The following is a 72,089-nucleotide window of genomic DNA, read 5'->3' on the forward strand; positions in this document are numbered from 1 at the left end:
AGCACAGGAGTGGAAATTTTTCTAGGCGAGGCTTAAGAAAAAGGCCATCAGATTATGATCCAAATAACTGTACATTTTTATCTATCTATAAAATTATTAATCTACAAATAATTTTTATAGTGTACCTACATGCGCTTTTGAATATAATACCTACTGTTTTACATAATGATTCGTCTATTAAGAGGGCTCTGATTTTTGTGATACTTCAAACATGAACAATCACAGGGTTCGCAAGCCCTCTTCTAAGGGCAGAGAAAAGTACAGCTTCTTCCCGTTTTAAAAATTTTTTCAAAAGCTCACTTTCACATTTGGTATATTGCGAGGACCGTAATTTCTGTAGTACTTCAAATTTTTTTTTTTATCGGTAGGTCAAATGTGACACTTCGCTGATCATATTCAAACAGCGAAGTATCGTTTCGTTGCTAGGGACAGAGAAGCAGAAAACAGGCAGAGAAATTTTACTTCTCTGCCTCTTTTGATTTCTACACCTGTGTTGACTAGCCGTTTATATACAAGAAATGCCAGCATACTAATAAAAAAAATTTTGTGTTTTCCACGGACGAGTGAGATCCGCTGACACGTCGGAATAAAACTTTCGACTTGTTAAATTTAATATTGCCCGGGGACACCCTGTATAAACAAATGCCCTTCCTCCCTCGCTCCTCTGCACTTAACCAATCCGCAAGCGAGGGCGCTATGTGACGGTTACACAAACCCACCTAACACGCAGTCTTGTCCCGCCTTAAAATTATGGATAAATGGTTATAATGGTTCCTTTACACTTACACTCTGTAAAAAAATCCATCAAGGTAATAAAAATATTCGATGCACCACAAAAATTACACCACTCACGATATATGTAAGTTTTTATAAGAAATTTACAAATTTTGATACGAAGGGGGGCTATTCCGTTATGTGCACTTCAAGGGTGGCTTATGAATCCTGTAAAGAATATCAAACAAGAAAACAAACATATTTGAGATATCACAAAAATTACAGCCCTCGCAACAGACGAGGCGCTATGTAAAAGTAAGTCATTTTTAAAACAGGGAAGGGATATACTTTTATGTAGCTTGTGTCCCCTTTAAACAAAATTAAACAAGGAAATACAAACAATACATATATTTCAAAAGTTACAGTACTGAGGGGTTCCACCCTGTATATACAACCTTACCTTGGCATCAACGTTTGTCACGAAAGAAGTTTGTTGTAATTTTTGCAATTAATTTGTATTGTTTTAAAATCGTTTACGTTTTTGGGACAAATGTTACTCAATTTATGGTTATGTTTTGGTTACATGGAACCATGCGAATTTTGTTACAGCTGTTGGTATTTTTACCTACTATTCATGTTATAAGGCAAATAAATTCTTTCACACAATTGTCAATTTCTGCACCGTAATAGATTAGAATATGTAACTACTTTTTTGCAAATAAAAACTACTCGAGTTCGGTCACCATTGTGACTGTATTGGTACACAGATTGTAAAATCGCAATTCTGAGCTGCGACTTGGCTACTTAATCAATGTCGTGTCGTCATTTTATCTATGAATGTAAATTTTAATCACCTGTTGTGACGCCAGTCGCATTACATAGCGGATAAGATAAATATATATTGCAGCGAACCTCGAGAAGGAAAAGGGAATTGGCCACGGGTAGCTAGGGGAAACGAGTCTTCCAGTGCAACAACTATACCCAGAATTGACAAAACTTATTAATTCTGGGTGCCAGGAGTGTACAAATAAATAAAAATATAAATTACTAAAACTAAAATAAGACCTTTGTATTGGCAAAGAATGTACATAAACACAAAAGATAGTTAATTACATAATACAGTAAATAAATTAGCAGTTCTGGGCAAGGTTATGATGATTACTTAGAGGCTAGGTAACTTAATATAATCTCATTTACAGACATGAAGATAAAATACATTAACCCACGGAATTACCCCGCGTTAACACTAACGATAAAGGCAAAAGATAAATTAAACTGCACTGTACAGTTGATTGGATAATTGCAACTTCTCAAAAATGTATAGCAATGAAAGAGACACGACAAAAGCTATTACAATTTACCTGTGCTTTGGCAGCTGCTCCTATAATTCACACATTGCATTGCAGAACGTCTGATCGTGAATACCAAGAGTTCCAGCTCAGCAGACATCGAATTAGACCTAATTCCAATTAACTCAAACTTGTGTGCTTCATTAATAAATGGGTTTCGGATTACGATGTAAGTACGACAAAGATAGGTAATTTATATTAAAACATATGACGTAACCTAAAAAACGAGCTAACAAAGAGGAATTCTATGAAAATAACTTTACCTAAAGAGGATACAGCCACCACTCCATTCGCGTAAAGACCTTTAGATAATTAATTTAAAGCATGATGACTGGAATTTTCCCATTCAAATCAACATTTTTTGCCAAAGTGATATGATCTCAGTCCCAATGGTACCAACTACTAACACATTAAGAGCGCATTCGGTCAGTTACACAAACTAAGAGTACATTCAACGTAACGTTACAATAGACAAGGTGTCAGGAATATCAATAATGATGAGAAATCACCTTCCTTATCAGATACAACTACCCGTAAGAAACCACCGCGTATTATATTAACGAAAATTTAAAAACATTTAGTCAATAAGAAAAAGCTGTGATTTATGAGACTTGCACAAACGTAATTCTGTGAGTTACCGCAATCCCAGTGAACAAAGATCTCGTGCAAATATGTATTCGTGATGTAAAACGCTTAGATTATACTTACGGTAATTGTCGTAGCTAATCAACAATTTACGAATTGAAATCCATTAGGGATCAGAGATGCAACATTTTTTTGCGAAAGGCTGTGTAACAAATTACGTTTTAAATGTATCGCCATCGTAAAATAAAAAAATGGTTGTTATTTGTTTTATAAACTGGAATGTAATTGCTACCTCAATGGTCTCATTTTTCTAACAACCCGAACCTTAATCATGATTCATTGCTGGGTTACAACATGAAATTACTGATGCATTAAATAAAAAAAAACTGTCCAGTAATGCTGGCCTCATCAACTGCTGCATGAACCTTTAAGCATGAAAAAGAAAGTATTTGGGCGACTGAATAATAGATAGTTAGCACAACGAAACATGGTCTAAGCAAATTATAGTTTTCGTGCGGTCATTAAAAAAATCTACGATCAATTTAGTACCGCCTGGCGTGTCTGATGCACACACAGACGGATTATACAAGATAATAGCACTCTTTGGTTATTAAATGAGTTTACTAATAATTTTTTCGGCGTATTTTTGCGAGGTTCCGGGAGTGGAGAGGATGAGCAAAAAATTCGAGTAGTGCTTCGAAAAGTTATGCTAATACATTGCACATGACGTTACGTTTCGAAATTTTGGGGATGTATTACGTAAATAAATGAATTCATTCGCATTTCATCTTCTATCAAGTTAAATTATGCAAATTAATTTGAGAATCATAACATCCCAAGAATGATATTGATGTAAATGTGGATTATGCATTCGGTATGCATTAAAGTGGGATCACTGCGATTGCAGCGTGCCGTCCCGTAAACGTATTCAAACTGGTTACCAGGAAACGTTGGTTGTGTAAGCTGTTTATTTTATACGTCTTCATCAACTGATTAATTTATTATTCGTATTTAATTATTAAAACCAATTAAAATGTATTGTAAGGCTAAAGCGTGTTAATTAGAGAAATGCAAAATAGTTAACGCCAATTACAAATTTTAAGAGAAATTACCGGTTACCTCTTGTATAACAATTGTTATAATATAACTAACATTTCCTGGGAAATATTTATCTGATCGTCTAAATTACCATTCAAGTTACGTCGAATAGCAATTAATCCTTTAATTGTAGAAATTAGACATGTTAGATGTTTTGTAATGACAGAGGAGGGTAGTTGAGGAATACAATGGAAGAAATGTACATTTCCAACCGATGTTAACTGAATTTATTTTGAGGTTGAACGAATGTGTTTTTCATTTCTCTTACAGCGAAGTAATCAAGAGAATAAAAACCGTTTCGTTAATAAATAAAAGGTTTGTCTGGGGCACACCATATCGTTATATTATATTATAGTTCTATTCCTTGATGTGAAGAAATTCAACAAGAGCATAGTGTAAATTCTTTACAGTTTACACTATGACCAGAGCTTGCCAAGTGTCCGAATACAAGAAATAGAGGATCATAATTCCCAAGATAAAAACCAGCCCAGGATTGTAGTTTGTAGTGTTCTTATAATGAAGGTATTACTTTATGAATTGATTTTCGCTTGTTAAAGAACTTAATTATAAGACGAATTTTAACGATGTATTGTATAGATACGTTACTTTTTGGTTGAGTGTACAAAGAGTGATCCAAAATAATTAACTGTGATCCTTAATAGGCAATTTAGTGCAATAGATTAGCAATAACATATTGGACTGTAATTAGTACCTAAATCTACATAAATGACCTGTATATTTTGAAATTTGCATAAACATAAATTGCAAACATCCCCACTAATTTATATGCGCATCGCTAATTTTTAAATGTTTTTTCGGATTCCACGTGTGTAATTAATGCAGATATTATGTTATTCGTGAGGTTTATATCTTTCTTTCATAATCCTAATGATATGGAACGTGGTCATAGTGATGATATATTGCATGAATTAAAGAATTCTTTTAAAAATAAGACCATCAACATGCAGTCAGCAGTGAACAATATCTTCGGTGTGTCCGGGAAGTTAGCACATCATTATCGAAAACTGCGAAATTTTTTAAATAGATTTGTTTGCACTTACAATAAGTCTACATAGATTTTGGAAAAGGTTCTGGAAAATTACCTCCACACCAAAGACATGATCATATAGAAAATGGGCCGAAGTTTAAATTTTCGGGATTCGCAATAGTTAAACTTCACATACATTTTGGAACTGCCATTTTTCATATAGGCGCAACATTATATTTTGAAGCGGGTGGTACTAACAGCCGCAACCATTTCCCACTTCCAAAAATCAAAGGTTTTTTTTCTACTTCTATTTGCACCCATAATATTTTTATAGTTGTCGACGAGTTTTAGTAAACAATTTCGTGTATCTATTTCACAGTGCAAAAAACGAAATGCAACCTTCTCACGGCCTCATTTTTTAAAATCTCAATTTTTGGTGCCAGTTTCAATATTGCGCCCATACTGGATCTACAGTCCTCGATAGGATTTAAAAAAATATTAATAATTGAAATATATAAAAATGTTTCAAGGGCTGAGTATGCCAATACTGTCGGCGCCCATTACTTCGAACATTCAGTCGATATCTCTTTAAATTTGACACTTCTACTTGTGATGTGGTGGATTCTTCCACCATGATTCAAATTATGTATTGACTTTCTCTGTTTGTCGTGAATGATTGTGTACCACGATTAGGTTGACAACTGCTCCCATAACGACCGACATCTGATAACTCTTCCTGAAGAATATCATTGGATATTTACTTCTCGAATCGAAGCTTTCTTCAATTTCCTTAGGATTATTCATTTGGTTAATTGTCTCCATAATTTTTATTGCGTATCTTCCCATTCTTCACTCTTTCACGATAAATAGCTTGTTTAAATTAACCAATTGAATTGAATTTCGTAACACCCTGTATGTTTCTCGCTCAAAGAATCCTTTTTAATTGTGAAAACAACAAAAATTAACACTTTGGAGACTATTTCCTTAAAGCACCAGGCACCTCAAGCAACTTATTAAAAGGTACGCGATTTTAGTGAAGAATCGAACAAGTATTGCTACTAATTTAATTCTAAGCACTTTTCCTCTTGCAGTTTATAACTCAGCGCTTACAAGCAAAATGTCACTGTACTTTTTAATTACGTACTTTTTTCTAAGGGGAAAAAGTTCAAGCATAGAAAATTTTAATACATTTCACCTCGCGAAGAGTTTTCAGCGAGATGTAACAGAATTTTGAACGACTAATTTGCGTATACATATTTGTGTTAGCATATACATTGAGAAAAAACCTCTTTTGTAGCTTTTATAAAGTAGCGCGTTTTCTTCTGAGTAGTTTCTCTTTGAATGAGGTTATTCCCATTGTTAAGCGCCCCTTTTTCTTTCACATTTCCCAGGGACAATCAGGCTCACTCGAGGCTCTAGCTCTATAAGTTTTTAGGTCATGCAAATAAAGCAAGTTTCCATTATAACATAGAACATTTTTAAGCTTAAAAGAGGACTTTGCGAGCCAAGTGTTGATTTGGGACTTAATTTTATTCCTTCATAAATACTAAAAAAGCTGAACGCGAGAAACAACGGAAAGATCGAAACGGCAGCGTTTCGTTCGCATTTAAATTTTAAAATAAGCTTTTTCGTACCTATTTGAAATTAAAAAGCTCACTGCCGAAACCGCCATAATTATTTGATTAAAAGCGAAGTTGGCCTATATAGTAATTGATTTAAATACTCAAACTATTTCGTGCGCACGTTAGAGTTTCCCTTTCTATCGTCAATGTGAGAATCTGACGTAACGCGTCCTAAATTCATTAGCGGTTGAAATCTAATTACGAGGGTTTCTGGATTCTCCGGTCAAAGTTTAGTCAGCTCTTTAACCGGATACTCTCTCAAAGATTCCATCCTAAAGTGTAAGACATTTGGGCATCCATTAGAAAACTAGCAGAAATGAACAATACGGTGGACTAAAAACTAAAGCCGCAGAAAGCTTTCGAGTTTCATTGAGTTTTTAACTTTGTCTAGTATCGACTTTAAAAGGATAAGGGTGCATGAAATGGAAATGTGTCGCAATATACCGGCAGCGTCGTGCAAATTATTGCTCTGGCATTTCGTGCGGAATTAATTTAGTCTCCGCGGACGTTACCGCCATCAATCCACGTTTCAAAGACGTAAAACTATCGATAGGAACCTAACCGATGACGACGTTGAAGATTCGTGTGTACTTACCTCAAAGTTTAACGAACGACGCTTACATTTACTCAAGACGTCGACGTCGTAATCAACTGGAAATTGTTTTGATGTCTCGACACCGGTATTTATTCTCATGCGATGCGTGCGAAGTAGTTTTGTTTGTCCTGAAAGAGAATTCACAATGATGAGATCGAGAAAAGTTGGAATGCTGCCTATCGCGCCTGTCGACAAGATAAAAACTAATACAATCAAAACATAAATTTTGTTAAAGTCAAATAAAGTAGTCGCAGTAAACTATTACTTGGAAGACAGCAGCGTGATTCTAGCTCTAGGATTTAACAATAGAGACCTGACGTCAGAGACGTAGGGAAGCGGCATTGTTAGGTCATCAGAAAACCATTCATATCACTTGCCAGGACAAAGCACTTCAGGCTCGACGTTATCCTTTACTCCACTGAATGTAGACCCTCCACATCTTGCCATTGTAATTCGATTACTTCTACTGCACTGTTTGAAAATAATGAAGTGCGATCCACATCATTTGAATTATATTAAGTTAATTTACAAAAGAGGAGGAGAAGCCTAATAGATTGAAATAGCTTAGTCTCACAACTTAATTGCCTTATTTCAAATTTTCGATCGATCACCTATGTTCCTTTTCTTGTTCATGAAATTATAGACGTGGGTGGTTAAATTAATTTAAGTGTAACCTTGGTGAATGCGAGGTTATTTGCTGAAAACTCTCTAGCTCTTTGTTCATCTCAAGTTAGGGAAATATTGTATACTGCCGCAAAAGAAAAGATGGCTAAACTTTAATTAAAAACTCCGAACTTCCTTATACAAATCTACTTTCACCCAAATTCTGTTGCCTACTAGGCAACATTTTGAGCACTTGGTAAATTATTTTATTTTAATTTGGTACTCAGTCTGGTAGGTTCTTACAGTAGCTCTTAATTTGGATTCATTTCTTTCGATTTTTTTTGTGCAGTTAGAATTTCGAAGATTTTTGGGCTACCAGTGCGATCAGTGTGTGGTCCAAACTAAATTATCTACAAAATTCGTCTTAAGAATTTGGATTCCGTAATTTGCGATTGTTACGTTCTTATGCCATCTAGGTATCCTCTTTGTAATCCACCAGTTGAGAGTAATAAATTCGTAAACAGAGTAAAAATCATTTGCAATTAAGAATTTTCTTATTTTTTCTTTGTACGATGTATACAAACTGCCTTTCATGCCTTAATCTAAGCTAAAGTGACACACTCGCATATAATTATGTTGTTAAGTCCCGATAGACAACACAACCGGATGTTACGCGTTCCAAATTATTGTGATAATAAAACACCCGGGTACCCGAAACTGTGTTAGGTTTCCTCGAACGTAGACAATGGTTCCTAGTTTTCTGTCACTTATTTAGGTGGGTGCCTACTAAGCATGCCCTAAACTAACGGTATGATCCTTACACCTACGCGTCCGTGCGATATCTCCCGCAACATCACTGACCTTCCATCTTTTGGGCCAGATTTTCTTGGCTTTTGTTTCCCGGTCACCAAAACTGGATATCCAGGAGTTGGCAAGTGTGAGGCCGGATGTGGCGAAGTACCCACTTCTCTTTCGTCGACTGAGCCCCTTCATTTTCGATCTACTTACGGGCGAGCGCATAAATGGCAGTACTCGACACCGATTAGCCACGGAAACACGGACTCGTATTAGGGCCGCAATGTCGCAGTATACAGTCCAAAACCAAACTCAACTACTAAAACTTTTTTTTAAACATTTCAATATTCATGAAGTGATAAAATTAAAATATGAGTCAATTATAAGAGAAGCATTCAAACGGGTCCTTTCAGCTAGGCGAGTGTAAATAATTTATTAGCAGCTTGCATAATTTCGACAACATTAAATTCAATTAAGTCTGTTTTCAGACCACTCCCCCACCGGCGGCATTTGCTCACCCATTCAGGCAATTAGACCACTAAGTTTTGTGCTTTATAAACAAAAGCGGTATTAAGTTATGTATTCAATTCAATTATTCAATATAAATGAAAAGATATTACCGTTGCAGTATTCCTTTGATGGATTCGAATTGGATATAATTAACACATGCCTGATTACATTCACTTCTACGATTTCATTAATTGTGTACTTTTTTAGTCAAGATGGATCGACCACATAGGTTACATTACAGGTTTTGCACCACTTACATTATTTTTACTAAGAAAGTTTCTCGTTTATGTTGCACATTTTTACATCTTTCTTCTGTCAACGGGTACTTCCCGAACGCTTTCTTTACAGGTTTTAAGGGATAGCCATTCATTTCGACCCCATATTAAGGAACCCCAAACAAAAGTTTTTATTTGTTTTGTATTGCACAACCAAATTCTATGTATTTAGTCAGGATTAAAAGAATTTATGGCTTCGAAATAGTCAACGCCGATATTGTTTTTCTTAGAAAAACTGGATTACATTTCAAGTGCGAGATCGACCGTTATAAATATTACCAATACAAGGCATCTAAAATTATAACGACTACAAATTGGTTATTTCGCATTGCTTAATTATGAATTAATCACTATTTACCAAGCAGGATCACTTCAGTACTGATTTATATCAATTTATTTGCGTTTTTGTGTGAGTTATCAGTGCATATATTTTCGTGCGTATTCATGAACGGTTTATTTAATAATTGCTTATTTAGAATTACTTATGTATCATATTGTTATTAAGATAAGTTTAATTGTCTGGCCAGTAGGCATGTTTTCCAGTTTAGCTAGTTAAATAGGTTTTTAGGGTGACTGTAACAACAGTAATGAATGTATTTAATTTGATATAATCTCTTGTAATTCCTTACAAACAAGGCCAGTAGTGTTTCAAAAACACGCCAATATTTAAATGGAGTAATTTGTCCAAATATAGTCGAGTATTTAAATTTCTAAATATTATGCTAATAAGTTTGAATCAGCAAAAAAAAGCGTGGCCGGGGTTACATGTTTTGTTTTTAACGGCCAGGTTTGGCATGCGCTTGAAAATAATGTATCGTACATCAAGTAGTAAGAATTACAGTTCATTTCTTGCACACCAGCTTTTCTTGCTTCTAAAAGAGACAGAGGAAAGTCTAGTGTAGAAGGAACCAGGAAGAAGACGAAAGGCGATGCGAAGGATGCACGACGGAAGCATGAAGGGGGCGTGAAAAGGTCAACTAGGCGTACAGGGGACGTAAAGTACCTAATGAGATAATGAAGAATGCGCGAGGGAGGTTTGAGTCAAATATGAAGGGGAAGTGAAGTTGTGGAAAGTGTGAAGGAGTGCTAGGAAGGCGTAAAAGAGATGTGAATAAGGGGGGAGGGCGATGTGCAGTATTTAAAGCTTGAGTTGAGGGAGGTATAAAAGAAACACGAAAAAGACATAGCAAGTGCAAAGAAACAAACCCTGAAGGAGGCGTAAGGAAAAGGCGTTGGAGACGAAAGGAAGATGTGAAGGAGGCGCCATGCCATGGAGGCCTAATGCATGCGTGCAGGCAGTTGAGGTTTGAAGCTGGAATGAAAGGTTGGGAAGTGGGTTAAATGAAGGCAAAGTTCATGAATGAATGAATCACTCCATGCCTAGTTCCTAAACTAATCACTATCAATAGACAATAGAATTGACACAAAAAATAAGATTTCTATGAAATCAGAGCATTAATGGCAAACTACCTTTGATATTTGGGTAACAGCATAGTTTCAATTACTTTTTACTGTTGAAACTAACTTATTGTAACAAAAAGAAATGTTTTTAAACATAAAAATGGTCACCCTCATATTTGGGACACCCTGTGCATAATCATTTTAATTATTACGCAGTAGTGCACTAGCTGTCCGTATTTAAGCAATAGGTCACACGTAAGGTCTCAAGTTCATTTAAAATTTTAGCGAGAGGGAAGTTTTGTGTTTATTTCTATCCAAATGTTGACGTGACAATCCCGTTTATGTTCGATGTCAAATTTAGGCTTTAAATCACATTTGTGATATGATCTAGTGAAGTCTTATGATGTTTTCTTAAGAAAAAGTTAGTGAGGGGGTGCTTTACTGTCCTTAGTCCACACATGCTCTCGATTGGTTCATTCTTTCTCGTCTCGTCTTCGGGCTCTTTCCGTTTACAGTCGAACGCGCGCGATCTTGATTTCGGTAAGAAACCATCTCTTTCTTGTCTTGTATCGACCATGACATTGCTTTACAATTTAACACCGCGATCTAAAAAGCAAGTGATGTTAAAAAAATATAATTAATAGTCGTAGGTTCATTAAAAGTATTGCGCTCTGCAACACTTTCCTTTGAATAACTCTGCGTGACGCAAAAAGTAATGAATTGTAAAGATTTTTTAACGTACGTACGTTAAGGGTTAAGTACGTACCTGGTGTAATTAAATATTGCCATCTCGTTAAGTTTTCTAAAAGCGGAGATTCAGAGAGCTCGTTTTAAAGTTTGAGGTTTTATACTGGCAAAAGGAAAATTGCCAAATAGTTTAGAGCTACAAATCTATCGAATGTAATAAGATCGATCCCTCCGGTTGTACGAGTGAGACATGACCGATGGCAAGCGATTGCGTAGGGGCATTAAGGATCTGCGAAATCATCCACGTATAATACTACCTATACAACGTTACTAATATAAATTACGGTCAAATTCCCTTAGGAGCAGGGAAACTTGAAGCGATTATTACCCCTAAAAATAATAATCTGGATAGGTTCTGCTTATGTAATTAACCGCTCGGTATTCATTAAAAGCAATTAATTTCGTCTGATGGTGCTCTTATCAACTATTTTTAGAAACAAAAATTATACGAGCGGCACAATTTCCGACGCCCAATAAATTACTTTTATTAGTTAAGTTCGACGGCAATAACGTAATAGAAGGAAATTTATTGAAGGTCTTTATACCTCGTGCGTATATTGTGTACCGCCCCGACGTTATTTGTCGTTTATAGATTGTTTGAAGTATTTATGCGAAGTTATGAGAGATGAGCCATAGAGGTACCAGTATTGTGCTGTTGACCTTCGCGGTGTTATGTACATCCCGGATCTCTTTAATAAAACACTTCTCCCTTTGATCACCCAAATTAATATAAGTGATGTTGTTTACTACCCTAACGAACGTACATGCAGTTTAAATTATTCTCTCGCTAATTGGAAACGATAATTTATAATCGAAAGGCTACTTCTACCCAAAATTCCACTTGTGGAATCTTTGAGGCGCTGACTTTTTTAGTAAGGATTATTCAAAATGAATCGTTATTTATATGGGATGCGTCAACTGAGATTGGATCTGTAATTTAGTTCAGTAATGAGGAAAGTTTCATTTTCAAAGTCTACTTGGACAAGCATGAAATTATAGTTAAATTTAAGCAATTAAATTCACTTTCAACATTAAACCGTAGCACACATTCCATAATGTTAGAACCGACAGTGCTAGTGGATTATAAAAATATATTCCCTTATGCTATGTGGAGACTGAATAGTAAAAAGCATGTTTTAGGTACCTATTAGAGAGATTGCATACTTTAAAATGTGATTTCATCACAAGCAAAAAAAAAGGATACATCCAAACGTGCTGGTAACTATAAACGTATCAATTTAATTCGTCCCATTAACCTAGTTCTTCAATTAGAATAGATACTCCCATGTACTAATCAAGTTTATTTACCGAAAATGTCGCCAGCAAGGAAAAAGAAAAACAATAAAAAATATTGCCGTGGCCGTTAACATGTTAAATATTTATCTAGTTATAGATCCAATGATATTATAAGGGAATGGAATGATATTAGTTAATAAAAGGATTCGAGTATGGAACTAAAACGTAATGAAAGCAGTTAGAGAGGGCAGTAAAAATCACTAAATGATATAAAAGTAATAAACATAAATCTATTGATACCGATAAGACATGGTTATAAAATTTATTAGAGAAGTTACTGTAAATTATTGACTCATTCTATTTCCTTGTACAAGAAATACAAGTTGAAATTATACCTATTATACTTGTACGGAATTGAATAAGTGAATTAATGTAATAGCAATTTTCTATTGAATCCATAGCGAATTGATTACTTTAATTATCTAATTGCATACGTGCACATCATCACAAAATAATGCTTAATTCGAGAAAGTTTAATTCACATTATAATGTAACAATATCTACATGACCAAAAAGTTTTCGATAGGAAAGTCGTCGTTTTTTATATTATATATTAATTGTCCATGATACGGAATGCTTACAAGCACAAAAGAGGGTTTATTATAAGCACATTATAAGTGACTAAACTTTGAGCTAAAGTTGGGCAGCATAAAACGCATGCTCGCGCTACTTCGTATAACCATAGACTAAAAAATTAGTCCATGGTATAACCTTACGTCATTAAATTTTTGATTCAATAATAATCTTTATCTGCGCCTGTAGGATAACTCTCACTTATCCCGGTCATTTTAAGTGGGATAAGAATTTAATTACCACACTCAGTGGGCCCTTGTCAAAACAATGTATGATCAAAAATCAACTATCATATATATATATATATTGTAAACATTAACGTCTGATGGAAGAGTTCCAGACTCACTCATGACATAAGCAAAGAAATCAGAAGCAAAATTTTTGACGTACAAATTTTCTTGACGTTAGGATTTTCTTGTTTCTATGGCGTCGAAAACTGCTAACTATGCTACTTCGATTGAAATTTAAAAAAATGCATCAAATTTATTTTTCGTTTTTAGCAGTAGAAGAACAGTCGCAGATAAAAAGTTGTATTTAATACTTGGGCTAACGGCCATTAACATACTCATGCTCTTACAATAGCTCGGGCTAACGCCCTCGTATGCACAATTGTCGCATTCGTAAGTTAATGAGGCCGTTATCCCACTGATTAAATAAATAACTATTACGTGTAATTTATAGTCTAGGCCTAGGCGATAGAGACTGTAAAATTTGCAAACTGGACATTTTGAGGTGGAAAAGAAAAAATGGTGGAATACGTACAGTTAGGTGTCAGAAACAACATATTAAAAATCCCACCCCCCAGACCCTGTGCTAAAGGCTCCAGCCACCCCACCACCCCCCAGAAACCGTGTTTTCGCCCTGTTTGGCTGATATCTCGCGATCTATGAGATCTAGATGAAATATTTTTTGCTGAAAAATGCTCCTCTTGAAATTTCTTACAAGGTAGATACTGAATAGTTAGCCTAGGTCTACCTCTTAGCCGAGAAAATTCATAAAAGAAGGCGAAAATCATCAATTTTCGTGTTTTTTTCGTTTTTTTTGCAAATATATCGCGACCTTTAGGGCTAGATGAAATATTTTTAGCTGAAAATGCTCCTCGTGAAATTTCTTACAAGGTAGATACTCAGAAGTTAGCCTAGGTGCACCTCTTAGCCTAGGAAATTCATAAAAGGAGGCGAAAATCATCAATTTTCGTGTTTTTTGCGGTTTTTTGCACATTTCTATGTACCATTTATTCACGTAAAACAGTATTTTCATATCAAAATATTCACACATTCATTTATATCTCATCGTAATCAATCTCTTCTGCGGATTCCACTTCTTCAGGCTCTCCGACGTCCTCTAGTGGTAGTGGGTCGTCTGAAATTACCGACTCGTAGTTCTCCTCGTCTTCCGCTTTACCTGCATTGGTACCCTGAANTTGATATGAAAGTACTGTTTTTACGTGAATAAATGGTACATAGAAATACTTTGTTTTACAATGAATATTTCCTCACACATGAATGTTGAAGGAGAAAGATGACTTTACACCAACTTTTCAGTTACCTACCTCGTATGAAATTTCACGAAGAGTATTTCCAGATAAACATATTTCATCTACCCCTGAAGGTCGCGATATATTTGCAAAAAACCGCAAAAAAACACGAAAAACGATGATTTTCGCCTCCTTTTATGAATTTTCTAGGCTAAGAGGTAGACCTAGGCTAACTTCTCAGTATCCACCTTGTATGAAATTTCACGAGAAATATTTTCAACAAAAAATATTTCATCTAGACCTCATAGATCGCGAGATATCAGCTAAAAAGTGCGATAACACGGTTTCTGGGGGGTGTTGGGGTGTCTGGACCCTTTTGCACAGGGCCTGGGGGGTGGGATTTTTAATATATTATTTCTGACACCTAACCGAACCACCAATTTATCTTTTCCACCTCAAAATGTCCAGTTAGATGTCTTTATCGCCTAGACTATTAGTGGAACCTAAAACGATAGAATTGGAAAATGCTCTCTCTCTCTTCCTAAGAGATGTTTGAATTAAGGCGTAAATAGGAACACGTACACATACAGGAGCGACAAAGAGACAAGCAGGAGTTGGGTCCTACGTACAGAAATCACATACAAGCAAAATAGAGGAATTAACCAACATCCGTGAGAACTGTGACAATGGATATGGTTTGTGGTACTCCATGACTCACTATAGTTTAAATATCGACTAGCAACTCAACTGAAAAAGAAGTCGAAGCCTTTTATTCAAGTGTATATCCTTCTTGTATAGTCTTAAGTTTACCTTATAGACCCCCCAATCAATCGACTATAGTTTTGCTCTTCTTTGCCTTACCGAACAGTTGAGCCAACCAAGTTTTCTGCCTTTCTAGCGTTCTACACCACCATGGATGTTTACAGGCCGTCTTGGCAGTCCTCAGAGGACATTCCTGTTCAATGGAATTGGTAAGATTTGTTTTGTCCTGTAAGTCAGTAGGACCCTATAGGCGTCCCCCGAACGGGTGTAGATAGTTGTAAAGGTGAATATCCGTTACCGTTTTGGACGGCTGTCTTGCAATTAATTTCGAATGAATTAATCTGACAAAGTCGCTTCTGGAGTGACTTGTCACTTCGTTATGTGGTCAGAGATACTCGATGATGCAAGACTGACACCAATCGCAGTCTGGCTTCGGGCAGTGCTGAACGTGGGAACTTTGCATAACACCAGAAATCAGCTAAACTTTTATACATTTAAACTACGAACTTCCATTTTATCACGTTCTCCAGTTACGATCACAAGCAGAAACTTTGATGTGTGACATACCCGCTGATAACCACAAATTTATTCTTGAATTAACGTAACCTTATGTCCTTCTGGTTTGCTATTTTCTTCATGTATGTTAGTTGTTAGAATCTATTTTATTAGTTTGGAACTTTTTTCTTTTTAGCGCATTTCCACAAAAATAAAAAAAAATGCGCTATTGTGGCCACTTTGTCCGTCCGTCCGTTTTGCGACGCTACTAGTTCTTTATCTTAAGAGCTATTGTTCTACTTTTTTCGCTATTTGGTTCGTTATGGTGTCGAGTCTTGTACCAAGGAAGGAATTTTTTCTGTACCGCTTACAAAAAAGTTATTGTAAAAAAAACAAAAAACCGTTTTTTACATGTTCCATAATTTTACACTTTTGCCGTTTATTAACGATCCTAAAGATCGTTTATAATTTTGCATTGCTATCTGTCGCCTGCCGGTTGGTCTCTCCGTCTGTTCCTTTGTCTGTCTGTCCATCTATCTGTCCGTGTGAACGATAACTTTGTTTAGAAATGTTCGATCACTTTTACATCTCCGTTAGTTATGAACTGAATTGCATGAAATTAAATATGGGCATAGCTTTAGCCATTTATAATACGCAACGCCAAAAGTTGAATCGAATCGATTCAAAATTCACAGTGCCCTTTTCGCATCTCGACCATTTATAAACCGAATTGCAAATTTTTTTACTTATAAAAGCATTTGAATGAAATTTGATGCATAGGCACTTGGAATAAAGGAAAATCAACTGCCAATTTCAAAATTTGGTTTTGCGCATGCGCAGTGCCAACTTTTTTATCTATGGAAGCATTTAAGTGAAATTTGATATTTAGGCGCTTGGAACAAAGGAAAATCTAACATTAGTTTCAAAACTTAGGTTTGCGCATGCGCAGTTCCAACTTTCTTATTTAGAAAAGCATTGAAATGAAATTCTTCTCATAAACTGACATTGAAGTAGCACGACAAAAATGGATTGCCCATGTGCAACGCTATCTTTCATATTTGTGGTCGGATTTTTACGATTTTATAGAAGTTGCATCTTACAAATGGGAAATGAATGCAAGTGGAAATGCGCTGTATGTAAATCGTTTACGATTACTTTTTAACTTGTTTTTGATTAAGTATAGATTACACTGTACACTATTATACTACGAGTATTGTTACTTTGTCCTTTAATTGGGCGATAAGCCTGTATGGCAATAAATAAATAAAGAAATAAATAAATATATATAATGAGGTGTTCATTGTTTTTCTCGCAGTGTTCTATCAGTTCTGCCATTTCATTACTGGGACGTAGGTTGACAAAATCTCCTGGGAGATATACTGATGCTATTACTACTTGAGATTTCCCTGTATGTCACAGCTGTATATGAACTGTATATGAAATCACGGCCACACGGGTGTGGCAGCAGAAGAGCTTTAAGGCGGCTAGGAACATAAATACATCTTCTCGGTTTTTCTTGCCATGTATCAAAGAAAACGCTTCCTTTTGTGCTCCCAAGACCAGAAACCCTTGATTTAACAACCCATGGTTCTTGAATGAGCTTTAAAGCGAGGCGTTGGCCTAAAGTAACAGCAGCTAGATTCAGACTCCATTAGCGCTGAATGTTCCCAAACTTCTCCCAGTTTGAAATCGACCCGAGTGGGTTGCTAACGCTGGAGCAAGCACTGACCACAGGTTGCTTTGGCAGCCTAGACGGTGGTACTTCCGTAGCTTTTTGCACTTGCCTCTGTCCTCTGTAGCATCTGCTGGTGTTGTTGTGGTGGTTGTACTGACGTACTCCCCACCTCATGTTCGGCAGGGCTACTACCCATCGCCTTTAGAGAGCAAAATCCATAACTGGGCCTTCCCTCTCCACCCCTGGAGATAAGGTTAGCCTGGTCTTTTTCCTCAATGCCGAAAACTATAAGGGAGGCTCCTTCACGGTTGTGTGGAAGAGACACCAGTTGCCTACATTGGCCCATTGTGCACCTTGGCAGCCACCAGATCGTCTGGTTCCCCCCAGACCCAGATAGCAGCCTTGCGGAGCTTAGGAAAGCAATCTTCCTGCACTACCTTTATTAGGTGTGCAGCCTCTCACGATTGTGAGAGCCAACCTCCTCCTTTATCCCTAAAGGGAGTGGTTGTTCTCGTACGACATGCTTTGGATCTTGCCTGACTACGTAAGTACTAATGTAGCGCCTTTTAGGGCGAACAGATGCTGGTCAAGAACCTTGGCTAGGTGATTTTGTACCATATCCACCTGGTTATCCGTTACCCTACCCAGAGAATTATTGGTGTCTAAGACCGCTACGTGTGAAAAATCGTCCTCCCAGCTCCCCACCCACCTCGGAGCCCAACAAGGGGGCGTCAATCCAGACGGTAGGGCTACCAGGAGAATATAGCTTCTAGAGGATAGATCACTCAAGAACGGTCTACCTTCCTCTAGTCAGTCTGCTACCACTAGACCTCCAAATGCTCACCCAATCGGCGGTCTGACTCGATGACACAGCCGATTGATCATGGTAGGTTAGCCTGGCGTTACACGCTCCGTAGGTCACTGAACCACTCAAGCCACTCAAACCACGACAAGGGCAAACACCGAGGGGTTTAAATTTTCATATTCAACAATCGACCATACAGTAAACCAATTACTAGAAAATCCACAAAATCCACCACATTGTTTGGCATATGTCGCGGCCCAGCGCGATGGCAACAAAGTAGGGGAGAAACGTCCCTGATAGTGTCTACCAGGGACGCATCCTCACGACAGTTGACTAAATCCTGGGAGAAGCGGCGACGCCAGGCATATGTCAAAGTTTCAAGTTTCAAGTTTCAATACACGTACTACAATATCGCAATGGATTTTATGACGTTTATAGACATTGGAAAGACATCAGGCGATTGAAGGGACACTGGAGGAGTGCAGGGGTATTCCGCAAAAGAACCTAAACCTACTTAAAAAAATGTACGAAAAACCAACTGCATTCACACAAACGATTTAATCTGGAAAGAGGTATGAAACAGAGTGTCTCAGGATCTCATAAACGCACTACAGGAGAGTGTAAAATGTGTATGTTAACGAAAAGGCGGAAAAGTGTAAGTATACCGACAGCACTTTTCCACCAGTTATCTTTCGCTTATGTATTTTGAGATAGCCTGAACTGTATAAAACTAAACTCGAAAATGTTTACCAAAAAAACAGTTCAAAACCATTCGGAACGGCGCATAACGGTGGAACATGTGGGGCGCTATTCTGAGTCTATAAAATAAGTTTTTAACTGACAAAGAAATTAACGCCGTGAGAAATTCTGGGCCGTAAAAGGAATCTTGAAGCAACGAAAACATATCAAACTGAAAAAGAGAGTACTTACCTGAAACAGCAATTCTACCGACCTTCTCTACGGGTGCCAAACCTGAGCGTTACGAGACAAACATAAATTATAGTTATAGTGGATAAGTATGCCCTTTTTAGGCACTTCTTGGTTAGATATAATAAATAATATGCTTAATACTTACAATAAACATCAGTACACTGACGAGCTTCCAAGCAGAAATAACACCGAGTGAAGTCGAAATGTTTGTTCAGGAATTTTGGTAGGGCAGCGTTTCCTCAAAGGACAATCGCTGCTCGACCGTTTTCATTACCATTTTCCCCCTATACAGGACTTACTCGATTACCACGATGAATCCATATTTAAGGACGCTTTTATGACAGCATTTACGTTCCTTTTTGCACTTTACCGTTTGATGTGTATATCGCATGGCCCGTCGATCCGCTTGAAAAATTTATTTACAGCGCAGATATTTGCTTTTTGCACATTACCGCGACGGACGTCTCAAATAGGAATAGCTATTTGAATTTCTGTGGGACACTTTACAAGACCGTAAATAACATTAACGGGCACCTCATAATGCAAAATGCAAATAAATGAAAACGTCTTTTGGTCACGAAATTTCTACAAATGAGAAAAGCAAACATTTCGGGATGGAATTTTTGATGTCTACCCTATACTTTGTTTATTTTAGCAATTCTCCAAAGTCCTTTTCTACTCTTCAAGTTTGATGATCAAATACGAACAAATATTTATGATGTTTTTAGAATATGCTTTATAAATTAAACATTGCGTAGCTTATCTTTGCATACATTTCAACTTTAATTGCGGTATTATGACGTAGGTACTTACATATATATTTGCATCGCTTTCGGTAGGTAAGCAATCAACCTTAACATTTTACTTTTAAATTGCATTTCAAGAGCAAACTCATTAATAATCACTTTCAGCAACGCGGGAGTGTAATTTAAATTTTAGTAAGCGTTACTTTGTAATATTGTTTACAACATTTTATGGGCTCGAATTTTAAAAATATACACCTTCGGTTAACGATATCCAAATTGTTATATATACAACAATTAAGATATCCTCCTTATTATGCACTCTTTAGCGGCAACTAGTCCAGTGAAACAGTAGTATTAATACACTTTACGTTAGCTGCTCGCGGACTTAATACCCATTACAAATACCTATTTATTTTTAATCAATAATAATTAACGTTGGTCGGGAACATAATTTCACAGCGACCACGTTTTGGGTAAGCAAAGCCATGGCATTGGAGCATTTATTTCGCGGAAATTAGACAACAAGCAAGTTTAGTGAGTAAATTATTATGTACCTATTCAATTCAATTAATCAATATTAAATGAAAAAAAATTACCGTGCAGTACTGTGCTATTCGAACTTCATTAACAGTGTACATTTTTACTGACTTTACTCTGCCGACCAGTCACTTCCTTTATAAGTTAAAAATATCAATTCCTTTAGAACCACATTACGCTGTTAGGTACGGTACGCGTCAACTCGCCAAGGGCGACTCGCCACCGGACCACTCGCCACCGACTGACTCGCCAACGGGACAACTCGCCAACGCGACAACTCGCCAACGGGACAACTCGCCACCGCGACAACTCGCCAATGCGACAACTCGCCAAATGACGACTCCGCACTGCGCTAACTCGCCAACGAAATATTTTTCCCTGTTTAATGTGATTGTCAAATTTTCTGTTCAAATAATAATTTGCAGAAGATGTCGTTATATCAAAATGCAGTAATAGAAACAGGTATAGGCGGTTGAGTCTTCATTCAAATATTGACTACAATTTTTCGATAAACTTTTTTTACAAAATTAGGGAAATTGACTATTGCATTGTGGAATGCATTTGTATGAGTTGTCGCAGTGGCGAGTCGTTCGTTGGCGAGTTGTCCCGTTGGTGAGTTGTCGCGTTGGCGAGTTGTCGCGTTGGCGAGTTGTCCCATTGGCTAGTCGGTCGGTGGCGAGTGATCCGGTGGCGAGTCGCCCTTGGCGAGTTGACCGTGTCCCGTTAGGTACGCTCTAAACGTAACTTTTTTTCGCCTTTATTACTTTAGTCGCGTAACCGAATTGTGTGTAGGGCATAAAGTAAACATACGTATTTATTGGCATAGAAACTATACACCACCAATACTGTTTTCTTAGAAGGTCTATTTTTAGAAATCTATTGAGATTAATTAGTACATTTTAAAACTGGATACTCTCAATTATTTAGCGGACCATACGTCAGTACCTAAGGTTAGAGATACGTTTGTCATAAAGCTAAATGAATTTACACTAAAATGTAATCAAATACTTAAAAATGTTATGGGACATTGTATTGTTAAAATGGAACCTGTACAGTTGAAACAAGTAAGATGGGAACCCCTTAGCAACAGAATAATATAGGAGACTGTAATTATGAATGTTTCTACAAATAAAAATCTTCGTTTTGTGGTAAATTTATACTATTATTAATTACTGTTTCTCCCAAGTAGTGCTGTCTCAAATTTCACGATCGGTCCCTTGGAAGACCCAAGTATTCGATACTGACCCTTTTTCACTTCGCGCCTTTCTACAAGTGAAACCATCTTCTCGCTTTCCAATTTTCCATATTTATTGCATCTACCTAAAAAAGAATAATTGAAAAGTTACTCATAATGCAGTATACTCATTCTCGTTGCACCCGTTTTCCGAAACTAATGTAATCCAATGAAAAAATGTCAGAAAGTGGCGAAAATATCTATCCCTTAACTTTCCGAAAGATGGATAACCAATAGAAATGTCTGTTTCGTAACTACCACCGTCCATAAATTAACAATGCACTTCGGGTTCAATTCCCCACAGGTTGGCCCGAATAACCCTGTGTCTTTGTAAGAACTAATGACCTAATGTGATACACGGCGGACCTTTATAGAAGGGGTAAGTAAAACAAGCTAAATCCGTAAATTCTTCCGGTAACTAAAATACAATGTAATTCAGACAACACAATCTCTATATTTGGAGTATAGACAACACAAACATTCGCACATATTGGGGTTGATTTTTAATTTAATAAGGTGGCAATGCGCCAGATGTTTTTAAATCCTGCAGCTCGTTTATTATTAATAACTTTTATCTTATCGCCATCCTTTATTACTATTTATGCAACAAAAGAAAATGATAAAGATGCCCTAACAAAACTCTCCGGCGTAATCTAAACACAACAGGCGTCATATCGTATTGAATTTTCTCCATTCAATTTTGTATCTATTGTACTTTTTTCCAATTTGATTCGAAATGATTGCGTGACGTAGAAGGTTTGTATTTGACATTTAGCTTCGTTATTTGTATTTCATTTCATCGATGGAATCCCCCATAATTAAAATATTAATATGTAAACACAAAGCGTGTTTTTCTAGCTCCGTCATTTTCAGGATCAGATTATTGTTATAGGCTAATGGATTTTGGTTGATTGTGTTCTGGGTTTCCGGGGTGGACGTCCTCCCTTTTTAGTTGGAATTTAGTGATCGCGAGCAGTATTGTCTAAATTTTTTGTTTCTCAAACGCTAGATAGAATCTGTATATTCGACATGGTAAAGGCGATCAATCACGAAGACAAGTAAAATAGCGTTTAACACGAAATCGTTTTGAACCACTTTTAAAGCGGACACACATCAAAAATTTTACCTCTGTAGACAAAAGGCACAAATTGACAGCTGGTTAAGCTCTCAACGACCGTCTATTTGCATTTCAATTTAATTTCCACATCGAGTTGCAAAATGGAATTTCTACAGGGAACGATGCGTTGCGAAACGAGCAAATGACAATCAGTTTAAATTCTCTCCAGGAAGATATATCAAACTAAATTGAAAAGGTAATTAAAATTTTAACAACAAGAAAGTTTACAAAGTTTCTTTCATTTCGTGAAAGCATGACGCTTGGGTGGTCGACTACAGTTGAGTGAGTAAACAGACCTACCCTTACTTAGATTATTATGTTGTACTCTCTTTGGTGGTCTACGGCATCGCCCTCTCTCAACAAGGGTGTTATTTTAACTCTACAATGTCCTGCATTTCGTAATAACGAATGGTGAATGTTTAAACTACGAATAAACACCAAGTTCTAAATCCCAAATTCAGCTTTTGAAAGCGACTTAAATATTTAGAAGTTCGTTTTCGAGAATTTGTTTTATCTTCTTCCCCTCCATTTATGGAAGTTTTCCAAACAAAGACCACATCTTTTACAATTATTCATTTAAACTCGAAGTACAAACGCAATTTTGCTTTGTTCCGCTCTACGTTTTCTTTGTAAGTGCTCTCTACTCTTTTAAAGCGTAAGCTTTCTCTCACCATTGAAAATTGATATTCAGTTCAAAAGCACCGTTTTTAACAATTCTGTTAAAACTTCATTATGAAACAAAAACTCTTTAGAGCTCGGTAAGGGTGAATCGTGTACTTATTACTTCATGTAAATTTCAATTTTGTTATATCGTTAGTCGACGTGACGTCTCCACCACAGTTAGCGGCCATCATCTCATAGTCGATTACAGGTATAAGTTTCTTATTAAGGACGTCATTATAACTTCTTTTCTAAATTGAATACTTTTTTTTTAATAAACTGCAGGTTTCACATTGTGTTGTCATAAAGGAATGAATTAATGATTTGTTTTTGTTCTGTCAAGAATACTTGCAATAACCTTTTTGCATATATTCAAAAATTAGCTAAACTTGAAATCTTGCTAAGAAAATAATACCATATCAAACATTTTGTACCACACGTCGTTATATAAATTATACCTACAGGGTGCTGAAAAATTGACACCTCAGCTTTCATTCATCTACATTCTTATGTACGCACATAAGACTCATGGTTTCTGAAAGTTGTAATAGTGTGAAATTTCTGATAGTATTTGTTTTAGAACTTCTGGTAGGAATTTGTCAATTAATAGAAATTTCTACCAAAAGAGGGGGGTCATTTGTCGAATTCCACTTATAGTATAGTCGTAAGATTGTACTAATAGTTCCTTCCTGAAGTATTGTCGCATGACTGCTTAAGAATCGGTAGACCGGTACTTCAAACCAGTATGAAAACCCTATGTAAATACAAGAAAAAATACCACAGGTTTTAACAGTATCGGCTTTATTAAATTATAAAATGGCAATAGATTGTTGTCTAAACAACGTCATGTAGACGTTATTTCGGTATATACCACAAATAATGACGGACCACCCTGTATATGAAAATATTTCAATCTATTAAGTGTAACTCTGAGGGATTATTTACGAATAAGCACAAAGTTGGTTTATTACGGATCATCAGTTCCTTTCTTTATAATTTTACAGGGTGGCCCGTCTTTTTGTCCCCTCTTTCGCCAGATACTTTTTATAGCTTTCAATTTTTGCCCATCCGTTCGTCTCCGTGTGCGCTATAACTCTTTTTAAAAGAGTGTTGAAAATAGGTCTACGGGTACTTTGGACATTAAAATAGGACGCTATTCATTTTCAGGAAGCTGACTTAACAGTAACAAAAGTTATAGTATTTCGAGTGAATCGGGAACAGGAAAAACTGTGCCAAAATCGTTATGCGTGTACCAAGTTCGTTGGAAAAAAGACACAGCATTATCTCCACGTGGTGTTTCTTTAAATACTAGAATCAACGTAAAAAAGCACTCTTATTGAAAAAATGACGTAAATTAAGTTTTCTTTTATTTTATTTTTCGACCGTCTGAGTGCGGGGTATTGTATTCTAACGAGCTTTGTAAGCTTTTCTTTGTTCCAGGGGTTTTATTTTAATTGTTTCATGTGTTTTCGGAATAATTTTTGTCGGGGGTAAATACACAAGAGCTTCATTTTTAATCGGATAATTTTATTTTCACACAAAAGTTTTGTTGCAACTGAAACAACTAGAACTAGAACTAGAACTTTAGGTATCCCTTGGTGTCGCGTCGAGTACCCACATATTTTATAAGCTTTATCACACATGTCTGTGGCACTATCGACCGGATCATAATGCTTGATGCTTAGTTAATGACTGTTATTACTTCATATCTTGCATTAGCCCACAATGCCGTTTTCGAAATATAGGTGTTCCTTTGCGCAGTCCTTACTTACCCGCACTTTTTGAAAGAACTAATGATTCGTTTCAAAGGTTAGCTATGATCTTGTTATGGAACCTGCCTGTAAATTTGAATACGCTCTAGAATCGTATAGAAATTTATTAGGTATGTTAAAGGAAAATTTAGAAAAATTTCAGTAAAAAGTGGTCTAGTGGTTAAAGCACTACACTACGACACTCGAGGACCCAGGTTCCATTCCCGGTCGCGGTAATTCTTCTCCTTTGGGTCGACTCAGCTTTTAAAACTGGATAGTTGGAGTTTAGCCCTAGAGTAATATTGGCGGCAAAGGAACGTAATGATAGTCGCATTGCCTCTCTAAAACTATTCAAATGGCTCTAACACAACTAGAAACGTACCGCATATTTAGATCTATAAAAATTGTATCAGTTCTATTAAAATATGCTTTTGCGTGCCTTCTACATTATGCCATTAGATAAGCACAGAGTAAGAATAAAGAACAAAAGACTTTCACTGCTTTACGATCGAAATAAAAAAGGGGAAAAGGAGTTAATTTGAAAAAATCTCCTGTGTCTGCATCTTGCATACGGTTCGGCATTAGATATGTATTTTTATTTAGTTGCTTTTTTATTGCTGTATCTATATCATTCCGTATCAGATTTCGTGTGCAGCGTAAGCTTCGCTGAACACACAAACCCCATAAAAATATTCATATGTTCTTTATATGTGCTTCACGTTCTCTATTGTTCGTTTAGGTAAAGTCGCAAAAAAAATGCGAAACCTGACGACGTGTTCGAAAATAAAGAGAAAGAGCTTCAGCGTCGCATCAAATCAAATTACCCTTTGAATTTCATCTTTGATTCCACGTTTAACTGCGTTTTCTTTTACCTCCGTAAATAGTATTTTCTTATATATTGTTCCAGCGACCCATTACACTTCTTTTGTGTTTGCAACATTTGTGCATGCGAGATGCATGTACCATTGTTTAGCTACTGCTGTGTATACAATGTTTAAAAGCATCTCAATTAAAAATTCCTGGAGAGTGATGGATGTGAAATATTCGGTATGCACGTGCATATTTACGACATACTGCAATTAGGGGTGTCTATATGCGCCGTTCAACGTTTAACAGGCGACGATATGTGATACCTTCCATTAATGAAACAATTACTATTCGGTTAACCGCGCGTCAGTACTTTACATATATTGTTGTGATTTTAGCACTAAAATAAGGTTCAAAGCTACATCAAAAACTGACAAAAGCTACGGTCGGGGGACGTATAGTGCAAAAGTACTAGACGCTACCGTAAACGACGCTGAAGATACATGACGATCTAGTCGACATCATGGTGACATGATGTATGTACTTTACGTCAGTGGTACCAGGGATAATTATAGGATAATTCGCTCCTAGGGCAATTTGCTCCCAGAGCAATGGGCTCTCGGAAAACTCGCTCCCTATCCAGCCCTGAAAAAATGCATGTGAGATCAAATTGTTTATGTTATGTATTGATGAATTAAATTAAATGACCTTTTTCACAAATTAAAGGGAAGTTAAAAACAGTTAATTTCAGTTCAAGTAACCGACTCTCAGGATTAACATCGAAGAGGAGCCACCAAATCTTATTTTGTTTGAGAGTATTCCGTATTGTGGCCGATAGGTCTTTGGGAAGAGAATGAGTCTCATCGAATTATTGTAGGCGCGAATTTTCCGGAAGTAGATTATCTTGGGAGCGAATTGTCCGACTGTGAATTATCTGGGAGCAAATATCCTGGTGCGAATTATCCACACACCACTAAGGGCATAATAGCAAAGATTGGCAAGGGCGGAGGAGGAATAAGCACTGTAAGGTCAGAACTTCAAATGCAAACATAGGGTCACGGAATTTCCAGAGAAATTGTAAGCGGAAATTTACGTTAAAGGACATTCTTTGCATACACACGGATAGATGAACTTTGTTACTGTTTATTATTTGAAAAACTTCTCAGTACGAATTTGCACCTATTTGCGGTTATCATTACATCTCTAGCAATAAGACCGACTGAACTGAGTTTATTGTTGAAAATATTGACAATTTTAGTTCAAATTCCACCACTGGATGGGGTTTATTAAATTATAATATTTATTAAATCTCCCGCAGTTTTTTATCTAACGCGTAACGAAGAAATCGCTCGCTCCACACATTTGCTTCCATAGTCAAGGTTTAGGACATAAATACTCCTTTGTGTATATTAAAAAACGTACTTCTCCGGTTAATAAATGGGCGGACGACTTTAGCTTATGATTTGAAACTACCATTCGGAAATAAGGTAACTAATTCAAAATGTTTCAGACCGAACAAATCGAAATTCCATTTTACTTTTTTGCAATCTCTTTCCGATGGCTGAGAGATTTCATCTATCTATTAATCCAACTCTGAATGACCTCCTCTTTTAATTACTGAGAAAGATTTTAAACGCCCACAATGTTCCTGAAAATGGCGATGTCTAAATTTTCTATTGATCAGTGTCGTTTTTTGCTACCAATCATAAACGTTTTCCAAAACCCACGCAATTCCAAAAACTTATATTCAGCTCTTCCCAAGCTAGTGGTTTTATCACATGCATATGTAAGAAAAATGTAAGGTTATTTCCCTCTTAAACCAACAAGCAGACTTCGAGGTGCTCAAACCTTCCGGGGACATCTACATAACAAACATTCCAATCAAAATTGCTACAAAGTGACTACTAAGAAGTTTGTTGTTTAACAAATGCAAAAAATCTGGAGGTTTAAGTTTTGTTGAATTCAAAGGTGGAGAACCAAGACATTACGATATATAGTAACCCAACGAAGGGATGAAAATGACATCCCCTTCCTTCGGCGTCGGCCGAAATCTAATTTAATTATTCCAATCAAACTTTATATTATTCAATTAAGTACAGCCGCAGTATAAAGCAAATCGATGGCATTAACTAGCGTCGCATGCGAATGTACAAGGATGTATGTACATAGCGCATATGTTATCCTTTATCCAGGCGATTACATTAATCATTCCAAACCGGGAACAGTACGTATATAAGCTTCTCGTAGACTATTGAACCGAACGACCTGCCAATATCAGAAATGTACAGATTGATGGTTATATATGCAATGAAAAAATGTTTGATCGACTCAATCATCCATAAATCTTAAAGCGGTTTACATTACGATGCTTTATTACTATAATTACTGCGATGTGTGTTTCTTTTCAAGGGTTGTCTATGTACGGAGTTTATACGCCTAATTTTCAATTATGTGGGGTCTCATATTTCATAAGTTAAATTTTATTTTCCATGTTTACTCAAGTTTGTTTTTTTTACAAACATTGAATTGTAATCATGTAAACTTCTGTAATGGTTCTTCTTAAAAACATACCTACCTCACGTTCTCATAACCGTCCTTCCGTCACACATATTTGGTTTGCGAGTACAACATCCTGAAAGAGGTTAAAAGAGGAGAAAGAAAATTCAATGACCAATTGGTACCTGAGAGTTCAGAATGGCATAGGCGGTATGTCTTCTACACGAGCATACAGTTGTAAAGGAGTACTTTTTATGGAGACTGATGACTTTTGCCATTAGAGAAGATATGCAAACTTAACTAGTGCAACAAAAAGTAAAAAAAGCTTACCTTGCAATTAGTTTCGGTAAACCACCAGGATGGTAAAGATTCAACGGAAAAATATACGACTCGGCTCAAAATTCTTCTGAATTAAGGGCCCTTAATTTGGCACCAAGGACGCACCAATCGAATGACGTTTACTGCAACACATTTATTTAGATACTGTTAATTTGACTTACTTAATTGATCGAATTGAAATTTCTTAAATCGGTAGTCCAATTAACACCTATTGTTAATTTAAATGCTGGTATCATCCGGTGGAGTCCGCGCTATCAAGCCGATAACGGCGCCAACCTGCATGGCCTTGTTTTAATTTACCATAGGAAACCTGCTGGTAATGGCTTATTATTGCTGAAATTTTGAAATATTAATTTCCCTCTTCTTAAAAATGACAAGAACTTTCGGAAGCAACAGAAACCACTGAAATATCTGGACGAGAACGGTTGCAAACGACGGGCGGATTAATTGCAGCGCCAATTACGGTGGCGGCGGCTGAAACACAACTCTAGAAATTAAATAAATTACCTTAAGTTGCTATCTTTATCTAGACCCAACACAAATACTTTCGGCACGACACTTTCGCAACGAAGCGCCTCTTTATACCGGGCGTTCACACACAGAGTGGTCATGAAAACTGATGAAACTGGGTGCTTGCTTACAAATATACCAACCCCTCCACTTCTTAATTACACGACTTCAAATTTGTTCCTAAAACTAAAAAAATCCTCCACATTTTACAAGGTCTGAGGAAATGGTACATGGATCGTCGTCCAATTTCTAACTAATAAAATATGTCTGTCTCTCTATAGATTTAACAAGCAAAAAACAAAAAAAAATCCGACACTCCAGGTTGCACAAGTATTTCGTCGTTACGTTTTTTTTTTTGTTTTGCGTGAACGCTTTTCTTTTTCTACGGGTAGGGCCTAAGGTCACTCCTTAGTTACGTCACCAACTGCCCATTATTCAACATTTTAACTTTGCTACTTCTATTATTTATAAGAATTTTCGATGAGAAGGCATATTTTCAATGAGGGCTATTATTTACAAACAATCGTGTAATATAATTTATTCAATAATCCATCTTTCCAAGCTGAGTCGTATGTTGACGTTAAATCCATAAATACTACTATTAATTTTCCTTGAAAACCTAATTCTATGTATGTAGTTACTGCCAATGCCAAATCTTGATCACAACAATTTCGATTGGAACGGAAACCTGCCTGTTCATTTGGTACAATAATCTTTCTACAATGTTGTAGCATACACAAAACAATGTACTTAATTGGACTATAACTTCACAGATTGTCGTTTGGTTTTCCTCATTTCACGTTTGCTTGGGTAGATTTCCAGATTTAAAAATGTCATAAAATATAAGAAGCAGTATATTTTCATACATTTTTGATGAATTTATTCAGGGCGCATTCCGTGAAAGCCAGATGACTTTAGAAATAACGTTTTCTAATTCTTTTCTCTATCTTGTAACATTGTTTTCCATAGTCGTTTAGATACCCTTTGATAATTCAAACGATTTTAAAGTTACAATTACGTAATTAATCGATTTACAACTGCATTTTCAAGTGTTGAATGTTCTGAAGTTACCTAACTTATAAAGTAGATACCAGCTTGTCCTTCTGGCGATCGAAATTCATGTTTTCCGTTAGATTATTCCATTGGAAACATAGGGACTGGAAACGGCCGTGACCGTCTATAATTTAATGTGCAAAACACATTTGTTTAGTTTACATTATAGAAGCAAACATGTAATCCTATATCTTAATAGGACTATTAATAATGCAATGTAAGTTAAAGCTGAAATTCCGCTTAAAACTTCGTTCTCTCTTACTCACGAAACCGCGATATAAATTAATCGTTCCTCCCCTAAGGCATCGAGTGCGGGCGTGTATAAGCAGCTCAAGTTTTATCTGTTAGTACTCTTGTTGAATGGCGGTAGTCGTTATAACCCTGCAATACATGCGGGGAAATGACCGACATTTTACTTTATAAGTGTGATAAAAATAACATGGTTGCTCATCCGTTCTTAAATTGCATTCTACATTGTCGGCTCTTTTGAGTTTTACGTTTTTATATTTCTTTTGCGGGGTTATTTGACATGGTTTTCGTAACGCATAGAATGCCTTAATGTTATTGCACTTATAGTCTTTAAATTACCGCACTGCTGCGCTGTTATCTCATTTAAGAAGATGACACATAAAATGCCGTTCCACGTTCATTAAAATCTTATCGGATATAGATTAGAAAGAACAGAAAACGACACGCAGTTGCCTAGACTCACGGGTCGGGGTAGCTTAACGTCACGTCAGATCTCTTCTATTAACAAAGAAGTGCAGAATGATCCATCTGAATTTTTACAACTATGGGACTACGAGGATTCAAAAAGGTTTGAAGAAATATCATTTAGAAATGCTGTTAATATGAACATGACAAATGATCATCAAATAATACAAGTTAAAGTGAAAAAAATTCGAAAAAGCTAGAAAGCATGCCCTCATTACCTTTTTCTGTCGATTTCACTGCATGAGTTACGTAAGCCAAAATTTATTTTTGCTCAAATTTGGAAGTAGGTATCCTTTTTATTTGGTTATAAATATAGAACGATTTCCACTAAGGATGGAATTCTGCTTTAATCGCTTTTCCGTTTGCGTAGATATACGTAATCAAACCGCAATAATGGGCAAAGCCCTAATCACCCCAGGCAGGTAGCTTGCTCCTCTCTTAAGCTACCCTTATTATGTTTCTATAAAGATCATTAATATTAGTCACGGATCTTTAAAAATGTCATTAGTTTAATGACGTAAAACGTTATATCTTCTTACCATAAAAGGATCTAATTTTACTTTAATGACATCTTATTTTTAATTAATAGGCTTTAGTTTGACTTTAAGCATCTTTCGTTAGTTTTGTTCTGTAATGTACTTTGTTGTGTATTCAATTGGGATGAATTAGTCGATAATTATCTTAAAGTGTTTATAAAGCAGGAAAATGCACTTAAAACGAACAAATATAGCCTATGTTGAATTGCTGATCATTTCCAATATAATGAGACATACTTGTAACATACTAATCATAGGTACGAGGACGGATTATTATATAATGTAACTGGCTACGAATAAAGTAGCTTTTACTTTTCTACACAACTATGTTCTTTAAATAAGTGGACAAATGAAACAATATAATTCCTTAGTCTGAAACTGAACAAGATTTTGCTCCTTTCATTTTTTGTCTTGTCTGTGATTATAGGCCTGCAGGTAAAAGCATTGTGTCCATTATTCATTATTACAATTGTACCTATTAAAAGCAGTAGTCAAAAGATGGCAAAATCGCTTGTTTACGCACCAATTTCGTTGAAAAAGTAATTTTAATTATTTTGATTATATTAAAAAAAAATGAAGGGAACGGGAAAATTTTGCAAAACATTGCAAATATTAATAAAATGCCATAAAAGGAGAAAATAAAGGGCTACTGTATTTAATAACGGCAAACTTCTTAAAGGCTTAGGATACAGGAAAATTTTTCCAAAAACAGTGAAGAAATAAGTCCACTAATAAATAAAAAAGCTCAACATGTGTAAGAAGACGGCAATTACAAAATATGGTGTAAAGAGGTGGTTGTGTAGAGTAGAAATGGGACACCATCCGCCATTTTGGATTTTGAGACGTTTTCCCGTGGTCGTGGCTTTGGACTTTGACCAAAGGTCGTTTTTTGGAAAAAGTCCTGATTCTGCATATTGAAATGTATAATGATAAACAGTTTAGTTCAATTTTTTTTCATTTTTAGATAGATTTCTCTTATGAAAGGCAGTAGAAATTTGAAAAATTGGATAATGGAACGCCTTTTAGGCAACACTAATGAACCTCCCGTATTACCAGTTGCGTCGCTTGTTGAAAATTGTTTTCGAAAAATGATTGACCAAATTGGTTCAACAATGAACCGTGCTACAGGCTTATTTTGAGTTATCCACAGTAATAGATTACCGATGTCCCGCATAAATATAAAAAAATGTACCCTTGTAACAGCAAACAAAAGCTTGAATTAATTGTCATAAACCTTTTGACGGTAGCCATTTTGTCCGTAAATCTGTGACACTTATTATAAACAAATTGGATGCACAACTTTGATTAATAAATTGTTTTTATACGGAACTTGCTACCATATATTATATGGTGTTAGGAATGTTATTGTACGTTGGAGCGAAACGCTTTCGTAGTAACAAAATATGCACCGAATCATTGAATAAAAATTTTATTCAATGACCGAATCGAGAAAAGGTTCGCTTCGTTATTAATACGCGGCAACGCTTCGCAATATTCACGTTTGAAAATTGATATATCAGCCGTCCGATCGTCTCTGTCACGCAATAAATTTCTTCTTCTGCATGAACCAGCCAGACATTATTAATACTCACGTTCGTTAAACTTGTTAAAAATGGCGACAATTCTCCACGCACTGCGGTTATACGACTTCCTGTTCGGACTTCGAATTAATAATAACATTTCGCGATCTATTCGATCTTTCGCGTTCACAATATGTAAATTTGCACCGGCGCTTCGGTTAAAAATTAATACGCGATCACTTCCAAAATTTTAATCAGAATACCGCTCTCCCACCAGATTTTTACTTCAGTATGCGCCGAATAAAATTAAATGCCCGTTTCTCTGCCATACGTGCAGTAATTACTCTGATAACGGATATGCTGCAATTCTTCCGAAGTCACGAGGCTAGAGCATTACTAATTTCAATACCTAATTTAAAATTGTTACTAAAAATTCATTCCATCCGTATCGCTTCTGTAACCCTCAAATGGTCTTAGTATATTTTTTTAGATTGCGGATGGCTCATTTATTTCTCGTACCTGATTTAATAAGGTAGTGGAATTTCTCGATTGCGCCCATATCTTCATGGTCGTTGGATCTTTTGAAACAGTAAGTAATGGTAGGTAGATTTTTTTTAGATTTTTAGATTTTTTAGCAGAAAGTATACCATGGTGTAGGATTGGTAATTTCAAAATTTGTGTGGAGGTTGTTAGTTTCCATTTAAAGTTTAGCGATCGTCATTTAAATTCTATACCGTGTTGACCGCATAATGGGTTCCGGAAATCGTTGACTCCATCTTGTCGGCGATAAAAGTAGATAATTCCTATGTTAATTACTACTTTTGCAGGGCAGGTGGAAGAGGCAGTCGCATGAGTAATCGACTCTATAACAGAGTCATATACTGTCATATGACGCCGTTACCTATGGCGATTGGGACAAGTGGAAGGATCGGAAGGACACGGGCCGATCTGGGCGGAAAGTCTCAGATCCGATCCCCTCCTCGCAAGAAGGGATACTAGACCATTATGGCACACATTCAATCGTGTTTAAAGTCAATTCGCATTCCCAAATACCTCCCGGACGGGGAGTAGTGGCTGAACTCATCAGATTGCCCTTTCCTCAAACCTGAGGGGCTCGTGGTGGTTTACAGACAAGTTCCTAATGATAACGGGGGAACGGATATGGGTATATATGGTGATCGACCGAGGGCTGACATCAGCTCGCCCCTTGGTTAGCATAGTACCGTGTTTCAGGCACTGCGGAATAAAGAGCGACGAAAGGGTGGACGAGCTGGGTCGCGAAGGCAGTGGTGGGGTCTTCATCGGACTCGAAAATACCCAAGGAATTGCTCCCTTCGTTATCAGGGTCAGGATTAAAGACTAGGTGCCATGCTCAGTGGCAACAAACAACTGCACTCAGACAGTCCTGTGCCTTGGTAACAGAGCCCCTTGGCCAGGGTCTTTTAGGCTACTAAAACGGAATACAAGCCAGATTAGGAAGATCACCGGTGTCTTCACGGGGCACTGAATGGTCACCTGCACAACTTTGGGCGTGTAGGAGAGCCCACGTGCAGGTTCTGTGGCGAGGCAGATGAAACTACCGAGTATGTGGTCTGTCACTGTGGTGCTTTGGTCAGAGATACACATCAGCTCCCTGGCGACAGTTATCTGGAACCGGGGAGGGTGAAGCAACTTAGGCTGAACAGAGTCATATCCTTTATTGATAAGAGCGGACTCAAATTCCTAGTGAAAGCTATAAATAAAAAACCTATAAAGGGAGTGTAAATTGGATACATATTTCGTTATTGGTTTCTCGTCAATATATAAGATGTATGGCAAGTTTTGTATAATTTTGCGAGCAATCAAGTTAGCAAAATATCTTAAAATCAATTTTCAGAAAGAGAGAAAAGGAAAAGTTTTCATTAAATCCATCATCATAAAATTTATGTTCAGCGCTAACTGTGGACCAGTTTAATAATTTTACTGAAAATATTGGAATTCATATCAGTAATTTCGATATTTAATTTCAAAGAAGGGGTGAACAACTCCGTTATATGTTACATGTTAGTGTTACCAACTTTACAAATGTTTTATTTTGCAGGAAATTCATAATATCATCATTCATTCGTAATCACCCGTCATTGATATCGGAGGGTCAAGCACGTGAAAAATCTCTATTCATTTTTTGGCATTAGTCGCAACGAAGAAAGTTTCACCGCCGCCGTTATTTCATACAGAAACGGTGAGATTTTTTCTTAGACAGAAACGTGTTCGTATATTCCATAAGCTCCCGTCGTCGCAATCTCACTTCAGTATTTGAATATACAATCAAATTCCAAACTTGATTCAGGTGTAACACAATCCGTTCTATACAAAGAAATTATTAATAGAACTGAGTTCAATATTTGATGTAGGTTTCACAAAGGAAAAGAGAACAGCGGAAAAGTGCATTATCCTACCGAATTTCCAACATTTAATGTATAGGTATATCAGCTGCAATTCAATTTTCCAAGTTTATAATACGAATAAGTTTCAGTTGGAAATTTCCTGTTTTACGACATGAATACCATCAAAACTACCAATTTTACACGGAAAAATGGAACGCCCGCAATGCCTTTATGTTTCACTGCGCCAGATGATAAGATTTTATGTGGCAACTTTCGAATGGCATTAACAAAGATCTGTTAATTCAACTTTATGTTATGTGATGAATTCCAAACAATCGACGAAGAGCCGTTGAAATGGAACGGAAAATTTGAATTGCAAATTGTTAATGTCGAAATGTATGCCGTATGTCTTCTTAATTCTTGGCGCGCAATAATTTCAGCAGCACTTTCAATTTTATTTTGAAAATTACTTGAATCTTAGTTGCCCTATAACACACGAAACACGACAAATATCTTTTGAAAATGACATCTGCCCTGAAGTATTTTCTACCCTTCCCTAGTAAGGCCACCAAGGACTCGTTATTATTACTGCTTCATACTCGTAAACGATTACAACCCCTAACAACGCTCTCGATAAGGCAAAACTTTGAACTAGGGCGTCTCATTTACAATGTATGGATAGTAAAAAGAAACATCAGGGTTTATAGCTGCATGATATTCGATATTAGGTCCTTCTGTATTTTTGTTATGGTTACGCTAGATTACAAGCACGTATTGGATATTGCAAACGACTCTCGTTTTATGAACCGAACTGTGCGTATTTTATGTTCATCCCTTTTTTCTTTTTAAACCAGCCTATACGGTTTGCATTTTAAACAACTTTCATTATTAATTTTTCGTTTCCCATAAGTTTTCCCCGCCAAATATGAGCACTTTTTTCTTTCTCATGCAGGGATAATTGCTTAACATAATTTAGTCAGATGATATTCGGGAGATTGTTTACAAATTTTGTTTAGTACGGCCTTGTAATTGTTTAACTGTTGAATTGATACATTTGTATTAACTATGAACTATGAATACCAATAATCAAATTTTATCTTTTTACGGCAGTTTTCCTTAAATCGTAGGACGCGTTATCTGGGCAAGGGGGATTTGTAAAATGTTTATTATCAAATTTTGGCCTACGGACTTGCTATAAGTTTAAGACGCAACTATTTTAGATAATCTAAAGATTTATGACTAACAGGCCCTTCTTTTGAAGAACACAACATTGGGTTTTATATTGTATATAACAATTTTTTCGAGTTGCTTGTTTTGATATTCAAATATCAACATCCGAATTATTTGGTATTGAAATTCATTTACAGGTAGTAAGGCGTCCAAATTGAGACCTTCATCTGCAAAAATGTAACGCATGAAATTCATACTCAAGCTTTCTAAATGACTCAGCATGGTGCATTCAGCAGCTTCATAGTCCATTAAGAAACAAGTTTAAATTGTGCACAGCTCTTGTGCAGATAAAGCCCATTTTTTAAAACCGAAATAGCTTAGTAAGTGGTTGCATTATAAGGTAGTAACATGATATATTTATCGATGTTTTCATTCTTGTTAGATAGGTACGTCTCGTCCAAACAATTCATTTTGCCTTTGTGGATACTTTCCTCTGACAAAGCGATTTCGTGATATTCGCTCGTAAAGTTTTGACATAACCAATAGATATATTTCTTCCAGACGTCCCAATCGCCCTTTGTGAGTACCATCCTCCGACAATCTGTTTTTGAGATATAAGGAATTGTCTTAATCCAATCACGATAAGGAATCTAGGAGGCTATGGTTGGTAAAAATTAATTCCTTTCGTAGAGACCTTTCGTTGGAGTACCATGAACGTGTGTTAACCCCCTTCCTCCTATTTTCAAAAAAAATACTTGGTATGCAAATTCTGAGACCAGTTGGTTGTCACATGTAAAAGTCATGCACGTTTTACATTCAAAAGTAGCAACTCAGGAAATAATTCATGGGGCAGCTCTCCCTTAAGGTAGCGAAATTTGATGGCCGTCTAGAACACCTTCAAGGTATTGGCTACATATTGCAAAAAATTCCATGACTTTTCCATGACCATTCCATCCAGACGGACGGACGGACGCAAACAATAGCACATTTTTTTTAACTCTTAAAAACCACGCCGAGCTCACATTCAGAAAGCTCTACCCATGTCCCATGATTTGATGCTGATGAATATTTCGATGCGATATTTTGAAAAAAATAAATATCGTTTCGTAGATAATTGGAAAAAAAGTGAAAATCGCCATTTTTAAAAACTAACGTAACCGAATTGTTCGAATTGATAATGGTGCTTTACACCCCACATTCTTCATGCATTTTGGCTACTAAGATAAAACATCTAAAAATCGAAATAATTTACAAACGGTATGTCTTGTCGGCAAACTTTTTACGGCACAAACGTCGCACTAACCAATGCATCTAATCCATTTTTAAGTGGAGAGCACGTAAAGAAAACTTGAAATGAACGCGTGGAAGGGCTGTAAGAGACGTCAATGAGGCGGGAAGGAGGCACGAGGAAAACGAGAATAACCCGTTAGAGAAATGTGAAGAAGAGCATCATAGAATTGCAAGTAAAGCGTAAGGAATATAGGCTATAAAGCCTTTATAGAAACAATAAACATTTGTGGTTCCTTTTAATATTTTAAAGAATTCTCGGGAAAACACTTTTTTTATTAATTTTGGTGCGTAGAATCCAAAACAATTCGTACTTTTTCGATTAGACTTCTCAATCAAAAGTTATAGACTAGAAACCAATTTCGAAAGAAAATTTAAAGGGCTGTAACTTTTGATCCAGTAGCCCAATCTTGGAACTGTTTGAAATTATGGATTCTACAGGCCACATTCTATAAGAAAATGTTTTTTCCCGGTCGATCTGAGATAGGGAATGCAATCCCGCAGCAAAATCTCAATCTCGGTATTTGCGGGATCGTTAGATGTTAATCCTGCGTAAGAACCTATTACATGCGAGAAAAACAAGACCTGAAAAGTGTCCCTTCTGAGGCCTACTGAAATAGTGCTCAAAAAATAACATGGCCCTATTTTAAGTTACTGTGGTTTTTGAGTCCGACCTTAAAACAGATTTCAATACGAGCTTCAAGAAGAAACCCAAGGGTCGGCTTAAAAATCACGACGAAAGCTTGAATTTATAAGCAGACATAAGACGTCTCCTACTGGTGGCGGACTTGTTCGTCGTTTCCTTATGCTCCTTCTTCTATGCAGATTGCAGCCGACCTAAAATTATGGTTTGGAGAGGTAGAAGTATGTCCATCATGACGCAAAGGTTTCTACAAAACTGACACGACGTTCAGTGAGAAAGGAAATTGCTCGTAATTCCCTAGTTTGCGTTCGCAATTTCTTTCATGTCAAAATTAACGGGACGCAAATGCGAATAGTTCGAACAAGGCAAGTACGAAGTACCTACAATATTGCACACTTATTCTTTCACCTAGCTTCAAAGATACACATTATCTTTGCTAGTTTTTTCTCCAGCAGCCCTGGTAATAACTGGGAAACTTTTACATTTTCAGAAGATGGAAAAATTAAGCATCCTGTATAATATTTAAGGTTGACTTTTAATTGAATCATTCCAACCCCCTTGTATTATTCATGAATGTACTGAATCTAAGAACTTTGCGGAATGTAATACAACTAACGCCACTATACGCCATTCTTTGTAACTACAACAAAGAACTCTTTTACGCACGATGATCTAGTGTTGACATTTACAATACATTTGAATTCATGCCGATTTCTGAATTGTACTAAAATTGAATAAAAACGTGTACATTTTGTACTTAAAGTAATTCTAATCTTAAATGTATTACTATTTAGATGTATCACTGTAAGTATCATTTTACGTAAAGTTTACATGTTTTTCGTAACCTCACTTTTTCAGAGTACTTGCAGATAATCAAGAAATAACACCCGCTCTATTTAAAAATCATATTCTAACTTCCGTGAAGCAAGTGTTTGGCGAAATCGGTGCTGCAGTGCCGTTTGATGTCTTGAAATACGATTCTACACAAAACAGGGCGATACTGCGTGTACCACGGGATCATTACGTAAAGTTTCGTGGAAGCCTCACCTTAGCTGGATATTATCAAGGTGTACTTTGCGCATACACTGTCCATAAGGCTAGTCCTTTACTGCTATCCCTGTTGGGTGATAGTCGAAGTTACGTTCATTAAAATGTCACACTGCCGTAAATTGGGGCCAAATAATAAGGATATTGTAATATTTGCAACTAAAGAGGATCACGCCGTTCCAAGTACGGTGTCTTTACCGGAACCAGATCCGCAACCTGGATTAATTTTGCCTAACGGCGATATTAACTGGAATTGTCCATGTTTGGGAGGAATGGCAACTGGTCCTTGTGGTATCGAGTTTCGAAACGCATTTAGTTGCTTTCATTACTCAAAAGAAGAGCCTAAAGGTAAGTTGCTGCAGGGGTCTGAATTCAATGCTTTTAGGTTTAAATTGTTGTAGGTACCGACTGCTTTGAGCTTTTTAAAACTATGCAAAATTGCATGCAAGACTATCCAACGTTGTATAACAAAGATTTAGCTGATGATGATGAGTTAAATGAGGCATTAGATGAATCGAAAAATGTTACAGAAGATAATAAGGAAAAGAAAACCTAACAGCTCAAATCCGTTAAGATTTATGTTAATTTTAAGTAGTTACAGTTTTTAGAGCGATTTGATGTTACAGGAACTTCAGTTTGAATATTGCAATAAATAAAGATTTCAATTATGTCATGAGTAAATTGGTATGTCTGATAAACCTATGGTAACAATAAACAATTGCAGGTATGGATGCTCCTGTAGGTAATAGACTCAGGTTTTGCTCCTGCTCCAAGATAGGTAGAATTATATAACATTCTCATTTTATCAAGAAATTAAGAATTGAAATCAGTATTAGGATTTATTGAGTACTTCGAATATAAAACTTTTATGTTTGACGGAGTACAGTCTAAAATTGTAAACCGTTACAGCAAAACCACAGTACTTATGATTGATTAATTTTATACTCGTGATGTATTGTGTGGGTCCATATCTCCGTTGTTTTTAAAGACATTACGGTTTTCACAACCTTGTGTCACTCTTTTGTGAAATTTAACAGATTCAAATCTAGCTACGTTTTGTTTCTGAGATACAGGATGAAAACGAAAAGTTTGACTTTTTGGGATGTTATCATGTCTCTACCCATGTAAGATAGAAAAAAGATAAAAAATGCCTATTTTAGTTATTTTTATTTATTATTTTATTTTGAACCACCATTTCTGGGATTTGACCCAAAGCAAAGAATACTATGTAATTATGGTTACTCTTTTGCCCATAGTATAAATGCAAAACCATGTAAGTAATTATAAGTAGGTACCTATTATATGCATAGAGTAAATTACTCTATGGTATATCTTAACGTCAATTTTTTGCATTCTTTTTCGTGATTACAATTATCACAAATTCACAACCTATTGTAACGTTATTTATAAATTCGGGTTCGATTTATATCAATATTTATTAAACAAAACTAAAACACTATAAAAACCGTACAATTTATATCGATTATTATATCACACACACTTCGCAATTTATTTCAGATTTTCGCGCTCGATGTTTCATACGTACTCGTTCCGTAGTAGACTGCCGCGATGTTCGGTCCGCAACCATTTATACACGCAAGCAATGTAAGTCCAGTACATTCTCGAATACGCGTAGAAAATTCCAGAGAATTCTGGAGCATTTCCGTTACACTGCCCCCTTCTTAATTCTGGACGTCTCGTTCAGAAACTGCGTTAGTATTACTTTTTAATGCCTCGTGTCGGAATCTGCAGTCAGAGCCTGCTCGACAAACACCTTTCTTGAAAAAGTAACAGTCCACAGTTTTGCGGAGGGTCGTCCCCTGTGGGTTGAAGCAGCATACTGTAATTCGAACGCTAGTGTTTCTAAAAATCACTTCGATCATGGTTCGCACTATCTTCCAGTCCAACCCATCTAAACCACATCCAATCTTCGGGATCGCCAAGCTATTTATGTCATAGTATGCCATGAGTTTCTTCAAGTTTTTTTAAAGCAGACCAAAGGTTTTCATAGGTGGGTTTGCCTTCTGACGTTTTCTTTGAAACCAAGTAGAACAAAGAGCGTTGACTATCTTCCAAGCGCAGTACTTTACCCACTCGTGGTCTTTGCTTTATCAACTCGTCTATTCTTCCAAATCTTTTCCGGAATACGGAAGCTATACCTCTACCCATGCGAAGGTCTTCGGCGACACAATGGGCGATGGAAACGTTAACCGGAAGCTCAAAAATATTTTGACAAATTTCCTGAGTAACGCCAAATCGAGCTTTCTTCCGCTGGGCGTAATTTGACATAAAATCGTTAAAGTTTGGCTCGATCCCAAAGCTGCGTTCCTCTTCTCGAATACCTCTAACTTCTTCGTTGTTGTTGGATCCGGCATATCGTGCGAGTCGATTAATGTGGACAACTTTCGGTTTCCGGTGGTTCATTCTGATACGATATATCACGTCATTTATTTTCTTGATCACCTCATACGGACCTTCCCATTGTCTTTGTAGCTTGGGAGAAAGACCTCTTCGCCTCTGTGGATTGTGCAGCCATACCAGATCTCCAGCTTCAAAAGTTTCATTGGCCGAGCGGAGGTTGTATTGATTTTTCATGCGATCGCTGGCAATCTGAATATGACTTCTAGCCAAGTCGTGAATATCGTTCATCTTCGCCTTTAGTTGGTCAACATAATTTTCACCTGCGACATATTCTTCATGGGGTTTACGCCCAAACTCGAGATCACATGGAAGGCGTAGTTCACGACCCAACATAAGGCAGGCAGGAGTCTGACCCGTGGTCTCGTTGACGGCTGATCGATATGCCATAAGGAACAGTGGAGGTACTGGTCCCAATTTTTCTGATGTTCTGCCACGACTTTTGAAAGATATTTACCCATCGTTCGATTCATTCTCTCCACCATTCCATCTGACTGAGGATGCAAAGGTGTTGTTCTGGTTTTATTGGCTCCTACCAATCGACAAACATCTTGGAACAAAGCCGATTCAAAGTTCCTTCCTTGGTCTGAATGGATTTCTATAGGAACACCAAAACGTGTAAAGAACTCCTTTACCAACACTTCTGCAACTGTTGCTGCCTCTTGGTTTGGAATGGCGTAAGCTTCAGTCCACTTTGTGAAATAATCCATAGCGACTAGGATATATTTATTTCCGCCATCTGTCTCGGGAAACGGTCCTGCGATAACGATAGCAACTCGTTCCATCGGACTACCAACGTTATACTGCCTCATGGGTGCCTTCTTCTTGGAAACTGGTCCGTTTCCAGTAGCACATAACTCACATTTTTGACACCATCGCCGGACATCTTCTTTACGGTTGACCCAATAGAATCGCTCACGTACCCTTTGCAACGTTTTCGTAATACCAAAGTGTCTCCGGAAGCGCCGTCATGCAATTTTCGCAATACTTCCGACACTTTGCTTCTAGGTACTACTAATTGCAGCGTCGATTCGGTGCCATCTTCACTTTCAAAGGTCCTATACAACAGGTTGTCTTTCAGAGTCAGGCTATTCCATTGGCCCCAATAACTCTTTACTTCAGGACTTGTGGCACTAATGTCTTGCCAGCCTGGTCTTTGTCCGTGGCGCATCCAATTCAGAACAGTTTTTATACTTGGGTCGTTTTCTTGGGCCGTTTTGATTTCGCATGGCTTCCATTCCTCACTCTCTACAGTTGTTCGTCGCAGATGGCCAATCTTGTCTTCTATTTTAGAACAATGTGTGCAGTTGTCTTTGCACGGTCTTCTTGACAAAGCGTCTGCATTATTGTGAACTTTTCCAGACGACGTAATGTTTACAGTGAAGATCGGGGCTTTGTTTCTGCAGGTCGACGATAGCCCCTTCCTGTCGACCTTTCTTAGTTTTCCGACTGCTGTAATGGTTTTTGGCAGTTGCGGCGAACGTGTCCAATCTCGCCGCAATTCCAACATCGTGGTTCACGTTTCTTTGCCAGTGACTGTATTGCTTTATTGACCTTTTCTTCCATTACTTTACTGACCTTTTCTACCACTACTTTACTGACCTTTTCTTCAAAACTTTCAGAACCACCTTCCTCTTCGATGGTTCTTACCCGGCTGTCACTGCGAGGTTCCACCATACGTACTCGCGCACTTCCATGACTAGCTTCATGGCGGCTTCGAATTCTACCGCATGGGCCAAAGCTTTCTCAATTTTGTCGTGCCTAGCCAGTCTCAAAGCCTGCTGGGCATCTCCATCACGAACGGCATCGATAAATGTTTGTACAGTCAGTTGATCAAGAAAGCTCTCCGGTGCCGTAGGGTATGCCAATCGAATCAGTCTAGCGATGTCCGCTTCAAGTTCCTGCAAACTTTCTCCAGGTTTCTGCATTCGGTTCTTGACTTGGGCATAGTAAACTTGCTGAAGGTGTCTATCGCCATATCGCATTTCGAGTCGCGCTACTATTTGTTGGAAGTTCTGTTGATCCTCGGGGATGGTCCGCAACACATCCAGAGCATCTCCTCTCAGAGCAAGAATCAGGGCTGTAGTTTTGTCTTGAAGAGTCCATTTATTTGCCGCAGCCGCTGCTTCAAACTGTCGAACGTACGTGGTCCAAGGAATCTTACCATCAAAAGTAGGTGGCTTTACTCGGGCTTGCTGAACGTCGCCTTCTACTCTTGTATTTGTTTCTGGGTCGACCTTCTTGTAATGAGTAGACTGTGGCACCTCAAGAAGACGGTCCATCAGTAATTCATCTGGGGCACCACTAGTACGCTCTTCCGTAGTCAGTCGCAAGAATTGCTCGCGCAGCTCTTCATACTTGTGCTCAATCTCAACGAATGTTGCTTTAAATGTTTTGGAAACTTCCGTAATTCTATCTTCAACTTTTTCTTCAATTGATTTAGAGACTTCTTCGATAATCTTTCTAGAATTTTCCTCCATCTTCTCGAACTTCTCTTGAATATTTCTAGAATTTTCTTCATTAATCTTTCTAGAATTTTCTTCCATTTTCTCGAACTTCTCTTCAAAATTTCTAGAATTTTCTTCATTAATCTTTCTAGAATTTTCTTCCAACTTCTCGAACTTCTCTTGAATATTTCTAGAATTTTCTTTATTTTCTCGTTGCAACACCTGTTGACCATTTTGGATTTGCTGGAGCAAATTGAGCATCGTTTCTTCCATTTTAGTTTTAATTAATTTAATTAATTCCACACCTGACACCAATGTAACGTTATTTATAAATTCGGGTTCGATTTATATCAATATTTATTAAACAAAACTAAAACACTATAAAAAACCGTACAATTTATATCGATTATTATATCACACACACTTCGCAATTTATTTCAGATTTTCGCGCTCGATGTTTCATACGTACTCGTTCCGTAGTAGACTGCCGCGATGTTCGGTCCGCAACCATTTATACACGCAAGCAATGTAAGTCCAGTACATTCTCAAATACGCGTAGAAAATTCCAGAGAATTCTGGAGCATTTCCGTTACACTATTTTTATTTAGCCATGAACCAAAAATAAAACCTGATGAGTGTAAATTTAACCCGAGATTTAACCAATGCAGCAATGTTTAAATCGCCACAATGAACATTGCTGGTCATGAAAATCCTCAGCAATTTCAAGAACGGCGACCACCTCTTTGCTTATACGCTTCTAACCGATTTTATTGATAACAATGTTCCTGTTCGTCATTTTGGACGCAATAGGTACCTATATGGTTTCATCAAGATGGCGCAACGCCCCATATAATACTAGGAGGGTTGGGGAATGCTTATATGTTCCCCAACAATATTATTGCTAATAATGACGACATAGGTTGCACAGCGTGGTCACCCAACCTTTCTCCCTTGGACTATTTTTTTGGGGACAATGAAAATTGAAATTTACATTGTCAGCTGACCTTGTTGCACTTCGTCCAAGAATTGCCCCACAATTTAGGAAAAGGGTGGCGCTCTGCTTAGGCGGATTAGGAGGTGGGCAATTTGAACATGTTATGGTGTTACATATAGGTACGTTGAATTGAATATTATTTATTCTTATATGTATTTTGTTCTAAATTGAATTATAATTTTCTGGGAAAACGAAGGTTTAATTCTGTTAAGGATTTGTTTTTAATTAATTATTAAATAATTTACATGTAATTACTGATAAGACTCATAATATTTTACATCATATATGCTATCAATTATAGCAATAGCACATTTAATTAATTAATTTATTTATTTATTTTATTTATCTTACGGGAGAGGTCCCAAAAATTAAAGTTTTGTGTACAATTCACATTATACAAAAGGTAATTATACTTAAATTACTGGAAAAAAGGAAATCAAAAATAAATACAGTGAGCAGTAATAAACTAACTAAACTAACATTGGTAGTATGATTTGTCGACATCATTTAATAACAATTTAAGATTATTTCTAAGTTCAGATAGACTAACTCCGATTATTTCAATTTGCGGATAGGAGTTTGCGAATCGCATCATTCTTATTATCGGGGAGTGTTGTAAATATAACGTTTTATACAGTTTTATACTAAAAGATTGATTAAACCTAAGAGTTCTTCCAGGAACATTAAATGTTATTAATTCAACTAAATACGACGAGTCAATACAACCGTTTAGAAGTTTATGAAAAAAGACAAAATCGAGAAACTGACGACGAGCAAGCAAAGTATTAATGCTTAATACCGAGGTAAGAGTGGTATGCAAATGAATTCAGACGTAACCTAAACCTGAAGAAACGAAGAAATTTGTGCTGCACCCTTTCGAGTTTTGAAATAGGAGTGGAATAATAGGGAGACCAAACTTGGGAACAATATTCGAGAGAGGAACGAACAAGAGTCAGGTACATTAATTTAAGGATAAAGGGATTGCGAAAGTTTTTTGATAAGCGCGGCATAAATCCAAGTTGTCTCAGTGGTTTATTACAAATAAAATCAATGTGTTTCTGATACGAAAGATCAGAAGAGAAAATAACTCCGAGATCAGTAACGGTAGATTTTCTTTAATTTTTATAATTTTTAATTTAATTTTTAATTTTTAAATATATTCCTGCTCCATCTTCAGTACCCACAGCACGAACGGTTTTTCTCGTACCCTTAATCATCATACTGATGACACGGATCAGGCTGAACTGAATTCGGACCTTTACCCAACACGAGACTGTAGAGTAGGTACGTATGGTCTGTCCCATTTCTCTGTGTTAGACGATATGTGTACCTATTGACTAAAAGTTAAGCCACCAACTCTGGAAAAGCGCTGGGCAGCAGCTAGAAAGCCAAAAGGCTGTTGAAAAACGCGCATTCCCAGCAACACCTCTAATTTTTCTACAACCTTCGTTGCTTCGTAAGCTATGAATGGACATATAAATACATATATCGGAAAAATACGGGACGCCCTGGAAAAGCCTACAGAATGCCTAGAATCTCTGTAATAAGCTCTATAGGTAAATAACGTTCTAACTTTAGAAAAAATCAAAAGGCTATGCTCTATAAAGACCCTATAGAGCTCTGGAAATCGCCTAGAAGATTATGAAAAGCCTCAATGTGTTTTTATAAAGAGGCCTCAATGATCAAGAAGTCCATGGAAAACAGAAAAAAAACACTTAGCGCTTTCCATTGTTTTCTTTTAGTTATTGTTTTCTACCTATACCTAACTCTTGCCAGGAAAGATTGCCGGTCGCAGCACTGCACCTGGTGTCGATCTACAATCTATGTTTTTCTTAAGATGCGAGCGACTTCCGGAATAGAATCGTGCCAATGTTGAACGAAAAGTCTTTTTGTTCAACATTGACACGATACTATCCCAGAAGTCGCTCACATCTTTAGAAAAACATAGATTGTAGACCGGGATCGTGTTCCTTGACCGGCAATCTTTCTTGGCGAGAGGTTTATATGAGACTTCAGCAGTGGACTTTACTAGTCTGATAGGCTGCACCCAAGCTTACCGTCACTTTTACATTGCATCAACCATAAAATGGAAGATTAACGCTGCGCTTATACTAAAAAAGAAAGTCCGTGTACTTAATCCTCTTTTACATCGTGATTTTAGTAAAAACAGTTTCAATTTATTTTGTGTTTTGTTTTATGGCACTTTAGCATTTCTTTCTATTAATTTAAAGTGTTATAATAGCTGCGCAAGTTTTCGTTTTTTCCCTCGTTTTTTCCCATTTGACAAAAACAGTTCTTTAAAAATCAGGACGTAATTATAGACTGTGCTTATTTTCATAGTGTAAAATTCAATGTTGATGAGAAAAAGGGAACTTTCCATTTAGAAAATGAAGTTTTCGCAATATCAAACTTGAGTAACGAATTTTTCCCATGTCTTATTTGAAATTGAAATTGAAATATATTGAAATCACATAAATATTTACCTACATATGAGTGAATTACATCATGCCCAAGATGCGTAAGCGGGTAACTCCTTCGAATAACCGGATAACTGTGTAAATTTAGAATTACATATTATGTAGGTACCTAAATTCATTTTCTGCACTTCTTTAATTTTTGTGCTACAGCTACCTTTTTGAACAGAACACACCCAATCAGAAAGAAAGATGTATTGTAGTAAGGTTGCCAATAGAATATGCATTTTAAACATCCATATATAACATGTGTTTTGCGTGTTGGAATAAAAATATAAAGACTTTTTTGTTGCCGTAACAAGTATATAGCACTTGCGGAATCCTTTGGCTTTTACCACCCCCACGTTAGTAAGGGAGATTGGGATTTTGAAGCACCAGGAATCTGAATCAGACAAAATCTCTATGACGTCGGTATGTCTGTACTCTCATTTCCAGCTAAACGGCTGAACCGATTAGAACCAAATTTGGATCACATACAGGGTGTTACACGACCGTTCGAAAAAAAAAATCGGGTTGTAGAGGGCATCAAAACAAGCACTTTTTCCAAATAAACCGAGGGTCCAACGTGTTTCGTTTGGGAGCCACCCCCCAAAGAGTGTTGAAATCTGCATTTCTTCTTTAATTTTTTTCTCAGCAACCATAAGAGTTACAAAGTCGGGTGGCATGTCTTTGAATAGGTTTTTGGGTATGCTCTTTCCGATTTTGCAATTTTTTTTTCAAAATTCCTACCCCTAAAGGGCGCACCCCTAAACTAGGGTGCAAAAAAAAATTCTGATTTCGACGAAATTTGGTATCTGGGGGTTTTTTAACATGAAAATCACGAATCTGAAATTAGTTTTTGAAAATTCGAAAAAAAAAAGTTCCACTGCAATTCTTGGCGGGACAACGAAAATAGAGATAATTCCACGAAATTTGTTGTGTACATACTAAACGAGTTAAGGAACAAAACTGTCGAACAGTTTTTTAAAATAACTTTTCAAACAAAAGTTATACTCATTTGAATGTTGGTCCTTCGGGTCGCGAAGTGTCCCAAGCCTACTAGTAAGCCATAATTTCGCATGGTTGGTCGCGTGATGGCAGCTTCAGAAGTTATTAAAACCAATCCTATGATGGTGTTGAAGTCGTCAAATTCTGTTCCAAGGAGATGCAGATTGTGCGTGGCTGCTGGCGGTGGCATTTTTGAAAATGTTGCATAAGCATATCGCTTCATTTTTGGAAGAAGTGAAGTCCGTTACTGATCACTAAAAACAAAAAAAGTTCTTTTCAGAACTGCCAAATGTTTTCTAGAAAAAATGAACCGTGACCTTTAAGATTATCTTCAACTGAATAAAACACATGCGAAATTATGGCTTACTAGTAGGCTTGGGACACTTCGCGACCCGAAGGACCAACATTCAAATGAGTATAACTTTTGTTTGAAAAGTTATTTTAAAAAACTGTTCGACAGTTTTGTTCCTTAACTCGTTTAGTATGTACACAACAAATTTCGTGGAATTATCTCTATTTTCGTTGTCCCGCCAAGAATTGCAGTGGAACTTTTTTTTTCGAATTTTCAAAAACTAATTTCAGATTCGTGATTTTCATGTTAAAAAACCCCCAGATACCAAATTTCGTCGAAATCAGAATTTTTTTTGCACCCTAGTTTAGGGGTGCGCCCTTTAGGGGTAGGAATTTTGAAAAAAAAATTGCAAAATCGGAAAGAGCATACCCAAAAACCTATTCAAAGACATGCCACCCGACTTTGTAACTCTTATGGTTGCTGAGAAAAAAATTAAAGAAGAAATGCAGATTTCAACACTCTTTGGGGGGTGGCTCCCAAACGAAACACGTTGGACCCTCGGTTTATTTGGAAAAAGTGCTTGTTTTGATGCCCTCTACAACCCGATTTTTTTTTTTCGAACGGTCGTGTAACACCCTGTATAGGTACCTACTTAGACATAAAAGAAACAACTGAAACCCTTTTGAGTAGAACGCGCATGTACAGGTTTGCGAGTTGTATTTGTCTAGTCACAGCAAACTTCTTTTACATTATTCCAATCGTTATTTTCATTTTCATGTTATAAGTATCCCCAATATCTCTAAGACCACACTTCTTAGAGATCGATTCGATTTTTTTGCATTTCCGCTTAGGGGTGCGCCATTTTTGGATAGGGATTGTGGAACAAAATGCAGGCAAATTCCAAAATGTTGACAAATTCCTTAACTTTTATCGCCGTATTGAAAAAAAAACGAGACAAAAAAGCAAAAGAAAAACACAGGTTTTAAAGCCAAACATCTTGGTAATGCAGTATATTTGGAAAGAGTAGGTATAATATTTTTTTTGTTCCGCTCTCCCACCCAATTATTTTGGAATACGTAATTGTTAAACACTATACTGTTAGTAGGTACTAGCATTGAATAACCACTTTTCAATGATATTTGATATTAGTAAGAGATAGTCTTTGCTTTAATAAGATGAGGTTCCGTACTGACTGAGAGAGTCGTAGCTCAGATAGATATCCACAGTGTCCTTACCCATAAATTGCGATTTATTTCATAAAATTGGATTTAATTTGGAACATAAAACAAAGAATAAATATCATACGCGCATATTCTTATTTACACGCTTCTTAATATATACCAGATAGGTTAATGAGTATATAATCGTACCAAAATGTGGAAACGTACACTTTCAGTTCGCATTCTTCATGTCTTCCAAAGTGGTAAGGAATTCAATTACGTCCATAAGATTTATAATGTTACCCAAATTTTAGATACTTTTGATCTTTATCGCGATTGTGGTTGTCATCAGCTATGGTACGTCCGATCATTGCAATGATCACGAAGCTATAGAGAAAAATCCATTTACACTTCGCCCGCTGGACATGCCACCATCTGATCAACTGATGATGGAGCTATTTGGACCTCCCCAACAATACGTTCCTCCCAAGTCATTTTATGATACTGGTCGTGGTTAAACTTTAAACATGCTGTGGTTTCCTCTAACTGTCAACATATTGTAACCGTATAATACATAGAACTGCAAATGTGCTCGTTAAATAGACATCCCCATTTGATAGCGAGTAGTTCATTATGTTAATGATCTAGTTTTCAAATAATAAATTAAGTCATTCCATTAAATTAATGGTTATCGATCGAGATAAATCAGTATCGCCCAAAGCTCACTTTGTCATTAAGCTTGTTTACCTTTGCCGCATAAGAAATTCATTTACTTAAATTTACTACCTCCCAGTTGAGTTGCTTCTACGTATTATTATGCATTTCAAAGGAGTAAGTACATCCTGTATCAGAAATTCTTTAATTACTAAGGGTTTTCAGATATATATTCTGTTGATTGGCATAAATGTCGTGTGGTCAGCTCCAAAAAATAATGATGATCGTAAACCTAAACAAGCTCTAACTTTTTTCGGGAGTTTCTTTGGAACTAAAAAGCCTCCTACTGTAAGCACCTTGAAATCCATCAAGAATGACAGTCAAACAAACGCGTACGTATATACTGAAAATCACAACAAAGATGGTTTAAAGGGAATGCAAGAGGAGGCCACCATTTTGTTTGAATATATCGAGGAGGATAGCAAAATGAAAGGAATGTCGGAGAAGCAAATCATTTCGAATAAAGATTCATACTTTCTGTTTACCAAGGAAGGACAGAATTTTAGTTCCAATCCATTTTTAGGCCCAAAAACTGATTCTAATTCCACAACATTTACGGTAATTGAAGCGAACGCCCTTAGTGCAGCAGTTAATGACGGCGGCGTTATGGAAACGAAAATTAACGTTGAAAACATAATAATCGTCTACTGCACTGATCCAGTTACTAAGACAGTAATCGCCAAATATGACAAGGAAAGTGCAATGAAAAACTACAAGGATGTAATGGTGGTCAAGGAAGAAAACATGACCGAGTGGTCTCCAATCCCAAATTCAACACCAGCACCCTCCCAATACGTCACCAAAAATATCACAATGTCGATTCGTGGGCGTATTCACTACTGTCAAATAGTTACAGTTCCATCAGATGCTGTGACAATAGAAACCGAACGAATTCCAACAATGACCACGGATTCCAATAAAAATGTTGTGACCACAGGAATGAATGTGAATACCGTACCACTAAAAGAAGAAGTAATAGTTCATAGTGGTTCGATTTTAAAAGAAATTGAATCTACTATTACACCTTCTTCGACAGTTCTACCTATCTCAGTAATGAGTACTCCAATTAACAACGTTGTTACCTCAGAAGTGAATTTGGACAGTAAACCAACTAAGGCGCCGCTAAAAGAAGATATAATACTTCATAATGGCTCAGATTCGCAAGAAAACGGATCTACTGCTACAATTGCAGTGGATGACAAGACTGACGGCACAACAAAAGACCAAACATCCAAGCCCTTTATTTCAGAAAAAGTATCCAGTAAAAACGCTTCCCTGACCAATTCTTTTATTTTGGAGTCGTACGCTACCCTTTTATTGCAAGATGACGAGTCAGAAGAAGACTCGAGCAGCTCTTCGACCCAAGAAGTGTCAGATCCAAAAATGTCCCCCTGCGTAGGTGCATGTTCCCACTTATACATCAGTTCAAGTAGTAAACATCCGATGAAAGACAAACACTCTTTGATAAACCGGTTTGATAGTAGTAGTTCAATGAGTAGCAGCGAATCGGCGGAGGACGAAGTTGGAGTTTACATATCAAAGAAAGAAGGGATGAAACCTAAGGAAGTTAGCGTGGAGGATGATATTAGTAGTGATTTTGATAAAATAAATGCTGGTGGTGCCACATTTCGAGTGCATGATTTTTTATAGTGATTTCGCAGCTTATAGCAATTTCGCATGCAACCACATTGCGTTGGTTTCACGTGAATATAGTGTAGAGAGAACTTTTAACCTTTGCATGTGATATGTTTGAATTAAAAATTTACAGCATGAATTATCTATTTAATTAATACCTACAAGGTGTCGCAATCAAGACGAAACGAAGGGGAACATCTTTTGCTACAAAATTAAGTCACTAGATTCTTTTTAAATGACGTAGTAGTCCATCGTAATAATTAATGCCTTGAATTTTGATCGATTTCGAAAATATCATCGCAAAGAAATTTAATATTTTGTCGTTTCATCCGTAGATTGAATAGATAAGATTACAAAGATCAAACCCAAACTTGATATGTCCGAGTGTTTTTTCGAAAATTAATTAGTTTTCGATGAGCCACCCTATACAGGCTGATTCAAATTTGAGGGCCACCATGGGGATCTCGGGAACTGAAAAAGATGGGTAGGTAGTTTAAATTTGACAAAATTGTTTTTTTATGCTTAACAAAATGCAATTTGGAAACTGAAAAAATTCCGACTACCTTCGGGGATATCCGGAAAAAAACGAAATTTTGCAAAATCGTTTATATTTTTTTATCTGCGCCTGTAGGATAACTCTCACTTATCCCGGTCATTTTAAGTGGGATAAGAACTTAATTACCACACTCAGTGGGATAAGCCCTTGTCAAAACAATGTATGATCAAAAATCAACTATCAAGATTATATATTGTAAACATTAACGTCTGATGGAAGAGTTCCAGACTCACTCATGACATAAGTAAGGAAATCAGAAGCAAAATTTTTGACGTACAAATTTTCTTGACGTTAGGATTTTCTTGTTTCTATGGCGTCGAAAACTGCTAACTATGCTACTTCGATTGGAATTTAAAAAAATGCATCAAATTTATTTTTCGTTTTTAGCAGTAGAAGAACAGTCGCAGATAAAAAGTTGTATTTAATACTTGGGCTAACGGCCATTAACATACTCATGCTCTTACAATAGCTCGGGCTAACGCCCTCGTATGCGCAATTGTCGCATTCGTAAGTTAATGAGGCCGTTATCCCACTGATTAAATAAATAACTATTACTGAAGTTATTTAAAAAGAAAAATACAAACTGAAAACACCAAACGCAACTTTTGGCGGATGGATAAGGCTATGTCGTGTAAAATATATTGCAACAAATACCAAAAACCCACAAAGACGTTTTGATAGGTCTCGCTGGGGCGAATATCATGAACGGAGTAGAGTACGTTGAATTCACAGTATTCTTAGCTTACATGCTTTGCAAAAAATAGGAACGCCGCCGTGGCCTACCTAAGGGTGTTAAAATCCGTCATTTTGTTGGGAAAACCTCATTTGCTCAAGGATCACGACATGACTTTTGTGCCTTTTTGACGAGCAATATGTCCAAATAGTTTTTTTTAACGAACTTTGTTGGCAAAAGACCAAACGAGATTTATTTTTACCATAAAGTACCAAAAGTACTACTATTTCTTAGTGGTACCCACTGAAATATCTACCTACCCCAAGTTAACGTAATGCACCAAAACTATTTCGAAAATAATCTGCTCGTCTGTCCATCGTGTTAAGTAATAAGTAGACTTTAACTTTGCATAAATTATACAAAGCCTTAAAACAAAAGAGCAGCAACTCTTGCCGGATATTGCCTAATTTAGATAAGAATTGAGTAATATAATATAAATCCTTGTGTATTCCCAAAACTAAATTCGTTTTTTTAATCTGTCTAATGCCAAATTAAACGGATTATATTGTCATTAGTAGTCGTTTACAAGAATTGATTAATAGAAAAAAACAATTACCCTAATGCCGTCTTAATGGCATAAAAGAGCACTATAAACTTTGATGTTACCATTTAACAGTGTCCATTGAATTATTACAATGACACTCAAACCAGTAAGATTTTTTTTTCTTAAATCGTTTTTGCTTTTAATTACCCTAATCTTGTTTGCAGGTAACTCTTTTGATATTTTTGTTGGCATCATCCACAGCTTGGGATTTCGATTTGTTGGTGGAAACCATCTACGATCATTTTGAAAGTTACGAATATGACGATTCTGCTGAATCAGAAAACTCTACCCAACCAGCCTCTACCACTTCTTCTGTAACGTCTTCATCGACACCATCTACCACTCCACCTTCACCTCCGACACCGTCTACAACTACTATTCCACCGTCATCTTCACCACCTTCTACATCGGCGACTTCTCCCGTGGTATTAGCAGCACCTGTTCCCGATGCCGCACCGTCGACACGTAGAAAACGGGAAGTGTTGCACGCTGAAGATGGTAACCAATTTAAGCGACTGTACGAAAATGTGCCGTATCCGAGCAGGTATGCGCCGAACTACCAAGGACCACTATGGGAGTCGACAAACAACAAGGAGAATCATCGGGAGGCTAGGAAATCTCAACACGTAGTTAAAGCGAAAAGCGGCGACTCCACCAAAGTAGAACTAATCAAGCTACTTTTGAAGTTAGTTGAAGAGTCCGAAAATGAGAAACCAAAACACGACCGCCCAAACGTTGTCCAAAGAATTCTGATCAAGATGCCGCAAGTTCAACACGAAGTGATCGACGACTCTAACCAAAAAGATAGAGAAAAATGCAAGTCTGACGATAAAAACTACATAACGTGCGTGACCGATCGCAAAGTGGTGGAAACGGTCAAAATTAACCCTGTAGATCATTCAGAGGTACGCAAAATACACGAGAACATAAAAGTTTCGATTATGAAAAACGATAAACTGCCGCCAGATACAAAGGAAGAGGCCATAGATAAGGTCTTTAAACACGAACCTTCCCATGTAGGTCCCATGAGCTATGAGGAAGACGATTACCATCCGTATCCTTATCATCATAGAAACGACTACAAGGGGGAGAAAAATAGAAGAAGACATCGTCCCGATTATCTGTCTAGTAGATTTAACGCAGAAGACGAAAAGAAGGACAGTGGAAAAGAAGCTCCTAGTACGCCCAAGATGCAGAAATGAGATCACGTCGGAAAATTTCTGTTTTCAAAATTAAATTCTTGCGTTTGTCTGTTTTTTTATACCTACATCTTACTATGTCAGTCGAAGAATGAGGAAAAATATAATAAAACGGTTGTAACTAGTAATCATTTAATATGTAGGTATGCATTTTTCTTGGCAGATCTGAACACACATCGCATCCATTGGCATCTATCGCATAAGTATGTTACACTATTTAAAATGGCTATGAGTGTTCGTCGATCGAGTGAGATGTCAAGCTGCAAGTAGGGAGACTCCACTTGCTCCCACCGCCGATTGCGAAGATCGTGGTGAAATTGTTTTTTGGTGGCAAAAAATAAAACTGAGACTGAAATTCGTCGCGTGTTATGTACTGGTTATGGTGATTGGTGAAGACGTTATGTGAAGGTAAATTCTTTTACAGTGATATCATGAGTGATCGTCATATAACTCCTCGAATTTTCCCTATTAGTTCCCAGAAGAGGAAATTACAAGAGGAACGTGAAAATAAAAGTGAAGAAAATTTGGCTGAAACGCAACTATTTTACATCGACACTCAAACAAAAACTTCCACAAGATCCTGAAAAAACAGCAAGCTATTCAGCAGAGGATGGAGATGAGGTCGATAGTGGTCAAGATAATCCAGCTGGCGACCCCGTATAGATTCTTCGAAAATTTGCTGTGGCCAGCACAGATACCACCCGAACCGGATTACAATTAATAGTTGTTTGGTACAACTAGAGAAGAAAGTGGAGTTTTTCAACTCGAGTTCAAAGTTCAATTGAATGAGAAAAACACTTTCTTCTCAAGTTTTACACATAATTTTTTCTGAAACTACAATCAAAATTGAAATATTATCGTATGGAATAGGTCATGAAATTTGACACACAGCAATCTAGATTCTAGATACGGGTATGTCTGTGTTTCAATTGCAATTGTCGCAGCAATTGTTTTTTGCTTTCTTCATTAGGAAGGATAATCACATTTTCTTCACCTTTTTAGAGACGAAAGTTGTTTCTCAAGTACCTAGTTTCAGAATTACGTAATACGTAATTAGGGAAGGGCAGTCACCGATTATTTATGAAATCAGGATGTTCTGGGAAAAATTTTTGCCGGCTCGCTCCATCAAAATAATATGTCAAACAGTTGTCAAGGAAACGATTTCATGGGTAATAAGATGGCAACCAAAAAATTGTTATGCATGTTTTCAGAAAAAAATTGCTTTTACTACTTTATACTTTATAGATACACAATCTACTGTTAATAATTTTCACAATCGCAATTTTGACTAAATGCAGGGGCGGACTGGGTATACTTACGGGCCAGGTGGAATTGCATAGGTTACAGGCCATTAAAGTATTAGTGTAGTAATGAAGGTGGCGGGGGGGGGGGGGGTTGCTTCATTTTAATTGCAGCTGATAATTAAAACTTTTGATTGAGACGTCCGATCGAAAAAGTACGATTTGTTTTGGATTCTACGCAACAAAATTAATACGAAAAGTGTTTTCCCGAGAAATTTTGGTGCAGTCGTTTTTTGGTAAAAAAGGTGCCTTTTTTTGAGGCCCGAAAAAAAATTGTCTCAGATCGACCCGAAGAAAAAAATTTCTTAAAGAATGTGGCCCGTAGAATCCATAATTTCAAACAGTTTGAAGATTGGGCTACTAGATCAAAAGTTACAGCCCTTTGAATTTTCTTTCGAAATTGGGTTCTAGTCCATAACTTTTGATTGAGAAGTCTGATCGAAAAAGTACGAATTGTTTTGGATTCTACGCACCAAAATTAATAAGAAAAAGTGTTTTCCCGAGAAATTTTGGTGCAGTCGATTTTTGTTAAAAAAGGAAGGATACACTGCCTTTTTTTGAGCTCCGAAAAAAAATTGTCTCAGATCGACCCGGAAAAATTTTTTTTTATAGAATGTGGCATGTAGAATCCATAATTTCAAACAGTTCCAAGATTGGGCCACTAGTTCAAAAGTTACAGCCCTTTGAATTTTCTTTCGAAATTGGTTTCTAGTCAGGGGCGGGCCAGGTGGAATTGCATAGGTTACGGGCCATTAAAGTATTAGTGTAGTAATGAAGGTGGCGGGGGGGTAGCTCTGCGGTGCACCACAGAAACATTTTTTGCTTCATTTTAAAGTACTCCTTTTTCGGAAATCAATTACAATACAGGTTTTTTAAAAATTGCAACTGATAATTAAAAGTAACAAAATATACAATCCAAACGAGGCGCGTCGCCTATCATTGTATTTCATCACTTTCATGCTACGACAAAGAATGATAAATTCATTGTAAAACACTTCAATTAAAACAGAATTTTTTAATTTTTTAACAACCTAACGTCAAACCCAATTAGAGAAACGTGTTAATAACTTATTAATAGTGCAAGAAACTAAAGACAGCACATACTTATAAATTTCCAACGGGCCATTATGACGTACAGGACAGGTGGCAATCGCCACCCGCCCTGCCCTCCCGGGCGAGTCCGCCCCTGACTAAATGTATTTCAATCCTTAGTAAAGTGTCTGTACAAGTAGAAGATACTCTTATACCAAATTTGGTTCAATTGGATGCAATAAGGTTAAGCATAAGAATTTGGTTCCAATCGTTTCAGTCGTTTAGCCGGAAATTAGACTACAGGCAGACCGACCGACTTCACCGAGATTTTGTTTTATTCGGATTATATTAATGCCAAAAAGTGGGGGGGGGCATTTTTTTACCCCATTACTAACGTGGAGGTGGTAAAAATTTGTGGCCACAATCAAAAGGCAGTAAATGTTTGTGGTTTAATTAATTAATCTAACCGGGGTAATACAACAGAAGCAATGATCATATATTGGGTGAAGAATAGAAACTTGTACTACAGATTAAATCTGTGCTTGTACGGTGTAAAATAAGCTCCCAAGGTGCTGGAAAACATACGTTTATCAAATTTTCTACATGAACAAGCTTTTAATGTGAATGTGATCAGCTCAGCAGTTTTATGCTTATTTATGCGAAATAAAAATAACAAGTAAGTAACCATTTGCCATGTGTGTAGATGATGGTCTCAACGATGAGAATGAAGTAAGAACATTCTTAGGAAACTGTGGATGAAATTTTGGAATCAAAGGTACTTTATAGAGAGGCCTGTCCAGTGTCCTGACCTGACAGTCCATTTTCTGTAATTTTAGCATCTCCAACTCTTCAGAAACTTATCCAGATCAACTGAAATTTTGTCAAATTGTATATTACGAGGTCTATTAAGTATTATTTATTCTCCAATAACATGGTAAAAGTGAATTAGATTAGGGGGATAATATATTTCTGTAATCTGTTCCCACAAATCACAGATTTACCGCCAATATTGCTAGCACCTAGCGCCACATATAGTTTATTTCTTGTAACTGCAACAAAGAATTCTTTTATCTTCCATCATATGCGATTTGATTTGAAAGGTTGATATCTACAATACATTTGAATTTCAATCTCTGCTTTCTAAATAGTTCTAAAATTAAATAAAAATGTCTGCATGAGATTCTCGTGTTTAAAGTAATTGGTAATCTTAAATGTATTACTATTTAGATGTATCATTGTAAGTATCATCTAAGGTAGTTCACGTATGTCTTAACCTCACTTTTCCAGAGTACTTGCTGATAATCAAGAAATAACACCCGCTCTATTTAAAAATCATATTCTAACTTCCGTGAAGCAAGTTTTTGGAGAAATCGGTGCTGCAGTGCCTTTTGATGTCTTGAAATACGATTCTACAGAAAACAGGGCAATACTGCGTGTACCACGAGATCATTACATAAAGTTTCATGGAAGTCTCACCTTAGCTGGATATTATCAAGGTGTACGTTGCGCATACACTGTCCATAAGGCTAGTCCTTTACTGCTGTCTCTGTTGGGTGATAGTCGAAGTTACGTTCATTAAAATGTCACACTGCCGTAAATTGGGGCCAAATAATAAGGACATTGTAATATTTGCGACTAAAGAGGACCATGCTGTTCCAAGTACGGTGTCTCTTCCGGAACCAGATCCACAGCCCGGATTAATTTTGCCTAACGGCGATATTAACTGGAATTGTCCTTGTTTGGGAGGGATGGCAACTGGTCCTTGTGGTATTGAGTTTCGAAATGCCTTCAGTTGCTTTCATTACTCAAAAGAAGAGCCTAAAGGTAAGCTGTTGCTGTAGTTTTAATTCAATACTTTTAGATTTGAATTATTTTAGGTACAGACTGCTTTGAGCTTTTTAAAACTATGCAAAATTGCATGCAAGACTATCCAACGTTGTATAACAAAGATTTAGTTGATGATGATGAGTTAAATGAGGCATTAGACGAATCGAAAAATGTTACAGAAGATAATAAAGAAAAGAAAACCTAAGCTCAAATTCGTTAAGATTTATATTAATTTTAAGTAGTTATAATTTAGATGGTCAACTGGATGTTACAAGAATTGAAATATGTTGCAATAAATAAAGATTTCAATTTTGTTTTTTTTTGTAAATAACTGCCAATTGCCACAAGGGATTCCAACGTGATGAATATGATTTTGGTTATTATTGATGCTGCTGACTGCTGCGCATATTTTAAATAACATCCACTAGGAGGAATTTTTTCAGCATTTTTCATGTTCAGAAAGTGTTGATTCATCATTCTTCCAGCATACTGTATTACAATTAGGTATATACGGAACATGAAAGTGTTTACATAGACACCCTGTATAGAATTATAATAAACGAGGATTACCATTTCAAATAAAGAACACCATAATTGACCTTTTCAAAATTTGGAACGCGTACTCGCTTGAGAGGACGAGAGAAAACAGTTCCACCGAAATTTACCAAATAAATATTCGGCATTATTAAAGAAGTGGTTCTAAATCTAAATTGATAAGTACTACAAATTTATATAGGTACAAAATTCACTTTCCAAATATGGTATATTGGGATAGTCCAGTTGGAGATGTACGCGGGAATTCATGGGTTTACACTTAATCCTAAAGCATGTTTCGAAGTACATATTTCTCCCTTATCCATATTCGTGCGTGTAATTAATAACTCGCATTAAATATACTTTCCATTTCACGAAAAAAAAGGTGTCAAACAAAGATACCGATACGGCGTGAATTGTATGGGCAGACAAGGCAGGAATTGAAAGTTCTTCAAACACTGTTACAATTTAAATATTTAAGTTCAAACTATCAAGCTAATTAGATGTAAATTAAACGGGCTAGAATAAAAGAAAATGTTTGGTAACGGATTAGTTTAATATTGGCCTGAGTGCTGTTTTTATAAAATTTCCCGCTTTGAGTGTTGGAGGAATTCCGATAGATGGACCATGCGGCAGATAAAGAATTTCTACATTATCGGTAAAATAAATCGCCAGACAGAAAGTTACGTACATCTGTGATAATAAATTGTTGTGTGTTAAAAGTAGTGAAGTGCAGTTTTTTTAACGTGCATTTAGTGTGATTACTTTGTGCAAATTCTCAGTGCTTCCTTAGCAGTGCCTAAGAAGTGCATTTTGCTACACGTAATGAACATAAAGGGAAAATCTACAATGAAAGACAAACGCAAGTAAGTCACATTACACTGTTTTAATTAAAATTTGTATCGTGTAATAAAGAGGTCATGCACGACGATCTGTCGACTCGTTATCTTTAAAAATACTCGGTTGACCGGTCATGTGGCATTTGTTATTCGCTACCAAAAAAAAGAATAACATCCACCTTCCCCCCCGTCTGACCGGGGTCATAAGAAACAAAACATCCCCCCTGAACTCGCCCCCGAATAATCAAACGATTTGCCTCTTTCAGACGAATTAATCGGAATATTTAGGCGTAGCCTCCCGTTTAAAAATAAACAAGAGTGATCCATTTTAACCTGTTTATGTGTTACTCTTCGTTTTGTAATTAAATTGAACTCGTTTGGTAACTTGATGTTTTTCGTCTGAGAAACATTTCCGTTATTAGTTTACTTTCATTAGTTACCTCCGATTAATGTCCGCGATAGTAAAAATCCATTAAAAAGTTATCAAATTTGGTAGGTATGGGAAATTGAAAAAGAAATAGGTATGCACGTCAAGGTTGGCCAGCTCGTTTTAATTTACCTGTGGGTACAGTTACGGTTCCGGGGATTATCTTTAGGGGTTGTAAATATAGCTTGCTTGCCGATTTGCTCTTTAATCTCCGGGTAAATTCCTCTGTTAATACAAACATTGCTTGGGTATTTGTCCAGTAAATATCGGAGATCAAAAGGACCGATTCTCATTAGTCGGGGTTTTTCCAATAATACAATTCTTCCATGAAATCGCTGTCAAAAGTGTGGCCCAGAAATGTTTAATTTTCTGTGGTTAGTTCGTCATTGGCCATTGCCTTTTAATAACTGAGAAAGTACGGAAATTCAAAAATGAGATCAACTTTTTTTTTCAAATCGGAAGGTAAACTGCTCTTCAATCATTTTGAGAATGCTAGTACGAAACGTCTAAAAGATGAGCGACATTCATAACTACTTACTAGGTTTTTTACTCGATTTTGTAATTTTTGACAACTGGTGGCCGCTGGTGGCTTTTGATCATAACATTGTCAACCTTTTCAACACAAAAGTTGTAAGTATACAAAAGTTTAATTAAACCCTTGATTAAACCAGAGCATATTTTAAATAACTTCCACTAGGCGGCACCTCGGGCGGCACTGAACCCAGCACCGGTGTGCCATACTGGGGGCTCCACTTTCAATGTAAAATTTTTGGGGGCCCCAATCTTCGAGAATATTCCGTGATTTGGAAGTTCCAATATTGACGATGAAGTGATAAATAGTTCGCGCTCGTGTTTACATGTTATATAAGTAACTCAATCGATTATAAATTTATTATTAAATTTACGTTACATTATCATTTGTACCATTTTTCAAGATATTGTAAAGTTGAAATTTGTAGAACTGTCGAAAAAAATTACTTTACAGGATATCAATGCGGTTGTTTTTGCTAACTGAAATAAAGTGTGTAGCAAGATACTGTTCTTAACAATGGTTACAAAGCCGTTACAAAGTCATTAAGAGCTTTACTCAGTACCTCAAGTACTCGCTCAAGTACCTAAACACGTAAAAAAATAAATAAAGCACGAGTTTAACATTCGAATTTATCAGCTCACCTTTTCAAAAAGATTAAAGATTTTGACAATTTACCTTTATTCAACAAATATTCAATGAACAAACCCATATAGGTCTTCATGAATTTCTCAAACATATTCTAACGTTGATGTAAGGGGACAATCGCAGTAGAAATGTAGTGTATAGGGTGTTCCATTCTCAACACATTTATAGGGTATCTTTTTGGGTAAAATAAAAATTTGAAAATTTCGCTCGCTTAAGAGATGCGGGGGAAAATAATAAAATTGTCAATTTCAGAATGACCCTATATATTTTTAGGTAATAGCGCTACAGAAAAATGTTTATTACAAAAGTTTTTTCTCGGTTTTTTTATAATGATTGTTGAGCACTATATGTATATTTTAATCTAAAAATTAAAAGATAGCATATTACATTCATTTTGCAAAAATAGTACACAAGGGATTATACTCGGGCGAGTACTCGGGATTATATTAAAAAACTCAAAAATAATAAAAAAGATTTAAAAACATTTTTTACATTATCTTGTGTGAAAATTTAGCATTATGTACGAGACGAGGTACGAGATTATGTAGGTACCTACTTCCGAGGATACTTCCAAGTCAAAAATTTCATTGTAACTACGCACTAAGCATTTGAGTTCGAGGATTTTGTAACTACTCCTCGACTACCCCTTACAAATCATAATTGAGGATTTTGAAGATTGATAATTCCGTCACTAAACTCTACGTCGAATGAAGGAGGAATATATCAGCTCTAAACGACCGCATCTTAATTGACAGTTACGCAACATTATTATTGTAAAAATAAATAACTCCTAAACAACGAGAAATATAAGCAATTAGCTGTACATTGTTTTTCCAGTTCCAAATATTTTAAATTTAATCCCACTTTTTTCAAGATGCTTAGAGTATTTGAAAAAACGAAAATTTACTTATTTTGTTTTTGGCCTACTGTTTAAACTTCTACTTTATTTTAAAAAATATCCCAAATTTTTTACAGAACAGCCTCCCAACTCAAAAGTTGCCCTACACTTGACCCTTAAAGGGGCAGTTATGTGAAAATGTGCATAGCGTAATTAAATGGGCCCCTCCATATAAAGAATATTTTATTTACTAAATTTTCGATCTCCCCGCTAGTTTCCGCAATTATAATCGACTCTCTCATTATAAAAGACACACTGAATCGATATGTCGATCATGGAATTCTACGTATTCGATTCCAAGAAGAGGTAGATTGTGCGTGCCTGCGGGTGGTGGGAAAATGTTATTTAAGTAGAATTCCATTACAATCAATACCCATTATTCCAAGTATTATAGTATTGACTTAAATCATTATTTTTTGGTATTTGCGTCATTTTTCGAGACATTTTTAACATATCCGAATTTTTAAAACTAATTTCAGATTCGTGGTTTTCATGTTGAAAAAAGTTTCTTTATACCTGCTGCTATCGGACCTAACCTTATTTCAATGTAAGACCTAGTACTTATATTATAATCTAAAAAGGGCAGATCCTCTTTTCAAAAATATAACAATAAATTTAAAAAGTATCCTCGAAAATATCTTTTTGAAATGTTTGTGTATTTTTTTATCATTTGAACCTTTTTTTAAATACTTTTTTGAACCACTTGATCTTGAATGTTTTTTGAATATCATCCTTGGTGTGTGATATTTTTAAAAACAGAATTTAATATCTTATCTTATAGATAAAAAGACAGGCTGTTTCATTTAAAAAAATTAGTTTAAGTCCGATATCTGTTTTATCTGACCCCGTATACTTATTTTGAAAACGGTAGATTGTTCAACAATAATTATAAAAATACCTTTTAATAAACATTTTTCTGTTTCTTTTAACATGGTTTAATATCGTCATTCTGAAATTGATATTTCTTTAATTTTTCCCTGAATCTAAAAAGAGCATATTAAATTCTCTTTTCAAAAATACATATCTCGAAAAATATAACAAATAATTCTATGTAAGTTCAATATATTGTGAATTTTTTTAAATCATTTGAATTTTTTTTCTAATTTTTTTAGATCTTTTTTGAATCACTTAAATCTTATTTTAATATCGTTCTGATTCTTTTTTCAAAAATATAACATAAATTCAATGTTGATTTAAAAATATTAAAAAACGGTTTAACAATAAATTAAAAAAATAAAATGTGTGTGTATTTTGGACCTTTATTAAATTTTTTAAAATCGTTTTCAATTTTTGAATCTTTTTTGAGTACGTATCATCCGAGGTTTCATCCTTGGTGTTATATTTTTGAAAAGAGAATTGAATATCTTATCCTCGATTTTATCTTTTAGATTAAAGTATGCAGGGTGTACCGTTTAAAAAATGAGTTAGGTTCGTTAATTTTCCAAAATTTAATATTGATTAAACAGTGTTTAAAAAACCAAATCATTGAAATGTTTGTGTATTTTTTTAAACCATTTGGACCTTTTTTAAATTTTTAAAAATGAATGAATCATTTGAATCTTTTTTGAATATTATCTCTGGTGTTATATTTTTGAAAAAGAAATTTAATATCTTATCCTCGATCTTATCTTTTAGATTAAAATATGTATGAAGTTCCATTCAAAAAAATGATGTTAGGTCTGATAACATTTTTATTTTATGTATTTGGAAAATAATAGATTATTCAACAATCATTCTAAAAAAAACTCTTAAGTTGACAATTTTTTGTTTTTTCCTTGGATCTTTTAAGCGAGAGAATATTTTGAAATTGTGATTTGTCGACCCCAAAAGAGTACATGACGCCTATTTTACATTTTTGATAGCACTAGAATTTATCTAGATGCACTAAAATTTATGGAGATGCCCTATAAAAGTGTCGAAAATGAGACACCCCGTACTGTGTTCTAAAACAAAACCGAGAACGAAACATTTAGGTTAATTTTCAGTTCAACTGAAGCTCTTTTTGCTAAAAATTGTCCTTATAGGATTAGCATCGACGGTATCTAATTATTTTACTCATTAAAGAGTTATCGAATATGAGTGTCCTTGTCTATGTTTTAATAAATGTTTCCATATTTTTGAGGTCACATGAGCTCAAATGGATTAAAGTAATAAATATTTCGCGACTCTACTTGAATGGAAAAAGCGTAAGTAGTGTATTGGCATTTTAGCACAGCGACATCGATCTTGAAACCTCGACAGTCGTCCTTTTATGTCAAGAGGAAGTTTGCGGTTTGCACACTTCATAAATTTCCCAAACTAATTTAAATGCATGACGGTAATTTTATATAAACCCAACGGTAGGTGCCTACATATTAACAATTGTGCTACCTGTGTCGCGTTGTATGAAAAGCAAATAAACGTAATATTCTGAATATTCATCAATCTGACTGGAACAGACTCGATTGTCCTCAATCTGTAAAAATCACTGCACTGCATGTATAATTTATATGGGTCATGAAAACCTGCACTTGCTGCCACAAAGCGTGATTTTGAAAGCACCACTTTTCAGTGTGAATATCTCGGGGAATATCTCGACTGTCATTTGATGTAAATGAAGACGTACCTTCACATTTTGCAATAAAAAGTTCAAGCGCTTTGTGGGATTCAAGGATAATTGCCTAATGTAAATTGGCCTTTATCATTTGCACTTATTTATTTGCATGCTCTATTTATTTAATGGTCAAACTCGTAGCTAGATTGTTTTTATTATTCCATAATTTCACCTCGTGTTTTAAATTTGAGCATTTGACTAATTCCAAATGTCCCATCATAAACATGCATGTTCGTTGTAGTGACGTTTTGCTATTCGACCATGACACCGAAAGCGCACATTTAAACATACCACCTTGACATTGGATTTTTTGCCAACTCACTTTATGCTTGAACTTTATTTCTGTGTCCCATATCCGCGAATCTAACTGTACACCCGTTATAATCTTCTTCATGATTGAGCAAACGAGGAAATTTTCGCTCAAAATGAATGTTGAGATTCTCTCTTTTGCAAGCTTCCTGACGGTCGGTCGTCGATCTACAAACACCTTCATTTTCTGAACGGTAGTGTGATAAGCTGAGATGAGAGATCTTCATGGTAGTGGATGATCTTCACCTGGTTGGCGACCATTTTTGAACTGGGTAAGACACTACGGTCAATCTGGATCATCATATTGCATAAGTAGCTACTCGAGCAGCTATTAGCAATACGCAATTTTGTGTAAGTTCAAGTTTTCGCGTTAGTAATTTCGAAAATTAAACCTTTTATGTGAACACGAGAACATTTAATTAAATCAAAAGCAATTTTCCGTAAATATATATCCCGAGATAGATACGTAATACATTGCTTGTAAAATCCGACGAAATCTTTAATAATAGTAAATTAGTGAAACCTTTAATTACCAATATTCTATAAAAGATTTTCATTCGTGCAAACTATATGCACCTACAGTGGGCCCCCTAAATAGAGAAGTAAGTTGGTTAAACACTTAATAAGGTAAATATTATCAGTAGTCATTTAACGGGTTGTTTACAATTTTGGAAACAATGTTTGTAATATTGCTTTACTCGAGGCTTTACTAGATGTAACTGGCTATAATATGTCCACTAGTATTCTCTAATTGTTTTTACCTCGGTTTTAACCAAAATCGTCCCGAAACCTTCATTTTCATGACTACTTTCTGTCAGGAAATTTTAGTTTCTATGACACAGGCGGAGCAGACTAAGGTTTCCTGCCGCTTATCACTTTACTGGCCGCGCCTGTCACTTTACAAGCCGCATTTGTGACATGTCCAAATGTCTATAATGACTCCTGGCATCACTGATAGATTGACATTAATCAAAAGTTATGTATCAAAATTGAAATTTTATATTAAAATACGATTTCGGGTAAAACTCGTCAGGAAAATGACATTACCTGACTCGGAAATTAAAATACTCGGCTCCAAAGGGGTCTCGTACTTCAATATTTCCTCTCCAGTAATGTGTCATTTTCCTGACTTTTATGTAAATAACTATTATTTCCTACCAGATTCGCGTTTTCTTTCCATGAGCGGCTATAGAGGGTAACTGCGGTGACGATGGGCATATACCTATAGGGAATTTTTCTTAAATGCACACTAAAAAAACAGATCAAACGCATGGAATCATGATAACGGGCGATCAAAAATGAGTTGTTGTCGAGTCGCCTTTTGAAGTTCAAGTTAAATATGATTTACCATGTAAACAAAAATTCCAACGGTGACTCGACAGCAACTCATTTTTGATCTCATGGTATTAGTATCACGACATGGAACAGGTGGCTGTAGGCGACCAACAATACACTTAACAAACTGGAGCTGTTTTTACAGATTTTAAACTGTTACCACCCTCTTACCGGGTTAATAGTTCAACCTTTATCGTCTTTGCCATACGTCTTGTGTAAAAAAATCACAATTTGATGCTCATAATAAAAAAATACAGACTAACACTAGGACCGAGACTCGGACTAATAGCTAACCCTAATTTAGCGAAATTTGAAAATGAATATAGATTTACAAGAAATTCCGGAAATTACTGACATATATTTGGACGAGATAGAAAAGTATAGAGAATTTAATACCAACCTTGGAATTGAGTGGTCAATCTTTAATAAAAATATTTCAAACGAACATTAGGAGTTTGCATAAAAATTTTGACAGTTTAATTGCTTTATTTAAAACACTAAAAACAGAGTATGATGTAGTTATATTATCAGAAACTTGGGTATTACAGAATGAGGATTACTTCCATTTGGAGCAGTACAACTCGTACTACAATAATAGTCGCTTTAATAAAGCGGATGGAGTTGTAGTATTTGTGAAATCTGATCTATCTCAAGAAACCAAAATTTATACATTTGAAAATTTTAAGTTTATGAGAACTAAAGTAATTTTCAATAACATGGAAATAGGGATAACTGCTGTCTACAGGTCACCTTCTACTAATGTAAATTCCTTCTTAAAAGCTCTTGATGATTATTTAACTAACACTGGGCTAATTGGAACTGAAATTTTTGCTGGTGACATAAATATAGATATTTCAACAGCTGTGGGAATACCGGGAGAGTATTTAAATTTAATGTATAACTTTGGAAATTGTATTACCAAGCCTACTAGAGTATTCATGGATTCTGAGTCAATTATAGACCATTACTTTGTGAAAACGAATTTAACCATAACTAAAGTACACCCAGCCGTCTTATCTTATAAAGTATCGGATCATTTTCCTATAGCATTATATTTACAAACACCCAGACCGAATAAAGTGCCTGCAAAGGATAGGGAGAGGGAAATAAAAATTATAAACTTCAAAAAAATTAATAGCATATTAAAAAATTTTGATTGGTCTAATAGTTTAGTAAATCAAGACATAAATGAAGCAACCGAATATTTTATTACAATAATTAATAATCTAATTAAATCGCAAACTTTTGTAAAATATAAAGACAACAAACCAAGAGCAAGGAAAAAGGAATGGGTGACGGAGGAAATAATAAATGAAATACATACAAAAAATTATCTATTCAAATTACATATCAAACATCGTGAAAATGAGTATTTGTACGAAAATTATAAAATACAAAGAAACCGTGTGAATATATTAATTAGGGAAGTAAAAAAGAAATACTACCAGGACAAATTTAATCATTGCAGGAATATTAAAGAATTATGGCAAGTAACTAAGGAATCTATGAATATTCGAAATAGTAGGAGTGATATAACTTCTATCAGAAATCAACAAGGGGTGCTGATTAACAACTCTGAACAGATTGCAGATGAATTTAATCAATACTTCTCGAGTATAGCAGAAAATTTGTCGAAGCAGTTACCCCTTAAGAATCCATATTTTCAGCATAACATAAGTAGCAATCGGGCAAACATATTTTTAAAACCGATAACTACAGAAGAGGTAATACAAATTATTAAAGGATTAAAGAACACGCATAGTGTGGGTCCAGATGGCATATCTACCAAAACCATAAAAATATTAGCGGAAAATATTGGATTGCCTTTAAGTATAATTTTGAATCGATGCTATACAGATGGAAATTATCCTAATGTTTTAAAAATTTCCATTGTCAAACCGATGTTTAAATCCGGTAACAATCAGGTTATGGAAAATTATAGACCCATCACAATAACATCGTGCATATCAAAAATATTTGAGACGCATTTAAAAAAGCAACTGTACAGTTTTTTTGAGGTTATTTTCAGAAAAGCAGGTTGGGTTTAGGCATAAGTTAGGCACCGAAGACGCGCTTACCTATATCTACAAATCTTTACGCAAACCTAGACAATTCTATTCCTACAATGGCAATATTTTTCGACGTATCCAAGGCTTTTGATTGCGTGCCTATTCCAATACTGTTGGAAAAATTAGAATTGTATGGTATACGTGGGAGTGGAAGTAAACTATTAAAAAAATTTTTGAGTAATAGGAAGCAAAGGGTCTACTGTAATGGAAAGTTGAGCACAGAATTAGGCGTCTCTCGTGGTATTCCACAGGATTCCATTTTGGGACCTCTATTGTACATAATTTATGCAAACGACTTATTAATGAACAGCAACGAGCACACTAAGTTAATATCATATGCCGATGACACAGTATTACTTGTAACGGGAAAGAACTGGGAGGAAGTGTATGTGCAAGCTCAGAATAGCATATCTTATGTTAAACATGGGCTAGATAATAATCTCCTGTGCCTAAACTTTAATAAAACGGTTTTTATGACTTTTAAATTGTATAATCTATCAGAACAACAAACGCTGGATCTCTTGCAAATACACTGTCTTGGATGTAGTCAAATTAATTGCAAGTGCGATATTTACATTAAAAAGGTATTTAGGGATATATTTTGATCAATACCTTAGATGGAATGTGCATGTTTCACACCTTGTAAGTAAACTTAGAAAACTCACTTACCTATTTCACACTATAAAATTATACTTGCACTTGCATTCTCTAAAGAAAATTTATTTCGGATACGTCCAAGCTCTACTATGTTACGGTATACTAATAGGGGGGGGGGAGCATCGACGTCTTACATTAACCAGATTATAGTGGTCCAAAAAATAATCATCAAAGCCATATTACAAAGACCAAAGAGATGTCCGTCTCATCTAGTTTTTCATGAATCGCAGTTATTCGGCGTAAAGCAGTTATACTTTATTGCCATTGCTCGATATTTATATAAAAATCGCCTGAACAACGAACTGGAATTACCCATACATAATTACTCTACCAGATGGAAGATATCCAATAAGTGTAATGTACCGCGTACAAAGAAAAAGATTGGACAAAGAAATTTTTTATTCAATGCTTATAAAGTTTTTAATAAGATACAAGAATATTACGGCAATGACTTGGTAACTTATTCATACGAATCATTTAAAAGTAAAATTAAAAATCTGGTCCAAACAGTGTCAGTGGAAAACATTTTTTAATTAAAATAAATTAAAGAAAGATTATTTTATTATTATTTTATTTTTTAAACATAAATTTTAAGGGGGGTGTCTACGATTAGCATGATATGCATGCAACAAGTTATCATTTAGCGTGCACATCTTGTCTCTTGTCGACTATCAGAAATGATTTAATTTTGTGGGTTAAGTTGATTTAATACAAGTAATGTATTTTTTTTTCCGTTACATTTAATTTTTAGTTTTAGCTTAGAACATGACATTTAATTTCAATCTCTTTTTATTTTTATATTTATGAAGGCGGTTTGAGTTTAAAATAAAGGGATATTATTATTATTATTATCGTCGTTTTTTACTCACTCATGGTGGTATGCTTCACATGAGACGGGTCTTAACCAAGTCATCATGTGGTAATGTGTGGCGTTTAGTGTCATTGGTTGAGAAACTTTCTGACCATATTTGCCGTGTTTAGTAATATGGCCTTCTGTATGTTTGTGTGTATATGTGTGCTGAGCTGTAGTGCTTGTAAGTAATGTGTAAATGTTTTTGTTGTGAGTCCTGTGACTGAGAGTACGACCGGTACTATTGTTACTTGTTCTTG

General features: G+C 36.1%; 6 protein-coding genes across 7 annotated transcripts; all 6 read left to right on the forward strand.

Annotated features, from left to right (window-relative positions):
• The first annotated feature begins 39,426 nt into the window (after positions 1-39,426).
• LOC116181660 (ribonuclease P protein subunit p14-like) lies at positions 39,427-39,968 on the forward strand. Its single transcript, XM_031502050.1, has 2 exons — positions 39,427-39,585; positions 39,640-39,968. Exons 1-2 carry the CDS (start codon positions 39,560-39,562, stop codon positions 39,929-39,931), a joined length of 318 nt encoding a protein of 105 aa, XP_031357910.1. The 5' UTR covers positions 39,427-39,559; the 3' UTR covers positions 39,932-39,968.
• Positions 39,895-40,505, forward strand: LOC116181649 (mitochondrial intermembrane space import and assembly protein 40-B-like). Its single transcript, XM_031502039.1, has 2 exons — positions 39,895-40,176; positions 40,230-40,505. Exons 1-2 carry the CDS (start codon positions 39,933-39,935, stop codon positions 40,382-40,384), a joined length of 399 nt encoding a protein of 132 aa, XP_031357899.1. The 5' UTR covers positions 39,895-39,932; the 3' UTR covers positions 40,385-40,505.
• A 10,306-nt stretch (positions 40,506-50,811) lies between these two features.
• LOC116159597 (filamentous growth regulator 23-like) lies at positions 50,812-53,081 on the forward strand. Of its 2 annotated transcripts, none has more exons than XM_031472616.1 (3): positions 50,812-50,863; positions 50,915-51,431; positions 51,471-53,081. In XM_031472616.1, exons 2-3 carry the CDS (start codon positions 51,417-51,419, stop codon positions 52,962-52,964), a joined length of 1,509 nt encoding a protein of 502 aa, XP_031328476.1. In that variant the 5' UTR covers positions 50,812-50,863; positions 50,915-51,416; the 3' UTR covers positions 52,965-53,081. The 2 variants fall into 2 exon arrangements, with proteins under 2 accessions (XP_031328476.1, XP_031328477.1); XM_031472617.1 differs by having other exon boundaries at positions 51,480-53,081.
• Positions 53,082-54,767: 1,686 nt separating this feature from the next.
• LOC116160049 lies at positions 54,768-56,109 on the forward strand. The gene is made up of 2 exons (XM_031473180.1): positions 54,768-54,888; positions 54,947-56,109. The coding sequence occupies exons 1-2, from the start codon at positions 54,874-54,876 to the stop codon at positions 55,982-55,984; spliced, it is 1,053 nt and encodes a 350-aa protein (XP_031329040.1). The 5' UTR covers positions 54,768-54,873; the 3' UTR covers positions 55,985-56,109.
• A 3,300-nt stretch (positions 56,110-59,409) lies between these two features.
• LOC116182027 (mitochondrial intermembrane space import and assembly protein 40-B-like) lies at positions 59,410-60,455 on the forward strand. Its single transcript, XM_031502499.1, has 3 exons — positions 59,410-59,551; positions 59,602-60,138; positions 60,192-60,455. Exons 2-3 carry the CDS (start codon positions 59,895-59,897, stop codon positions 60,344-60,346), a joined length of 399 nt encoding a protein of 132 aa, XP_031358359.1. The 5' UTR covers positions 59,410-59,551; positions 59,602-59,894; the 3' UTR covers positions 60,347-60,455.
• LOC116175684 (ribonuclease P protein subunit p14-like) lies at positions 59,526-59,893 on the forward strand. The gene is made up of 2 exons (XM_031493962.1): positions 59,526-59,551; positions 59,602-59,893. Exons 1-2 carry the CDS (start codon positions 59,526-59,528, stop codon positions 59,891-59,893), a joined length of 318 nt encoding a protein of 105 aa, XP_031349822.1.
• Positions 60,456-72,089: the final 11,634 nt, after the last annotated feature.

This window comes from Photinus pyralis, unplaced genomic scaffold (genome assembly GCF_008802855.1).
Source record: "Photinus pyralis isolate 1611_PpyrPB1 unplaced genomic scaffold, Ppyr1.3 Ppyr1.4_LG1, whole genome shotgun sequence".
Taxonomy (NCBI): Eukaryota; Metazoa; Arthropoda; class Insecta; order Coleoptera; family Lampyridae; genus Photinus; species Photinus pyralis.

What these genes read in the sequence shown, in the direction of transcription:
- LOC116175684 (XM_031493962.1), top strand. Translation starts at nt 59,526, where the DNA reads ATGTATTACTATTTAGATGTATCATT. An exon ending in TACTATTTAGATGTATCATT is followed by an intron (nt 59,552 to 59,601) that starts GTAAGTATCATC and finishes TCACTTTTCCAG; the next exon opens with AGTACTTGCTGATAATCAAG.
- LOC116181649 (XM_031502039.1), top strand. Translation starts at nt 39,933, where the DNA reads ATGTCACACTGCCGTAAATTGGGGCCAAATAATAAGGATATTGTAATA. An exon ending in CTCAAAAGAAGAGCCTAAAG is followed by an intron (nt 40,177 to 40,229) that starts GTAAGTTGCTGC and finishes AAATTGTTGTAG; the next exon opens with GTACCGACTGCTTTGAGCTT.
- LOC116182027 (XM_031502499.1), top strand. Translation starts at nt 59,895, where the DNA reads ATGTCACACTGCCGTAAATTGGGGCCAAATAATAAGGACATTGTAATA. An exon ending in CTCAAAAGAAGAGCCTAAAG is followed by an intron (nt 60,139 to 60,191) that starts GTAAGCTGTTGC and finishes GAATTATTTTAG; the next exon opens with GTACAGACTGCTTTGAGCTT.
- LOC116181660 (XM_031502050.1), top strand. Translation starts at nt 39,560, where the DNA reads ATGTATTACTATTTAGATGTATCACT. An exon ending in TACTATTTAGATGTATCACT is followed by an intron (nt 39,586 to 39,639) that starts GTAAGTATCATT and finishes TCACTTTTTCAG; the next exon opens with AGTACTTGCAGATAATCAAG.